Source organism: Colossoma macropomum, unplaced genomic scaffold (assembly GCF_904425465.1).
Source record: "Colossoma macropomum unplaced genomic scaffold, Colossoma_macropomum, whole genome shotgun sequence".
Classification (NCBI taxonomy): Eukaryota; Metazoa; Chordata; class Actinopteri; order Characiformes; family Serrasalmidae; genus Colossoma; species Colossoma macropomum.
In genome coordinates this window covers 21,807,124-21,879,212 of record NW_023494799.1, presented here as the reverse complement: position 1 = coordinate 21,879,212, position 72,089 = coordinate 21,807,124, and the positions used below count along the sequence as shown (strand labels likewise).

Here is a 72,089-nt window from a genome sequence, read left to right as displayed (position 1 = left end):
TTGTTTTTCCAGCGCTGGCTGTGCGATTCATCACCAAGAGGTTCATAGGAGAGTACGATCCAACTCTAGGTAAGTGTGAGCTTTGCACTGCAGCAGTGCCATAAAATTTGGCCAAGAGCTTCAGTGCCAGCTCTGAATGGTCTTTACATCAGGGCTGCACGATAATGTCTAAACGATAATCAGGATATACTGAAATCACAGTTATTATCACAGTTATTCAGCCTAGTTAGAAACAGTGTGGTTCTGTTGCGCTGATTTTGTTTGTATCAACAGAAAACATGATTTTCTATAAAGGCAAAGTCCACCCAAAATAAAAAATGCAATGATTGTTATAATCTGTTGTGAACAAGCCTATCACCTCCCGCAGTAGTTTCTACACCCTTACAAAGATGGTTCTTTAAGGAGTCTATAAAGAACCTTTTGCATGATTTAAGGGTTCTTTGCATCATGAAAAGGTTCTTCAGTATGTGTTATAGAAACAACCCTTTTTGAAAAGGGTTCTATATAGCACCAAAAAGATTCTTCTATTGTTAAGATGTCAAGCTTGTAACAGTAGAAGAACCCTTTTGGGTGCTATAGTTCTTTGAGTGTTCTTTAATTGTTCCTATATAGAACCATTGTCTTTACTAAAGACCCCTTGAGGTACCAGGTGCTATATAGAACCATATACAACACATTCTCCATCAATCCGAAGAGCCATTTTATGATGCAAAGAGCCCTTTGATCATGCAGAGGCTTCTTGAGTGTTAATTTCTATATAGAACCATTTTATTTACTAAAGAACCAGTGAAGAATCGTCTTTTTTAAGAATGTACAGTCGTGCCACAGTAGTCTCTATACTCTTAAAAAAGATGGTTCTTAGTAAAGGCAGTGGTTCTACATAGAACCACAAACACTCAAAAAACCGTTTGCATGCTTGAATGGTTCTTTGCATGGTGAAATGGTTCTTCAGATTGATGGAGAATGTGCCGTGTATGGTTCTATATAGAACCTTTTTAAAAATGGTTCTGTGTAGCACCAAAAAGGGTTCTTTTGATGTTACAAGCTTGACATCGTACTAAAAGCCGAACCTTTTTTGGTTATATAGAACCATACACAGCCATTCTTGGTCACATGGATCTTTGAGTGTTCATGGTTCTATATAGTAAAGAACCCTTAAAGAACCATCTTTTTTAAGACTGTAGAGTGAGATTTTACGCTTTATGTTTTAAAGACGAGGAAAACCGCCTTCTGATGATGAGGTGTTTCTACTGTTTGTATGATGTGTTTATGTAATGCATGCTGGGACTTGTAGTGAGAGAACATTGATGGTCGAGAAAACACAAAATTACAATTTCTGTCAAGTCAGTGAGGCTGAATGATGCAGTGCTACACTTAAACATATGATAGGACAAAATAACATGTTAAATACTAGTTTTGGTCCAGAATGGCTTTTCAACATTGTACACACTGCATGAGGTTTTATTCATGCAGGTTTATAAACCAGTCCTTAGTCACGTTGACTACCTTCAAAATGCTGAAAACTCAAGATAAATAAATACGTCATCATGGTTAGCAGCCAAATAAGAAGAAGTTTTTGCATTACACTCTCAGGTTTCTGCCAGAAACACAAGTCTATCAGTGTGTTATTTAATGTACCAGAGTCTGTTAAAGGGGAAATCCACTGATTTTTAAAAATGTGTGAAAATGTACAGTTTAGTCAGCGAGATGGAAAGATTAAGAGTGGATTGGTGTGAAACGCTTGATTGTAGAGCAGGGGTGTCAAACTTAACCACTAAAGGGGCCATATTAAAAAAATTCAACAAATCCGTAGGCCAAAAAATATTAATTAATTTAATTTTTAATTAAAATACTATAACCTGAACTGGCCATTGTTTATTCAAAATACGCAAAACTTCAACAGTAAAATATAGGCACTTGTAGTAGATCTTGACATATTACATGAATACTTGAAATATTCAAAATTTAAATGTCCCCAGGAGCTCAGTCTTTTAAACCTACCTATTTGCTTGAATTAGACACCTGGCCTGGCAACTTGGGCTCATTTTCTGAGCTGCTGAGCTGACGTTAAGTGTTCATATTGGTTGAACTGCAGCTAAAATGCAGTTAGTGTATTCAGTGACATGACAGGTGTGGACTGTAGAATTGTGTAGAATTGAGGTGTAACTGCTGTCCCATAGACTGTTGTTGGGGTAGGAGAGTCAGATCACACACTACATTGCAATGGGCTAATATTAATAGAAACAATAAAAGACATAATAGAAAAAAATACTTTTGCAGGCCGGATAGGATTGTGTTTGACACATGGGTTGTAGAGGCTGTCTTTACAGTGGTGGTGATAGGAACCAGGGGTTTCCGTGACAACACAAATATATTTATTTACTATCCAAAACCACCAGTGAACCTACATGTCTTCTGAATTTTGTATGTATAATGATGATAGTAAAAAAGTAGAATATCTGGAAAAAAAAAAAAAGTCCTCTTTAGGGACTATGTTTCCTCACAACATGTATGTATCCCTCCACCAAGAATGTTATGTAGCCAAACTATCGTAAAACAGTGTCTCAGGCATCAGTGCAGCATACTCATAATCATTTCATGTAATAACATTCTGTGAGGGAGCTTTTAGAGGTGGATGTCTTGTTGACTCTAAGTTTCTCTAGAACAAAACATTTCACACCAATCCACTCTGAATGACTCAATTTACATCTTAACCGTTTAATTATACATAAAATGTGAAAAATCAGTGAAGTTCCCCTTTAACTGTGTTCACTGACTCAGACAATGAAATGTGGGTTTTTTACGTGTTTGTAACAGAGACCATCTACAGACATGAGGTGACAATAGGGGGCGATGCAGTCATCTTTGAGATACTGGACACTGCTGGACAGGTAAGAGAAATGTTATAATAATGTAATAATATTAACCTTTATTTATGTTGTAGGATGGTAATAACATTTTTGTTTGATTTGTGGCTGTAGTGATAAATAATGAAAGCTGAAATCTAAATGGCTGAGATTTCCCACTGCGTTACTAGTGCCCTGTCCCAAACCACGTACTAGCTCACTAAATAGTGTGTAAAGATGCATATACCATCAGAAGTGCACTCATTAGTGTAGTAGGTGAAGTACAGAAGTGTGTGGTGTGGGACGCCGTGTTAGATCAGCCAGTGAGACGCGTTCAGCAGCTGCTTTGCTATGTAGCTCGTTAGCTGCTCATTAAACACCTCCAAGAGAAAGTTTGAGGGGTTTGTTGATTAACGAGCATTTATTGAGGTGAAATTATGCAAATTAATGTTGGCTTCATATTCGCCAACTTTCATATTTTGTTCTACGTTTAGGGCGCCTCAGTGTAACTGCAGCAGCATTTAAGATGGAACAGAAAATTCAAATGAGAACCTAGTGAATAAGAAGTGTTCAGCTTTACATCTGTGTATGAGTTTATTATTCAAGAGCTTTGGCAGCTTTGGTAGCAACTTTTACTAGCTTTGTGAAATCTTACACACTGGAATGTTCTAAACTCTGGAGAAATGCAAGTTATACGGATCCACCAATCTAGCTAATCTTCTCCTCATAACATTTCCTGGAGACTGACATGGTGATGGTGTGTTAGTGTTTGTTGCGCTGGTGCGAGTGGATCAGACACAGAAGTGCTGCTGTTTTGAACACCGCTGCTGAACTGAGAACCAAAAATATCCAGCCAACAGCGTCCTGTGGGCAGCGTCCTGTGACCACTGATGAAGGACTAGAGGATGACCAACGAAACTGTGCAGCAGCAGATGAGCTATGTCTCTGACTTTACATCTACAAGAGTGGACAGTGATGGCCACAATGTTTAAAAACTCCAGCAGCACCGCTGTGTTTGATCCACTTGTACCAGCGCAACACATTAACGCACCACCACCACTTCAGTGTCACTGCAGTGCTGAGAATGACCCACCACCCAAATAATACCTGCTTTGTGAGGCTCCTGTGGGGGTCCTGACCATTGAAGAACAGGGTAACAAAGTGTGCAGAGAAACAGATGGACTACAATCTGTATCTGTAGAACTACAAAGTGCCCCTGTATTGTCAGTGGAGCTGATAAAATGGTCAATGAGTATAGATACAAGGTGGTTTTGGTTATGGCTGATGTAAAATATTCATTGGCAAGTTATTTGCAGAGAGCTCTTTTCCAGACAGCAGTTTTGTCGATGTTGAATGAGATTTGTTGTGCTGATCCAATCTGCCTCCCCTATTTATCTCCAGGAGGAAGACGCACTGATGGTTGAGGAGAAAATCAAATGGGGCGACGGCTTCATCATCGTTTACTCCGTGACTGACCGCTGCAGCTTCGATGAGGTCATGCGTCTTTGTTTCCTGGTCAACCACATCCACACAGCGGGCGGCAGACGGAGCTGCACTGAGCCACCGCCCATGCTCATAGTGGCCAATAAAAAGGACCTGGAGTTCGACCGGATGGTTTCCACGGAGGACGGAGAGAGCCTTTCTCGTGGCCTGAAGCTTCCTCTGCATGAGGTCTCGGTGCGGGACGGATGGGAGGAGACAGCAGGAGTGTTTCACGCTCTCTATGCTGATGTGGTTCAGCAGATGGACTCGTCTCCGCCTTCTTTCCGCAGACGCGCCGTCTCCAGACTGATGGATAAAATCCCCAGAATCCACTCCAACTCCGCGTTGGCCTCCACCGGCCGCAGTTTCAGCTTCAGCTCCTTCAGAGACCTCCTTCCTGACTGAGTGAGGGGCTGACATGAAAGAGAATAGCTTTGTGGGGCTGCACAGTATATCATTTGTCTGTATTGTGACACTGAACTTTAAAAACTGGTATAAAAGTGTGCAATATGCAGATGAGCCCTCTAACCAATCACTGAACGTTTTGTTGTGTGCTGTGGCCAATCACAGCTGTGCGTTGGGTGTTCAGATGAATCAGAGATTCAGCAAAGTCTTCAAAGAAGTAACTTTACAGGAGAGGGCAAAAACTGTAACTGTTAATGTAAGTTAATGTAAAGAGGTTTTATTCCAAGTCATTTTGGAGCATTTCCATTTGACCATTTATCATGAAATTCACCCACAATGTAAAGGACAGCTGCTATAGTTAAACGATGTAGAGAAATAAAAATAAAAAAGGAATTAGGCGTATAACAACATCTATTTTTACAGGTTCAGTGTGATTTTGTGTGCTGTCATTCTCTAGTTGGAGTCATGCCCATGTAAGGAAATCCTGCTCAAAGCTTTTCACTGCGGGGAAAAATGAATGATGTTTTGCTGTACGTACATCTTCTATAAATATTGCTGGATGCTTTGAAATATGAGGTCATTTGTACTATAAAACAAACAGCGGTTCTGTATGTGTTACGGCCCTGTCTGGTTCCATGTTTTTCCTTTTTTCTGGTTCAGTTCTATGTCTTTTCCTTTTCTCCAGTAGGGTAGAGTTGGAACCACATTTAAGCTAAATTCTAAGCTACTTATCCTTCTGGGTCGTAGGTGGTGCTGGAGCCTATCCCAGTGCTCAATGAGAAAAAGGCAGGAAATACCCTAGACAGGTTGTCCATCACAGGGCAGACAGCACACACACTCCTAGGGCCAATTTAACATCTTCAGTTCACCTGACTGTATGTCTTTGGACTGTGAGAGGAAACAGGGAGAACTTGCAAACTCCACACAGAAAGGACCCTGGTCGTCCGGCCATGGAATCATACCCAGCCACTTCTTCCTGTGAGGCACGTGCTAAGTGTGTGTCCCACTGTGCCGTGTTGGAACCAGTTTTTTTTTAAAATAAATATAATGTCTCTCCTTAATTATTTCTTACATTTCCCTTTTATGTTGCCCCGTTAAGAGCCAAGCGAGTGTAACATATGGGGGCTTGTCTGTTCGTTTTTTGGTAAAGGTAGTTGGATTTGTCCATTGGATTGGTCAGGTTCAATTCTGATGACAAAGGTGGATGGTCCACTTGATCCCAGTAGTATTTAGATAAGATAATACAAGATAAAATAAGATAATATAATCTTTTATATTATCAGCAGGAAGCAAAGACCTGCGATAGCGCTCCTGTCACTGATGGAGCTGCCCAGTGAGTCTCATGCATGGGGTGAGAGCTGTTCTCCAGCATTATGCAAGCTTAGCTAACATCCTCCTGTCTCCCACCACCTGCTCTGGGTCCAGGGTGCTTCCCAGGACAGAGCTGGCCCTCTTAATGAGTTGTCAAGTCTCTAGCTGTCCACAGTTAAGATGCTGCTGCCCCAACAGACCACTTCATAAAAGATGCCACCATGGTTGCTGATGCGAATTTTGTTTGTTTGGAGGGAGCTGGGAGATGGGGATCATTGGGATTTGCCTTAGTTAAAGTTGAGGATTTATATTGCATATGACTGACCTGAGGGCAGAGTGGTGCTGTTTTCGGTGAGAGGCTGAGAAACACAGTCAATATTTAGGCCGCATGTTCCTGTAATAGGTAAATGAGCGTTTTATGCTATTTTTTTGTTTTAGTTTGTTGTTTTTGGTGTGTCGGACACGGGGAGACAAGCTGGCTGCATGTGGTCACACTGAAGACTAAGGCTGAGGAGCAGATGGGTGGTAGGTTTACTAGTTCAGACACTCTTCAGAGCCCTTGTCATCGTCTTATGTGTTGGGCTTTGTTTTTGCAGTCTTAAAATCTGCAGATGTGATATGTGGATAGTGTAATGGTGGATGCCTTGTCTCATGCCCCTGAGGACCCTAGGTGAATGTAAATTTGACGTTTGTTCAATTCCTGCTACTTGTCTTTTCCATATTAGTTCTTAAATGTCTTGGGGCATTTTGGAAAGTGGGGTGGATGGCACTTTACCTAGGCCTTGGGTGTGTTCAGAATGTATATTTTGTTGTTGATGATGCTGTAGGGATTGTGATTTGCTGGGCACAGAAGCTGGTAGAAGGACTGGGGGAGGTGTCACGGTCCTGCCTGGTTCTCTTCCATGTCTTTTCTTTTCCCCATTTTCCCCAATGACAAAAGCAATTACAGGTTTTTACTAGAACCGTACATCCAAGCCAAGAACTGGATTCCACCGATTTTTCAGAATTTCTGCATAATTAAATGGTTCAGCTGTAACCAGTGTCATTCAGAGTGAAATGCTCCTTTCTAGAGAGTCAGAAGTGTTCACAGTGGTGGTGATAGGAACCAGACGTCCACCTCTAAAAGCTCCCTCACAGAAAGTTATTATTTTAAAAAATGTATTTTTAAAATCCTGACAAGGTCAACATATCAGGCAACAGCTGCACTCTGGTTCATTGGGGAACAACTCTGAAAGGTCTTTAGACTCTGTTTTGTTCTTAGAGATAATACAAGAGCAGAATTTGATTTTGGATGTGGACTCGAAAAGGTCAGAGGGAACAGCTAGATGTTCAAGCTTTATATCCATTTATTCTGGGAGATTGATTTTCAGTCACTTTCCTCAGCGTGTTGAATTAATCTTGTCCATAAAGCGCTGAAAGCGTTATTCAACAGCCATATGTTTGCAAAGTAGCATTTCAGTGCTGAAGCAAATGAATGAAATAGGAAGTCTCAGCACAGTGCAGATGTCTTTATCAGCTGTGCGGATTCCACTCCATTAACACTGAAGACGTTAACTTTGAATGCATTTGCACAATTTCACACAGATGGATTTTTAAACGCCTTACCTAGAGAAGCATTTTAAACAGCACTTTAAATGTGTGTGCTATGACAGGCTTTATCATGCTTTTTTTGTTCTCTTTTTTGCTTAAAGATTTTTTGTTTTAAATGAAAGTAGTAGCATTACTGAGTCAGAAGAGTAAAAACAGGCTGAAATATGGTGAGAAAAAGTCAAAGGTGTCTGGATGGGAGTTTTCACACGTATTAACGTCACACACACAGACTCAAAAAGAAGGTCCAGCTCGATGTTTAGGTCTCAAATGATCTCAAAATCAACATTATACTGATGAAGATATGATGACAATAGTAGATCATTCACTCACATCCTCAGAAGAAGCGTCTCTCATTGAATATAATCAGATTCATCCAATCAGGGAAGGAGGCCAAAGCAAAACCCATACTACAAAATGTTCTTCTACATGTTGCTTGCAGTGACACTCTTCCACCAGAGAGATCTCCAAATCCCCACATGTGGCTTTAATTATATCATTCACAAATAACGTATTAGTATGCATCAGTTACCAAAGCTTGACAAATCTACTAAATTAGGAAATCACTCATTAGAAAACAAAACCCAATCCGAACCACATTTTGTACAAATAAACAGCCTGAATCCCAATATTTTGTTGTTGGGGGTCATCATTCACTAAAATTGAACTAAAACAGCCCCAAGCCCTGTGTTCACTCTTTGTATTTCTGGAAACAGCTCTACTTCTAGGACCTTCTACAAAACAGCTGTATGTTCCCATGCCCCCATGATTCAGCCCTATGCTGCCTTCTGATATGTTTACAAATAGACATATTCTGATATGTTAATTAAATAATACCTGAAAATCGGCTTATGTACATGATATTTTAGTAGTTTACAACCTGCCTTTGTTGATTCGCCCTCACCATTTTAATTTATTAGAGTCCTGGAAACCATCTTAAGGGCTGTTCCATTACTGTATTAGCTCTAATGACTCCTTGGAGCAGTGACCAGTCAAGGCAGCATAAATATAGACTTAAGATGCCCAGAGACTATTGATGATTATTGAAAAACAGCATAGACCAGCTTAGCTGGTAACCAGCAAAACCAGCATATATTGTGCTGGTATGCCGCTCAACCACCATGACCATGCATAAACCAGTTTAGACCGGCATGGAGTTTGGAGCAACATCCATTATGTCTATTAGTTCATGTTTCAAAAAATCAGGCTAGGTGCTGTACAGCAACAAGAAGAAAAGAACTGCAACAGGCCTAAACCAGACAAAACATTCACAAAGCCTATGTATGCCATGCTCTGACAGTGTCTTTATAAACTTAGTTTAGCTGGCTAATTAGCTCACTGAGGCTAGCCTAGTGAAGAACAAGTTCATTCCTTTTGGAAAATCCACTATTCATTGTCCACTCTATTGCACAAGGTGACCCCATCAGTTGTCACAAACAGTTGTAATCAATTGTCACAAATAAAAATGACGCAAGCAACACAAGACTTGCACAGCTAATTAGCTTGCTAGCATCAACAGAAGCCATAACATTAGTTTTGTTGGACTGAGTTGCACAGAGCTTTGGCTCATTCTCTTAGTTAGCTCTAAATGTGATATACTGTGTTGTCTTTGTATAATATCTCCTTCTGGATCTGTAGGTGTGATCCTTGCATGGTGAAAGTGATTGCTTCCTAAAAGCATGCCCTGAATTACTAATCATGAATTATAGCTCATATTGGAAAAGATCTGGAAGACCGCAGATTTACAACAGAGTTTTCAGATATTAGCGCAGTCATACATTCAGCAGTCGTAATTAATTGTGGTGACTGAAACGCTTCATCTGTCAGCCCATAGCAGATGGCGGCACCAAAGTCATTTCACTGTTTAATATGACTCAATTTAATTAGCATCGAGTCAGTTCGCTTTTCATTACGCAATGCTAATTTAGGCTTGATGTGGGTTAATAAACCTGCCTGTTAGTGGCATGCAAATGAAATACTGTTAGATGAGGATCCTCATAAGCTACTGCAAATAAAGCACAGAAAATAATAGGCATACCTGAATAGAACCAGAGAGACAGAGAGAGAAACAGCCCAGGGCCAAGATATCTCCAGATCTCTCTGATTTTACCATTAACATCTTTGCCCAGAAAAGAGCATTTAAACTTGTTGTAAAGCAGGAGTCAAACAAAAAAAATTCTTGCGTCTTACTACAGATGTAGTCAGTCAGTCAAGACATGTTTGGTGTCTGAAGTTTGCTTCTCTACTTTCAACACTGAGGCTAATGTGACTAAGAAGTAATGAAAGCTTAAACCCCACCAGTTAGCACGATGCTAACTTTATCACACACTTCAAAACAGTTTGTGGAAGTGTTCAGTATCTCTAATCCACTTGATTATGTGGTTTCTGACACTGTCTGATTCACTGTTATCTATAAACATGGACTAAAACACATTAGCCTATCTAAAAAAAGTAGCAGCCATCTTCAAGCCTGCAATTTGCCAGTACTTTTCTCCATTTTGATAGATACTAGAATCTGGGGCTCAGTCATGCTGGAACAGAAAACGTTCTTCCCCAAACTGTTCCCACAAAGTTGCAAGTGTACAATTGTTCAAAATGTCTTGGTCTGCTGAGGCATTAAGATTTCCCTTCACTGGAACTAAGGGTCCTAGGCCAACCCCTGAAAAACAACCCCGTAGCATCATCCCTCCTCCACCAAACTTTACAGTTGGCACAATGCAGTCAGGCAGGTAAAATTCTCCTGGCATTCGCCAAACCCAGACTCGTCCAACAGACTGCCAGATAGAGAAGTGTTATTCGTCGCTCCACAGAATACATTTCCACTGCTCCAGTAGTGGTGTGCTTTACACCACTCCATCCAACGCTTGGCATTGTGCTTGCAGCTGCTCAGCCATGGCAACCCATGTCATGAAGTTCCCAGCCCACAGTTTTGTGTTGATGTTAATGCCAGAGGAGGTTTGGAACTGAGTGGAATTGAGTCAGCAGAGCATTGGAGACTTTTATGCACTATGTGCCTCAGCACTCGGCGACCTGCTCTGTAACTTTACGTGGTCTGACACTTTGTGGCTGACTTGCCATGGTTCCTAAATGCTTCTGTTTTTCAATAATACCACATAGTTGATTGTGAAATATCTAGGAGGGAAGAAATTTTGTGAACTATCCATTTGGCACTTGAAAACTTCAACCCTTTTGTTTCCAATCAAAACTTAACAATAAAATAAGAGTATTACTGCAGTACTTACAGAGTTTAAATATAAGCATGGTGATTGGGGTGGGGACTGGGCAGCATACAGTTTCAAACATGCTCCCAATTCCCCATATGCTAAAGCGTAGTTATGTTTTACTGTCCCTGAACACCAAACACAACAATCCCAACAGGTATGAGAGCTTTAAGAGCCCACACACAGCAAAGGCAGGGGTAAAATCTCAGAGCAAATCATAACAGAGAAGCTCAACTGCCTGCAATTTCATAATCTCAGCTCCGTGTAACCATGCTTTGTGCTTGGGGCATGTAATAGCAGGTCATATGATCAGTGAAGCATGAGTCTGAGAGGGTTAATATTGACTGTAAGTACAACACACAACATGGACATTTGGGTGAATCACTGAAAACTATTAATCTGCCTTTATACCCTCAGGGTCACAGCTAGCTTTGTTTATGGTCACTTTGAAGATCTGCAGAAGGTATGTAGACCTTTTTGACATAGCCATAAGGGGCACACGCAACCACACACAGAGGTGGGCTGATAAATTGTGCAGCAACAGATGGGTTACAGTCTGTAGTTGTACCAACATAGTGAACTACATTCACTGGCCACTTTATTAGATTCACCTATCTTGTATCTACTCTCACTATCTGTTTTATTAGGTCCACTTACCATATAGATGCCCTTTGTAGTTCTGCTGTTACAGACTGTAGTCCAACTGTTTCTTTGCATTATTTGTTAGACCCTCTTTACCCATATATCAGTGAATGCCTGCTTAGTGGTGATCCTTGGACCCCCCTGACCACTAATGAATAAAAAGGCCAAGCCAGTGAGTGAACATACAAGGTGGGTGTTTCTAATAAAGTGGCCAGTTAGTGGAAGCATAAGGTAGGTATTTCTAATAAAGTGGCCAGTGAGTGGAAGTAGAAGTTTGGTGTTTGTGAAATGGTCAGTTAGTGGAAATATAGGGCGTGTGTTTCTAACAAAGTGGCCAGTTAGTGGAAGCACAGGGTGGGTGTTTCTAATAAAGTGGCCAGTAAGTGGAAGTAGAAGGTTGGTGTTTCTAATGAAGTTGTCAGTTAGTGGGTGTTTCTAATAAACACCCACCCTATACTTCCCCAGTAAGGTTATAGAGTGAAGTGGCTTGATCACTTTAACCAAAGCTTTGAACAGCATCAGAGTAATTCTCCACATTGTCTATGTAGCTTTGCATGCTATAGTAATCAGTATGTTATTAGTGCAGTATAACCACATTTTGTGAACTGTTAAACTCCCCCATCTCTGTGCTTTTGCAGGTAGTGTTCAGTGTTAATCTGCTTCATCAAACCGAATCTCTGATTAGATGCTGTTTGGCAGCCTGGCTAGCATCCAGATTGTAATAATCCTGCCCAGAGTGTTTCAGCTGTGCTGATTAGCCTGCTGAGTTTAACTCAAAACTGACCTGTCACAATGAATAAATATACAGACAGTGATATGAATGGACCAGGATAATAATAAAAAAAAACTGATACTTCACTTCACTACAGTGAAATAATGACTGCAATTAAAGTATATGCGTAATTCAGTATGTGAGATGTAAACAGAGTGATTCAGAGTGGTTTGGTGTGAAATGGTTCAGATGTCTTTACAGTGGTGGTGATAGGAACCAGGGGTCACCATGACTACAACACAAATATAGACATTTTATTTACCAAAACCACCAGTGAACCTACACATGTCTTCTGAGTTTTATATGGAATGTTGATGATGGTAAAATAGTGATAAATCTGACCAAATAGGTGTCTTCGGCCTCACAACACCCTTCACGCACCCTTCCACCATGAATGGACATGCATTGTCTCAGTGTTGATCTTGCAGGCTAATATGTGTTTGAAAAGTCTGTGTAAGTGTGTGTGTGTGTGTGTGTGTGTGTGACGTAGGGAGGACTGAAGTGGCCTCATTAATTAGGCCCAGTGTTTCTCCATCTTGTTGGAAGTGATTTTCTGCCTGAGCTGAAACAGCCACGAGTCTCTGCTAGAGGTTAACAGGTTGTGCACTGTGCTCTCGCTGTGGGACAGGTTCACCACAGAGAGGCTTTGTATGGCAGTGCATTTAGGCCACAGTAACACCGGCTTTATTTATTAAGTCTCAGGGAACACGGTGCAAAATATTTAAAATGTTTGTAGGATAAGTTGAAATGAAAAAAACAGGACAAATTTCATAAAACACGGCTTAAAAACTGCTGATCAGACCCACCAGAGGACTGTCTGGGTGTGGTCTAATATTCTAATGAGCTTCATCGGATGAGCTAGCTTGATAGCTTTGTTTTGTTCAGTTTTGTTTAGTGATGCACCAATTGGGAATTCTGGGCCAGTGCCGATATCCGATGTTTTACAGGTACATATCTTTACACCTGGGGCATGTAAAACCTCCTCCTGTAAAGACCACTGCACATGGGACCTACCACATTAAATTAAAGCCATATCGAGACCACAGAAAGCCTCGTTAGACCACGTTTAGCTTGAAATGTACTTTACATTATTAGGAAGGCAGACAGTCCTTTAGGTAAACAGGCAAATGCAAATGGTGAGTTAACTCAGCTAATGGTGCTAGCCTAGCCTTTTTCAGCTCGAAAACCGATGGCAAGCGTAAATCATAAGAGTAGGGTGTAAAAATGAACTTAAGCTGAGATTTTATCTGCTCTCCCTGCAGGGGTCCAAGTGCATTGTTTTCATTTTTAATTCAGTACAGATTCAACGTTAATATTGCTGCTCACCCCCTGATCAGCTGATTTAGGCTATCAAACTATCCTAATTATTCTTTCAACCCTCATGATATCCTCAAATTTCCAAACATATTTATCATTCAAGTCTATTTGACTTCAGCAATTTAAACCTCAAGGAAATATCAAACTTCTGGTGGGAATTATCCCCCCCAGGTTAAAATACTGCTACAGGTGTGACTATATTAGGTATGTTACAGGTGTGGTTATGTTAGGCACAGGGAAGTTTTCTGAAGATTGTAATATTGCATTTTATAGTGAGTGACATCATCTAAAACAACCAAAACAAATCAACCACCTTAAATGGTGCAGCAGTGACATTCTGGCACCTGATGCATTATAATAACAACTGTTGCACCATTTAAGGTGGAACGGGAACAAGAAGCTGGCAAATAAGAAGCCGATTTCAGCTTCGTAACTATATTGTACTGAGACTTATTTGTTGATAAGATTGCAGACAAATATGAAGGAAGCTGACTAATAATCGCTTTATAGACAAAAATTATCCAATGAATTTGTTTTTGAACTGAAAGTGAAGGCCATCCAATCATTTCATAAAGTTCACAGTGATGAGTTGAATATCTAGCACCTGTTATAAGTCTTAATGCAGATTGATAAACAGAAAGAGTCCAGTGAGTGCAACACTGTCTTTGAAGTATAACTCTAAAGTATCTGATACTTCTGTTGTGAAACACAGTGTTGTTTGATGTTTTAAACAGGTAGATCTGGTTCAAAAATCTGCCTGAGCTGCTTTCAAAACTGTTGCAAAATACTCAACATTCACACACTTCTGACCACTTCACAGCAACTGAGCTGTGTATTACAGCGGTCACTAAAACCCTCGTGCTGTTATTGGAGGAATTTTTCTGTACTGCTGCTTGATGGTCCATCTAGTGTACTAATGAAGAAAGAACCCGGTTCTGTTCAAACTGAGGAGCGGACTTATTCTTATTAGCTAGAACTAGGCTGATCAGCAATATCACAGGCTTTGTATGACATTATATGATTAACTGTAAAACTGCAATATAAAAGACTGAAGAAGGTCACTTAAATGTTTTACACACCTCAAATGTCTGTGTTTTAGTCAGATCAGCTTTAAGACCAAGACTAAATCTCAAATGCACCCTCCTTCATATATAGTGTTGTTTGGAGGCAGTATTTTAATTCCTATGTAGTGCACTATGTAGGGAGCAGTTAGCCATTTGCGCTTCAACAAAAATCAGCTGGAGTGATTATGAAAGCAAATAAGTCCATTTGTCTCCAAATTATCGATGTTCCTCTTAAATCTTTCTCATTTCATTAGTTACTAGCTAGGCGAGATTGTTGTCTGTGTTGCTATGGTGACCAGCAGTTTGCATGCCAATCTTCAGGGTTAAAGGATGAATTTGCAGTTTTACATTAATTCCAGTGTTTAAGACCATTTATTGTTAAAACTGTGTTAGAAGGATCAGCAGAGCTTTATTTTACTGCAAAGGAGGATTATTTTATTTTTGCCTAAAAATCTAATTCTGCTGTGGAGCCGCAACAGGACAGTTAAAGGCCACATGTGGCTACAGAGACGCAAGTTGATGACATCTGGGCTAATGGAAAGTGGCGGTGGTATATATATAAATCATTAAACAGTGCTATAATGTTATAATAGTGCTATAATATATATATATATATATATATATATATACATATATATATTACTGTAATATACAATGGCGATTTTTGTCCTCTAGCCTTCAAGTGGTTGCTGGGAAACAATAAAGGAACACTGAAGAAACTATATTTATTGGTGGAATTATGGTTTATCTATTTAAAGCTTTTATATTTTTTCATATTTGATGCATTTGACTGCCTGAGATTGTGCGTTAATGACCACCTTGTGTTATATGTTTGTACATTTTATGACTAATCCTAATATGTAATTTGTACAGTTCTGTTGTGACTCTACAGTTTCCTTCAGGATCAGTAGAGTTTATTTCTATCAACAGGTTCTTTAAACAGTGCTACAAAATATTGAATAAACAGTCGTTCTACCATTCAGTCTGGGTGAAAATTGGATCACCCTCGTCCACCCTAATACTGACCAGCCCATTACACTGAGAACAGAGAACCTGTGACATCTAATTTCTCAGCGACGCCTTCATGTTTCCTTTTTTTTTCAAGTTACCTTGAATCTTTTGATGTCTCAGACTTTGATATCTCAATGTTTTGATGTCTGCCACCTGTGGCAAAGGTCCACAACAGCACAGCTGCCTCTATTCTCATTGGAGGGGAAGGATAACACACTTCCTGTGAGTATAGACTAATGCATTAGCTTGAGGCCAGTTAGGTCATACAGACAGCACTGAGCACTAGGCTCTGTTCACACACACTGAACTGCCTGGATGGTGTTTAAATGCAATATGCTCTGTTTACTAAAAACATTGACCTTGTATTTCCACTCTCTGGCCACTTTATGAGAAACACCTACCTTGCTCTTTCACTCACTGGTCACTTTATTATAAACACCTACCTTGTTCTTGCTTTTTCTGGTCACTTTATTAGAAACACCTACCTTGCTCTTCCACTCAGTGGCCACTGTATTAGAAACACCTACCTCGTTCTTCCTCTCTGGCCACTTTATTAAAAACACCCACCTTGTACTTTAACTCTCTGGCCACTTTGTAGCTCCACTGGTGTACAATATTTTGACCCTGTTTATTGTAATGAATACAGAATTAATCCTCAAGCAATTTATTTTTACCAGCTGCCACATTCCAGACTATGAAAGTTATAATACACCACACACACAATTTCCAAATGATTGTCCAGTAAAACTGAAAGCAGTTTAAGAACGGTCAGTAATGCCCATGAAGGTACAATTATAGTCTTATGTATTTTGGCAATTTTGCTGCAGAAATGCAAGATGATTTTTATACTTTGTTTAAATAAAAAAATGTTTCAGCAGAGTGTCCTAATGCAGTTTCCAATAATTTCAGGGAAAATAAAACTATTTTTTCAGAAATGTAAGCCTGTAAACTTTGGTCATGATTGTTTTGGTGTACTAGTGAAAGGTTGTTTCCAAAAAATGTACAAAATATTGCATATAATACATCATATAGAGACATTTTCCAACTGATTCAAATCAATGATATTTATGTAGTCAGAAACGCTCATGAAGGCGAGACTACAGTGTTTTGTATTTTAGCCACTTTGACACAAAAATACAGTGATGTTTAATCTTTATTTGAATGGTCAGTGCATTAGTGATTGTCCTACTGCATTTTCTAATGATTTCAATGAAAATAAAGCTGTTTTTTTCTAAAAGGTGAGTATGATCTTCAGTCATGATGGTTTCAATATAGCAGTAAAAATGTGTTTCTGTGAAGAATGTGCAGTATATTATATATAATACAGCATGTGAAGACATTTTACAACTGATTTAAGTGTTTGTCAGTAAAAATCAAAGCAATTTAACAATGGTGAATAACACACATGATAGTTTTGGTGTACAACAGAAATGTTGTTTCCAAAAAAATGTACAAAATATTGCATATGATACATCATACAGAGACACTTTCTAACTGATTTAAATGTTTCCCATGAATATTAATGGTATTTCAGAGCAGTCAGAAAATGTTCATGAATGTAAGACTATAGTCTTACGCATTTTGGCCATATTAGTGCAAAGTGCAAAGTGATTTTTATACAAAATTTGGACAGTAAGAGCTTCTACAAACTATGCTGAGACATTTTACAACCATTTTATTGACAACAAAGCTGCATTTTCTGAAAAGTAAGTCTATAATCTTCACGGTGGTTTCAGTCTAGCGGGAAAAATTCATTTTTACGAAGAATGTGCAGTACATTATATATAATACACAGTGTGTAGACATTTTACCACTGATTTAAGTAGTTTTGATAAAAATTAAGGCAATTTAGAAACAGTCAATGATGTTCATGAAGCTAAGACTACAGTCTTATGTATTTTGACCATGTTAGTTCAAAAATTCAAAGTGATTTTGATACAGAATTTGGATGAAAAGTGCTTCAACAGAGTGTCCAACTGCGTTTCCCCATGATTTCAAGTAAAATACTGCTTTATTGTCAGAAAGAAACGTCTATAATCTCAGGTCATGATGGCTGAAATGAAATGTTTAAAAAAGAATTTACAAAACGTTGAAATGTGACTGTGTTGAGCTGCTAGTGAGCAATGAGGGGCGAAAGGGAAGGAGAGAGAACCCGCCTGCTGTGAAAAACAACTCGCACCTCTCCACAAAGATGTGTACCGAGATAAACAGACAACTGCAGCTTTCTACATAAACAATCCTGCACATCTGATGCAATAAAAATGCAAAGTGATTTTTATACAAAATTTGTATGGTAAGAGCTTCTACAGACTGTGCTGAGACATTTTACAACCATTTCAATGAAAATAAAGCTGCATTTTCTAAAAGGTGAATCTATGATCTTCAGTCATAATGGTTTCAGTATAGCAGAAACATTTGGAGAATATTATAATACATAATGTGGAGACATTTTACATCTGTTTTTTTGTGTTATATTAGTTTTTTAGGGATAATTTAAGAAGGTGAGACTAGTCTTTTGTTTTTTGGCAAAGCTGATGCAAAAATGCAAAGAGTCTACACTCTTAAAAAGATGGTTCTTCAAGGGTTTTTAGTAAAGAAAATGGTTCTATATAGCACCATGAACACAAAGAACCCTTTGCATGATTAAAGGGTTCTCTGCAGAAGGTTCTTCAGCTGATGGAGAATTGATGCTGTAGATGGTTCTATATAGAACATCTTTGAAAAGGGTTCTATGTAGCAACAAAAAGTGTTCTATTGTTACAAGCTAGACATCATAACAATAGAAGAACACTGTCGGTGCTACATAGAATCTTTTTGAAAAGTTCTTTCAAAATGGTTCTTTGAGTGTTCATGGTTCCATATAGGACCATTTTCTTTATTAAAGAACCCTTGAAGAACCCTCTTTTTTAAGTGTTGTTTGGCTAGTATGTGCATCTACAGACTGTGTCGGGACGCTTTCCAGTGAATAAAGCTCTATTTTCAGAAATATTCATCAGTTTTATTGCCCCAGAGACAGCAGCGTCGTGGTGTGGGTGGTGCTGCTGTACAAGTGGATCAAAAATGATGAAGCTGTTTGGAGCCAACTTTGATTACAGAGTAGAGATGTTCAAATAACAGTGCTACAGTGGTTGTTACTGCTGAAATGAGTTCTTCTCTTTGAGTGAACAGGTTTGGATTTACTGTTGCTTACTGCATGTTTAAGAATACGGCTTAACTTCAGCTGAACGTTTAGCTTTGTCACCCCCTCTGGCGCAAATGGGAACCGTCCTGAGACAATGAACACTGAACTGTAAAAGATGCTCAGTTTTAAATAATGAAAATATTATTTTAAATGTGTCTGAACTTGTGACTGGCACTGTAGAGGAGCTAATGAGCTGTGCTGAGATGCCTGTAAACAACATCATGGAAAACAAAAGAATGGAGGGAAATGCTTGTTGAGGCAACTGTGCACCAGGTTTCAGACTGAACAAACCAGTGCCAACATCACTGGCTGGGATTTAAAACAAGTAAGCACACGTTTTATGGAACAAAGAAAGACCAGCGGATCAAAACAAGTGTGGTGATATAGTTTAATTGGCACAAAAACCCGCCGTATGTTTGGGAGGAGGACATGCTCTCAGATGCAGATGACAAACACACAGCCACAGAGCCACATTTACATCAATCAGAAGGAACATACAAGTTGAAGGCACATGAAGAAGCTGGCAGTGGCTGTGCCAGTACATAGAAAAGGTTAAAAGAACAAGCCCTGTAAGCGCTTTCCCACCCTAATTAACAGCACTGTCTACAATGCTTTCTCTTCAAATGAGCTCTCAGAGGAAACAGTGCCTGTAACTCTTGTAGGGCTGCACGATATATCGCCTGTTAATCGTTATCACGATATCTGCCTTTACAGTAGACATCGCCAAGGCTTATAATATGTAAATAAGTGCTTCATCAAAGCACTAAATTTTTTCACTGACCAATTCTCCAAGGATTCTTTAGTGAAGAAAATGATTCTATATGGAACCATGACCGCTAAAGAACCCTCTGCATGATTAAAGGGCTCTCTGCATCATGAAATGGTTTTTCAGACTGATGGAGAATGTGCTACAGATGGTTCTATACAGAACCTTTCTGAAAAACACAAAAGCGCTTTTCTCTTGTTAGTGTAAAGCTTGTAAGACTAGAATAACCCTTTTCCAAAAGGTTCTATATAGAACCGTCTATAGGATATTCATGCACATTTTCCATCCATCTGAAGGACCCTTTCATGATGCAAAGATCCCTTTAATCATGCAGAGGATTCTTTGAGCGCTGAGGGTTTCATATAGAATCATTTTCTTTACTAAAGAACCCTTGTAAATCTCTGTTAAGACTGCAAATCAGTTTCTGTGGGTGTTTAAATGAAATGAATCAAAGTATTCATAAAATCCAACAAACAAACAGGGCTGTGATAATACGCTACAATAAATTATGGATAATAAAAGTTTGACCTTTTTGAACTGCAGTGCAGGCTGAAGCCCAGCTGCAGCACTGTATGCTGCTCTGGTAGAGTCCATGATTGTTGCGCTCTCGTTCAAATACCGCTTTTAAAGCAAAACCTTCAGCATCTTCAGTAGACTACACTGGACAGAACTGACCAATCAACCAGCAGCAAACTCACAAAAGCAGCAGTTTGGTGGAGCTCCAGTTCCCCTTGAGATCCTCCACTGTAACAAGAACCCATGAGCTAAATGAACAAGAATGAGAGGCTACAATCATGGAGGAGCTGAACCACTGACTATATATGATACCTATGATAAATACACTCATTGACTTTATATATGATATATATACACTTACTGACTGCATATGTGATATATACCCTCATTGATTGTATATATGACCTACATATATGATACATAACCTCAATGAGTGTATACACTCTTTGGTTGGAACATGCAGACACAGTTGCTCTCACTGGACGTCGGTGATAACTAAAAACGTGATCATGTTCAGGGGTTCACACTATGAAAATTATGTTACTGAAATCTTAAAAGCAATAAATACATTGTGATGAATCTTATTTTGTGCACTCTTACAGCTCTATGCAATGCAGTACTTTCTAAACGAAAGGTCACTTTTAACTGTAAAATTTGAGCAAAAAAGACCAATGAATCAAAAACAAATGCTATTAATCGCGACTAATTGTGATTAAATATTCAAATCGTTTGAAAGCCCTGGTAAATATTCTTAAAAATAAACATGCTGTAAGGGGTTCTTCATAGCAATGGCACATATGAGACTCTATTGATTCCCCAAAGAATCTATCAATGGATGGTTCTTTAATAAACCTCAAGGTGGTTATTCTGTGGCACTGCTCAAAGTCAATCATGATGAACTGCAGTAGTTTGTGTAGCTAATCGCAATTAATCGTGATTAAATATTCAAATCGTTTGCCAGCCCTGCCAAATACTCTTAAAAAAGTGTGCTGTAATGGGTTCTTTGGAGCAATGCCAAATGAGAGCCACAACTGATTCCCTAAAGAATCTATCAATGGAAGGCTCTTTAAAAATTCTATTGAAAAATGGTCATTCTATGGCATAGCTAAAAAAAACCTTTCTGGCACCTTTACGAGTTTGTTGGATTACCTGAATGCTTTGATTTAAACATTCCTAATAGTGTAATATTGTTCTGAATGATGGAGGCCAGTCTTTAACCATGTCACACTACTGATCCACCAATATGGTTTTAATATACTGCAAGGCATATTGTAATCACAATTCTGTATTTTGCCTATATCGTGCAGCCTTAAAACTCTAGCAGGTGTAATTCTTTGCTTCCAGGATAGCCAGGTATGCAAACCATTCATGACTCTCAATAATGTCTGTTTCAATGGATTTGGGATGAGATTTCAGGCAAAGCTGCTGTTGTCCCCTGAGAAAGGATCTATTCTTTCCAAATCACTCCACATGACAGCTGCATTCAACCAAGGCACTTATTTTTACTGACTAGTTCAAAGCCAGGCACCTAATTCTGACCAGCTGTTTTCTCAGGCTATGTAAACGAGCAACAGCAGAAGAAAAAGGTTCTGTCATTCACTTCCCATTCTTCTAACTTCTAATATACCATCTGAGGTCGGGGGATAACAAGTCTGGTATAAAACAAGCATAAAAAAACACACCCTCAAACAAACTGAATCTGCGCATGAAACCGAAGGCCTGATTCAAGCAGACCGGGATTAGCCAAGCTAAATTGTGGAGAAGAAAAAAGGGTCATTTATATATGAGTAAAAAATAAAAGCATCAGGAAATTTACACTGTACATTGAGTTAATATTGGTTTATATGAGGATATATGTGAAAGGTAACAGAAGTGAAAGAGGGAGGTGCTTCAAACAGGCCAATCTGGCCATCAGGAGTGCGTCAGGGAAGCACAGGGAGAAGGTCTATACGACCCAGTACACATTCAGAGAGAGGAAGAAGGACCCATCTTCCACCAGACGAGCAATCAGAACTGTTCCGAGAGCAGGTCACAGAGTCGCTGGGACACGGACGCTCGACTGGTCCTCAGCGTAAGCCGGTACATCTGCAGGGAAAAGAGGTGGGACAGTGACCAATCAGGTGAGCAAGAGTCTATGCAGTGGCTACATCTGTATTTCTGCTACGGAAGAGTCTGCATGGGACTGTTTTTTCATCCCACTCCCACAGAAAATTGCAATCATTTGCCCCGCTCCAATATTTGACACAGACCATTAACAAATACATTATACTCTGCTGAAAAACACGGCAGTCATGGTCATCAGCCTCACTGTGAAGTAACTTCACCATTTATTTGCATGTTGTTTGCATAATCAGTTGCTTCGTAACTCTTTAGAATGACTTAATTCATTATAATCGTTCTACTTTTAGCATTTTATATTGTTTATAATATATCCCAGACCTTGACATGTGTTGTTGTTATGAAATAACGAACGTTATTCGTTTAATATTTTGGCTCATGAGTGAATATTATACATATACATGTAGCAATGCACCACATCTGGTCTCATTCACTTTCTATGGGAAACATTCTGTCTGTCAAATGTAAGACGGGTCAAATTTAGGGCATGAGGTGCGTCGAAAGATGAGCTAAGTTGAACATTGTGAAAATTAATCCAGCCAAACAAATGTAGAATGTTTTTCCTATCAGCAGGCAGGTGGTGTTTAGTGTTTCTGAGCTCCATGGAAGAACAGCGGCAAACCCCATGCTTAAATTAATATTAAAACACAGCTCTGGTACCTGCAAAATTCAAAACCCAAGTGGAAAGATTGGTTGGGCTGATCCAGTGTAAATGATCTAGTGTAAATGCAGGAATAGACTGTTGCACAGTATTATATATTTAAGCTCAACCTATCAGGAAACTATTCAGTCCTACCATCAGCCAATATTATAAAATCTGCATTTTAAAAGGAGACAAATTAGACCAACAAAGTATGGATTTTCATTTTTTGATCATGTCTCATTTTGCAAACATAAATAAACAATATATGCATCTATGAAAACTCAATAGTGCACAACCCTGGTGTTACTGCTCTTACCTGTGCTTGTGTGTTGGGCTCTAGTCTCAGAAGGCAGCCGACCTGTATAGTCTTAGTGTGGATCACTCCAGCGCCCACAAAGTTAGAAGGATTTGGGTCTACTCCATCCAGCAGCGCTGTCCCAAATCCAATTATCTAAAAACACACATAAACAAGCAGGAGTCAACATTCTATATATACAACTCCGAAGACACACGTAGGTTCACTGGTGGTTTTGAATAGTAAATAAAATGGCTACATTTGTGTTGTAGACATGGTGACCCCTGGTTCCTATCATCTCCACTGTAAAGAAATCTGAGTCTGTAAGTTTCTGTACAATGAACCATTTGACACCAAACCAAGCTGACATTGTTTCTCAACCACTGAATTATTCCAAAAATTTAAAAAATGGTAAAATTCCCCTTTAATACCATTTACTGATATTCAAAATCTGTGTGCCAAGACAATCTTGTGATTTCTGTCTTTATATTCGTTCACTGCCTTATTCCGCAGTTACCTTGGCTTTCGTGATCTCTGTGTCCATGGAATGCTTAGCTTTAAAGATCTTCTGAACCTCCTGCTGGGGACTGGAGGCAGTAAAAGAAATAATGAGAGGTTCATTACAGAACAAAGGCATTATATTCACCAAAACACTCCATACGTTATCTAACCTAGTAAAATATGCAATAACAGAGATGATGTGTACTTGGGCAGTTGCGGAATGACAAGGAAATGTCATATTTCAGATATTAAAAAAGCATTTGTTTTAACTGACTTTTATTATGGAACTTATCATAAAATAGTAGACACTTGTATAACCAAGGCACTCAACATCCTAAATGCCAAACAGCTCATCTGTACTGAGATCTGAGTGGGAAAAAGAAGCAGTGGTACTGAGTCATTATTATCATTTGCAATCTCAGAAAAGATTGAGAAGACTAAAAGAGATGCAGTTTATATCCAAAAGTATCCAGATGGTCCTCCTAATGAGTGAATTCACCTACTTTAAGGTCACCTACTGCTGACACAGCTTGTTTAATCTCCACAGAAAAGCACTGACCAGTAGAATGGGACGCTCTGCAGCAGCCGCATGTGACCCTAAGGTCACCATGCTGAGTGCAAAGTGTGAGCTAGAGGGGTATGAACTCCCCAGCATTGGGCTGTGGAGCAGTGGAACTGTGTTCTCTAGAGTGATGGAGCTCCATATAATACCTTTGGTCAGGTACTGACCATCCAACATCAGTACCTGACCTCACTAATGTTCAATCAAATCCTCACAGCAAAGTTCAACATCTAGTGTAAAGCCTTCCCAGAAGAGTAGAGGCTGTTACTCACTATTAACACCCTTCATTTCAAAAGAAACATAGGAGGAGCAGGTGTCTACAAACCTTTGGACACATAGTGCAACTTCCAACTCAATTAAGGACGTTTCTTTTCTAGTTTTGAAGTGGCTGTCTAGTGTTGTCAATATAATGTAGCCTTAAAAACACAGAAATATCTGGAGTATACTGTAAAAGTAACTCTTTAATGTTGAAGTGACTGTACACTACTATGTAATGCTGCTTACGCGCTGAGCTGCTTCCAACGCTGAAAGAAGTCCTGAGACGTCATCTCTGTGGGCTGGAAGAACTTGTTGAGAGTGACAGGCAGCCTAACGGCAATATTCTGCACACTGCCTCCGTACCTGTAGACCAGCAGACGTAGCTTCAGAGCTACAGGCAACTTCTATTATAAGAATATCTCTCTCTCCCTCTCTCTCTCCCACTCTACTGGACACACAGTTAAACGATATATCGGTCTACTGACATCAAATTTCTAGGCAATATTCACACTCTAACTTAGGCCCAATCCCATTTTACCCCTCGCCCCTACCACGAAGCCCTATCCCTTTGTTTTGCATGTTCACGTCTAGGTGTAGGGTGTCCCGATTGTTGTTGAGACAGAGGGGTAGGGAGAAGTGTTAGGGCTGCATGGCCCTTCAGAACTGAGGTTTTTCAGAGGCACACTCCAAACAAAGTGTTATGAGAAAAACTGGCAGAAAGTAACCCCCCAATGTGAGTATTTTCTCTGTTAAAAATACGATAACCATTGTATTATCTTAGTTTAATGTCATTCTAACGTATTATGGTCCTTTTCTTTATAACCAGCACAAAAATTAGCTAGCAGTATGCTGCGTTCCACCTTAAATGGTGCAGAAGTTCTCATGCCTGAAGCACCAGAATGTAACTGCTCCATTTAAGGTGGAACAGGAAAATCAGAACAAGAAGCTGGGAAATAGCTGACTTCAGCTTCATATCACTGAAGACTTAGGGGTGGGCAATAATAAATAATTGCCCCCCCCCTCTTTGAAGGCATATGATGCCCTCAATCTAACTATACCCCAGCAGTGAGGTTGCTGAACTTTACCATCCTCTGTTATCACTGCAGACTGACAGGGTCGCCTACAGAGCACTGCTAGTAGCCTGCTAATGACGTAATGTTCTTTTTTTATTTGACGGTTGTTCCATTTTATAGGGAAGATTTCAACCACTACCCTGTGTACCTGGGTTCCAAGGGGCAAGGCGACACTCGAAAACAGGGGGTAGGGTTAAAAATAAGTGGGATTGGGCTTTTCTTTAATAAGTAAAGATGGAGCGTTGATTAAACTAAACAAAGCTAAATCAGATATAATAATTCTTATAGATTTAGCAGATACTTTTATTCAGAGCAACTTACAATGGCAGATGAATGCAACAACAGTCAACCCAAGGACTCCTAATTTGTCAATGGTTCCTGTGTACTATAAAGCACTCTTATTGTGGCATTTCTGCATGATTAGGAAATCGAATCTTTAATTTTTGGTGGTTGTTCCTTTCTTCCGAGTACAGACCAGCCATCAAAATATCATGCACACATAGTAAAGCATAAAGTCAATAACAACATCTCAGCAACCCAAGCAAAACTAGAAATCAAACACCCACCTGAAATGAATATTGAGCACCGGTGCTTCCACAAAGTCAGATAAGCACTCAATGTTGAGGATCTGCTGAAGCTGAGCTCCTCCGTCTACTACAGGGTCAGCAGTTTTAGTGTGAACATTCAGCTGTGAAGAGGCAATTAAGGACTAAAGCAGTGTTTATAAAATCAAACACATACAGACCAGTAAACAACATTTACACAGAAAATGTCACTGGACATATTAATGTGGCCAAGAATCAAATTAACAAACAAAATTCAAGCTTCAGAATGGCTTCAACAACTGTTTATAGCTACGCTGCATACTTTAGTCCTTTTTATAGATACAGTATAGTCCTAGTTTATAGATATAAGTGGGTCACAGTTGGCACCGTACTAATTCGTGGGATATAAGCTTCCATTACTTGTTAGTTACATTAGCATCCAGTGCAAGTGTCTGCTTGACAGTAGGGAAACATCAACTTCTTTTTTGCTGTTTCACAGAACCAACAGGTCAATACTGTTTTGTCCTGGTTGGTAATGTTTGTGATAGCAACTGGTTAGCTTCGCAACAGCAACTGTAGCAAACTGTAGCTAACCCACGAGCTAACGTTAGCTACACTATATTGCCAAAAGCATTCACTCACCCATCCAAATCATTGAACTCAGGTGTTCCAATCACTTCCATGGCCACAGGTGTATAAAACCAAGCACGTAGGCATGCAGACTGCTTCTCCAAACATTTGTGAAAGAATAGGTCGCTCTCAGGTGCTCAGTGAATTCCAGTGTGGTACCATGGTAGGATGCCACCTGTGCAACAAGTCCAGTCGTGAAATTTCCTTGCTACTAAATATTCTACAGTCAATTGTCAGTGGTATTATAACAAAGTGGAAGCGACTGGGAACGACAGCAACTCAGCCACGAAGTGGTAGGCCACGTAAAATGACAGAGCTGGGTCAGCGGATGCTGAGGCGCATAGTGTGCAACTTTCTGCAGTCAATCGCTACAGACCTGCGAACTTCATGTGGCCTTCAGATTAGCTCAAGAACAGCGTAGAGAGCTTCATGGAATGGGTTTCCATGGCCGAGCAGCTGCATCCAAGCCTTACATCACCAAGCGCAATGCAAAGCATCGAATGCAGTGGTGGACTCTAGAGCAGTGGAGACGTGTTCTCTGGAGTGACAAATCACGCCTCTCCGTGTGGCAATCCGATGGATGAGTCTGGGTTTGGCAGTTGCCAGGAGAACGGTAATTGTCTGACTGCATTATGCCAAGTGTAAAGTTTGGTAGAGGGGGGATTATGGTGTGGGGTTGTTTTTCAGGAGTTGGGCTCAGCCCCTTAGTTCCAGTGAAAGGAACTCTTAATGCTTCAGCAGACCAAGAGATTTTGGATAATTTCATCCAACTTTGTGGGAACAGTTTGGGGATGGCCCCTTCCTGTTCCAACATGACTGCGCAACAGTGCACAAAGCAAGGTCCATAAAGACATGGATGAGCAAGCTTGGTGTGGGAGAACTTGAGTCCTGACCTCAACCCAACAGAACACCTTTGGGATGAATTAGAGCGGAGAATTCGAGCCAGGCCTTCTCGTCCAACATCAGTGTCTGACCTCATAAATGCGCTTCTGGAAGAATGGTCAAAAATTCCCATAAACACACTCCTAAACCTTGTGGAAAGCCTTCCCAGAAGTGTTGAAGCTGTTATAGCTGCAAAGGGTGGGCCGACATCATATTAAACCCTATGGATTAAGAATGGGATGTTACTCAAGTTCATATGCATGAAGGCAGACGAGCGAATACTTTTGGGAATATAGTGTACATTACTTGCTGTGTTGTCATTCGCTCTAATGTTTTATTATGGTATTTGTCCGTACAGCATTTTTGAAAGGTTTTATGCCCACGATGATCTTAAAAAACATACAAGTTTGCTAGCCCTGTGTCGTTCGCCTCGGCAACGCGCATCCATGAATTTAGAGGACCGAGCTTCTGAAGAAGCATTAAAGAAGGGAGGGGTGTATCTGTTTTGCTGGTGAGTTCAAATATCAATAATCGTTCTCCAGAATCACACACTGTGCCTGTAAGACTGCATTGCCTACTGAGGCTGCATCTGGTATACATCAAAATTCAACATGATATATGAGTAAAGTTAAGACCTGGGTACAGTATCAGATGTAGATTAAAAACCTTTAAAGGTTGGCATCACTAATGTCACCAGTGATTCTTACATTGAGCCCCCAGGTCCCCACTTTTGCTCCATTCCAACTGGGATACAGCAAAAATGTGGACCATCGGGGGGTTCCATAGGAAAAGTCTGAGCACCACTGGTCTACATTACAGAAGTTTCTGAACAGCGGACATCACTTCATAAGCTGTTTATTAGCAGACCGGACTTGTATGTTGCAACTCTTTTCTCTTGTGAAAGGATATGAGCATTGAGGGGCTCGTGGCAGACCACAGAAGCTGAAAAATTCAGGAACTGCGTCGATGTTTTGTTTCCATAGAACACATACATGCGGCCTGTGGAGAGGGCACAGAAAGAGGGTATTAGAAATGCTGTAGACCAGTTTATAAGTTTCACAGTGACTCCTTCACTAAGCTTAAATTCTGGCTGAATGTGGGAGCACGATTCACAGTCTATACACCCAATTCTACAATGATGTACCAGATGTCACTCCAGCATTGAAAACACGCTAAACTTATTGTCACATAAGAGATGAGGAAAATGGGAAATACATAAATCATGTTAAAAAGCATTAATGATTTTGGGTAATACTTTATAATAACAGGCCCCTATAAAGGGCAGCATAATCATTATCTAATAGTTAGTTAAGGATATATAATCGTTACTAGGCAAGACAAGTTTATTGATATATTTATATATTGTATATTATATAGCGTCTTTTATATACTGCGGTCATTCAAATTGCTTTACAAATGATAAAATACAAAGATAATTCAAATTATAATTTAAAAAGTAACATAAAGAAGAACAGAAATGACAAATTAAAACTAACTTAATAAATTCTACTATTTGAAATATTTAGTCACATACAAGTAATTAAATCATTATAAATATTTCCCATAATGTATTATATTTAAGTGTGATAAGCTAAGTGTGGTAATATGCTATATATTTATGAATATATTATAAAGCTGCAACTTTATAATGGGAATCTAATTAATGCTTATTAATGTTTAAAAAGTATATATAAATCACTAAATAATGACTGTTTAAGCCTGAAAGGAAAGTTTTAAGCACCACGAAGTGGCAATATAGTAAATAACAATTCGCTCATAATTATTATAAATTGTTTAATGCAACTAAATAAATAAATATTGATTATTTCTACATCACTAATTAAATGGTTAATAATTCAAATGGTTCCATCTATTAATGAACTATTATTAATATAACTATTACATAATCAAAAACAGGATTTAACAAAGTATTAGATAATGATAATGTTAATTATGTCCTGTTATTATAAAGTGTCACCTGCTCATGTGCTGCAATCAAGAAATAAAGAAAAATCAGAAGATGAAAATTAAAAGTAGCCAGTAAATAATAAACGGAGTAATATATTGAACACTCGGTTCATTTTATGGACTGGCTGGGGACTTTAGTGAATAATTAAAAGCTTTCTTCTTTTTTTTTCCATCAGATACCCCATCAGTGACATCTGTCACACTAAGGATTCCACAGTGCAGTAATACAGGAATTTCAACTGAGAAATGAATGTAACAGTGAATAAAATTAGCCTAATAATTGAGATGAGAGATTTTTTGAGTGGTGGGTGAGGATGTAAGAAATGTAAGAAAAGTTAACTGCTCAAGAACTCATACAAATTAAAGGTAAACAGTACGAATTATGAGATCTGAGGCACTCACCCAAATTCTGTCTGAACTCTGACTTTAGGCCGATCTGTAGCAGCTGATTCTCATACAAAACTCCATTATTCTTACAGACGAACCTGAAAGCAGACAGCACTGTTAACCTGGAGCACATTCCTGATTTGACTATGGTATGTACAAAATTCAAATTTAGAACACACTAAAATCTCACATTTCGTGAACAAAAATACAACCCCATTTCCAAAAAGGTTGGGACACTGTTCAAAATGTAAATAAAATCAAAATGCAATGATGTGCAAATCATTTTCATTGAAAATTGTACAATGACAACAAATCAAATGTTGAAACTGAGAAATTTTATTGTTTTTTGAAAAATACATGCACATTTTGAATTTGATGCCAGCAACATGTTTAAAAAAAGTTGGGATGGGAGCAACAAAAGACTGGCAAAGTTGTGTAATGCTAAAAAAATAAATAAATAAATAAATAAAACACAGTCAGTTACATGATTGGGTATAAAATTCTTTCAGAAGTAAAGATGAGGAGAGGTTTACCACTCTGTGAAAGACTGCACGAGCAAATAGTGCAACAATTCAAGAATAACGTTTCTCAACGTAAAATAGCAAAGAACTTTTCCTTTTCATTTCCATTATCATTAAAAGATTCAGAGAATCTGGAGAAATCTCTGTATGCAAGGGACAAGGCCAAAAACCAGTATATGCAGGCTATGATCTTTGGGCCCTCAGGCGGCACTGCATTAAAACAGACATGATTCTCCAGTGGAAATCACTGCATGGGCTCAGAAACATTTCTGAAAACCACTGTCTGTGAAAACAGTTCATCACTGCATCCACATACAGGTTTAAACTCTAAAATACAAAGAAGAAACCATATATAAACAGGAGCCATAAACGCTGCCGCCTTCTCTGGGCCCAAGCTCATTTAAAATGGACTGAGGTGAAGTGGAAAAATGTCTTGTGGTCCGACAAATCAAAATTTAAAATTCTGTTTGGAAATCATGGACACTGTGTCCTCCGGGCTAAAGACCACTCAGCTTGTTATAAGCGCGCAGTTCAAAAGCCAGAATTAAAGATGGTATAGGGATGCATTAGTGTCCATGGCATGGGTGACATGCACATCTCTGAATGATATATACATGTTTTGGCAACATATGCTGCCATCCAGACGACATCTTTTTCAGGGAAGGCCTTGCTTATTTCAGCAAGACAATGTGAAACCACATTCTGCATGTATTACAACAAGATGTCTTCGTTAAAGAAGTCCGGATGCTAAACTGGCCTGCCTACAGTCTAGACCTGTCACCACTGAAAACATTTGGTGCATTATGAAATAAAAAATGACAAATGAGACCCCAAACTGATGAGCAGCTGAAATCCTATATCGAGCAAGAATGGAAAAACATATCACTTTCAAAACTACAGCAATTGGTCTCCTCAGTTCCCAAACGCTTAAAGAGTGTTGTTGCAAGAACAACACTGTGGTGATGAAACAAAGTGGTAAACATGCCCCCGTCCCAACTTTTTTGGAACGTGTTGTTGACATCAAATTCAAAATGGGCATATATTTAAAAAAAAAACAATAAAATTTAAAATAAAGTTTAAACATTTGATATGTTGTCTTTCTACTATTTTCCTTTAAAAATATGGTTTAGATAATTTGCATATTATTGCATTCTATTTTTATTTACATTCTGCATAACTTTTTTGGAAATGAGGTTGTACATGGTAGTGATGTGGTGATGTGCTGGTACAAGTGGATCAGAGTTTTTAAACACTGTGTCCTTAGCAGGGCTGTACAATATGACAGTATTGGCACATGCTACTACAGGGGTCGGCAACATACGGCTGTGGAATTCTCCCGTTCCACCTTAAATGGTGCAGCAGTTACATTCTGGCATGTCAGGCACCATTTAAGGTGGATCAGCGAAAAAACAAGAAGCTGGCGAATGAGAAGCGACTTCAGCCTCGTAAAAAAACAAACGCTAAGAGACATTTTACAAGAAACTATTCTACTTTTGTTTTCTGCTGGAGATGCAAGAACAGCAGCTATAGCTGAGCTAAAGCTTAAAGCAGAGCAAAGTAAGTCTGTGTTTTCGTTTATATTATATTTTTAGCCTATACTAGTACATTAGCACATACTAAGACATATTTACAGCCAAGACGGTAAAATGGACATAAAATATTGTGGCTCCCAAGTTGGTTTGATTTTTGTTAAAAAAAGACAAAATGGCTGTTCTTATTATTTGGGTTGCCGACCCCTGTAATGTGAAATAAAAGTTTAGTGTTTACGGTAATGATAGTCCAACATGAGGACTCAGAACGGATCCAAATGTTTGTAAACAAAAAACTTTCAAGTTTCTTAGTTTGAAGCTGTAATGTCCAGCTAGCAGCGATTTGGGATTTTACAGTTTGCCTGTTGAAAAAAATTTGTCAGCACAAACACATCTCTTTATTCAAAGACTGAAGCACCCCTTGCTCACTACTTTTAGCCTGTAACCTTTTAAGAATTAACTGATTTAAGTTAAAACACACGTATTAGTTATCACTGAGCCTTAACTTTAGGAAATAAACTATTTACTTTCCGTTTAGAAAGCTATGACAAAAGTATACGCAACATCCTGCTGGTGTGGGTTCTATAGTGCTAATAGCACCCACTTGCAAGGAATGTGAACTACTACGAGGAAATAAGTTCTGTATATTACACAAAATGAACATAAAAATACTAAAATTCTAAATTCATGCTACTTCTGTTTTTTTCACAGTTAAAATGACAAACTACTACGCTAATTGTGTTTGTTTTTAGAAAAATTATTCTTAGTCCTGAAGTCGTTAAAAAAGAATCATCAAATGTAGGTTTTATTTCAGTGCTAGAACACGTACAGCTTTCCTAGTACTAGCGCTCCATGCTAAAATGACTGCATACCGCCCTGACCAGATGTACCTACCTTGTTGGTCCACCTAGTGTACAGTCAGAGATGATAGCTAATCTGTTGATGCAGTTTGTGTAAGCCATATTCTAACCCTTCATCAATGGTCCGTTTCTGACCACAGAAAAACTCTTGGCTGGTTACTTTTGGGTGTAGCCAATACTGTGTGCAGCATAAAATGCTGCTAAAATGGACAGAAGTGGCCAGTGATATTTGACACAAAAACCCTGAAGCTGAATGGGACTTTTACTAATGTTTGGTAAACCTCACAATAGTAGCTACAAAAGAATACATCTGTGGGCGGAGCCTGGATGGATCAATTTGGTGCTGGCAATAATAACCACCTCTCTGATATATATGGCCAAAAATACTGATCCAAATCTGAGGTAGAGAAGCACCTTGAGAAGTTTTCCTCAATGATGGGTGCAGAACCAGTACCCAAAGGTGCTACAGGCAGGCTTTCTGAGAACACGTCCACCAGCAGGCTGGCCGCATTGGAGGCCGTTGGCGGACTAACTGAGTTTACTGCTGAGCTATTTCCTAAGCCCAGAAGATCCGAAGACGGAGAAGAAGTAACCTGGAAGACAGAGGAGACACCAAGCTTACAGAACATATCAGCAATAGCACTGGCCTGGATCCAGAACAAAATCACTGAGGGTGCACAGATCCAGTTATGTACATGCATGATGGACTTCCTATGTTTGATGATTAATGTTAGTGGACAGTATGCTAACTATAGCACAATACACACTGCATGCAGTGATTACACAAGAATTGATGGCATTGTCAGAAGTTTGCGTGCAGCATAGGATAACAGTGTTCAACATACGCTAATAGATTCTCTGTACACTTAGCCCTACCCTCTGTTTTATGTGTTCACGTCTAGGGGTAGGATGTCCCGATTCTTGTTGAGAGACAAGATTTTTTTTCAGAGACACACTCCAGAGTGTTATGAGAAAAAAAAATGGCACAAATGTGAGTACAAATGTGAGTATTTTCTCTGTTAAAAATTACGATAAACGTTGTATATCTTAATTTAATGTCATTTCAGTGTATTATGGTCATTTTCTTCATAACAAGCATAAAAATCACTAGTAGTATGCTGATGTCTTGGTAGATAGCTAGCAAAATTTCCTGTTCACCTCGCTGCTGGGCTTTAGTTACATTTAGGGAATCTTAATTTTTTCATTATGAAAGCAGCTAGCTATCTGGCTAGCCTCAGCATTTGCTTGGTTAGATATCAACAGACAGATACAGCCTGACTTTTTGGATTGGTATGAGTGTCTTTTCTTGCTTTAAAGAAAAATTAACAGTACTATAATACAATAGTAACAGTAATTACTACCACTACTACCATTGCTATAGTAATTTTGATTAGACAGTAGAAATTACGGATAAAATGGACTGCTAATTTCCACAAACCAAAGTCCCTTTGGTGGTCCTTGGGGCAATTATGAAGGGAGGGCAACATTAATACAAGCCTTGCAAAAATGGCACTTTGTCAATGTTTTGCCCCTCACCAAAAAAACAAATACACTCTGCTCTCATTTCAGCTGTCCAATCATGACACTAAAACAAAAAAAAATTATAAACAAAGTCTGCTTAATTTGCTGACACTGGGCCTCATTTACCAGTATCTTCCTGTTTTTTCCTTAAATGAGAGAATTCTTGAGAAAGGTTCTAAGAAACAGTCTACGTCAGATTCATGACGTGTTCTTAAAGCGCCAAAATGCTCTCTCCTACTTGCACCTGAGTGTGTGCAGATTCTGTTCTTACCTAAGAACAAATCCCAAATAAGAAAACATTGGTGAATGTCAATCTTCATGAAAACTGCGCAAGTGGGTTTTAAGAAGAAATTTCTTCTTAAGAGCAGTTGGTGAATGAGGCCCATTCGGTTCATATATTATGTATGTATTACACTGCTGCGGTGGCCACTCAAACACAGCTGTGATGAAAATTTCTCTGAAATAAAATTTGTAAGCCAAAAAGTTGAGTTTTGTTTACCTGTGGGCCTTTCGTGCATTCTAGTAATAATAAAGCTGGGTCTTGAGGTAGAAATGGTTGAGAACTGCTGCTATAAACTACATTTATTATTTAAAACACGTCTGGTTCATTACAGAGCAAACATGCAAACCACACACAGTCACTCTGTGACCTGGTAGAAGGGGGTGAGGGGTGCAGCACTGTGAACTGCATAAGCCTGCGGGGCTAAGGGGGAGAGGGGCGAGTGCAGAATGGAGGAGGAGGGAACAGGGCGTGGCCTGTTTGTAGGGGGCGGAGCTGCAGCCAAGAGGTCAGAAACAAAAGAGGGAGGGGAGGGCTGAAGAACAGAGAAGAAGAAAAGAGAGAAAATAATGAAAGGAGCAGATCTGAAAGATGTACAGATACATACAGCACAGCACAACACAGAGATGAATTTTTTTAAGGTCTGAATGATATATTGTTTGGCTGATAAAAAATTTGGTTTTGGCGAAAAGGTAAATATTTATATTTAATTTTATTTTGTAATATGTAACTCCCTAATATAAGGGAAATGCTTAATCTGATTTGAATTCAATTTTTAATTTTTTTCAAATCTGAATGGCTTCACATACTTTCACTAATCTTTACAAACCACTAATCAGGCAATTACCAACTGTTAGGCTTTATTACAGCAATACAGGCTAAACTTGGAAACAAACAGCACTGTAAGAGTTAAAAGGAAATAGAACAAATATATCTAAAATGTATTTAAGGGCGTAACAGAGTAACTGCGCATTGAAATGTGCAGAAGTGTGTTCTCTGTAGATGTGTTAACTTAGTTTTGGTCAACAAAACATGTAATTTAACCAGGGGCACCAAACTGTTGCATATGATTTTACATATTATTTCAGTTTCTAAAAAACTAACTAACAAAAAGGTTTCTGCTATTTGACTTTCATAAATCTGACCGTTGAGAACTGACTATTTCATCAGGAACAAAGCACTGTTACCTAATGCTACTGGAGTCTGTTTTTATTTTTACCCATATTAAATAATCTCGGTCTATTTCAGTAATCAGCATTTTTATCTCCTTACAGTCATATCGGTCTGGCCTGTCTCTCTTACAGCAGTAACACAGCACATCTAGTTATACTTTCAATAAAGAATTAATCTAATTTACTGTGTCACAGGACAAAGCCTACTTTTAGCAACGTGTGGAAATCACATGAGCATCAAAGAAGAACATCTGCTCTGACCAAATGAACCACACAACCTCACTAAGATTTCCAAAAATGGAAAAATCAATGCAGAAATGCAGAGCCCAAAACCAAGAAAATCAGCCCACCTTGGTGTTTGTTGTGGCTGTGGTGTGATCAGTGCTGCCGTTGACGTTGGTATTGCGCTCTTTGCGACTGTCATCCACATCAGACACAGTTCCAGAACCTTTCTTCTTCTTCAGCTTCGCCAAGATAGAAGACTCTCGCTCTGGAAAAGGGGGCATCTCCTCCAGTACCGTCGCCTTTTAGGATAAAATTTAGAAAATATTTTGTTCAATTTTCTGCTGCATTTGCATTTCAAACAAAACTTGGGCTACGTTCACACTGCAGGCAAAAGCGGCTCAAGTCCGATTTACTGTCCAAATCTTTATTTATTTATTTTTTAAATTGTTCACATTATTTTTTTCAATTTTTATTTTTAGTCCTTTTTAAAGACTTTCGTCATTATATCGCGTTGCACAATACCTTATAAAACGAGGCATTAACATGTATAATTGCTCTTAAGTATTACAGGCTTTAAGTGAAGTGAGATACCCATGGCATTTATAATGCTTTACATGGCATACTTAATATCTTATAATGACTATGCCTATATAATTACTCATAAATGGTTTTAGATACATGCATGACACTTTATATGGCAAGAATATGTCTATTCATAAGAACACTGTACACTCTAATGTTGTACTTCAATATAACATTTTAACTGTATTATTATATACAAGTAAGTATAAGTTCGGTCTCTCATATTGACGAAGTATGTATAAAAATACACAAACACAACAAAATATTATGACTTTAAATGAAGTTTTTTAAATGCTTTTTAAAAGTAAAGTGAATGTCACTGTAATACATAAATGCCTTACAAAGCATTATAAGTGTTCTTTACTGGCTTTAAGTGAAGTGAAATCTTCTCAAACAGGACATACAACTTAGCATTTAATGTGTAATTCTAGCTAGGCTACTCTCACACTTTCACTCTCCTGAACTTTCGTACGACGGAGTCCCCTGTGGCTGGGTTTGCAAAATTTCTTTTGCGGGAAACTGTGTGGTGATCATAATCATTAGTTAAAAACACTTCGTAAGCTTGTCACTCATCAGTGACAATGCTCGTGCTCCTTATCACATGTTACATCACAACAGGAAGTAAGTGCACTGTGGCTCTACAAGCAACAGCTTCTAAACTATGACTTGTCCGTTAGGTGCAATTTGAGAAACCCAAAGCTGTGTGTTATAATGTATTACATCCTGAAATACAAGTATTCGAACATCTGTGTTTCACTAAATTACAACATTAGTTTGTACAATGTTCTTATGAATGGACATTATAGTGACTTTATAAAGTAATATTGTTGCTTTATGAAGTGTTATGCATGTAGCTACTTTACTATTTATGAGTAATCATACAGGCTTATGGCAGTCATTATAAGGCATTATGTAATACCTTAGAAATGCATTTATAAAGAATTATGAACACAGGATTCATATGAAGTGTTACCACATTTTGAAATAAATGTAATTAATAATAATGATAAGTTCTAATAAGTACCAGTATATCTGTGCTGGCAATGCAGCTCAGACGCAGGTACTCCACGGCTCGCTGCTGAAGCTCCACATCAGCGTTTCTCAGTTGACTGTCAGAGCGCAGTACTTCCTGTATGGTGCCTTTGACTTCAGGGAACAGGTTGATGAACTTAACGTAAGCCGAGAGGAGCAGCGCCCGAGTCGGAACCGAACACAGGTGGAACTTTGAGTGGAGCAGGTTAAACTGTATGAGTGGACTAAAAGAGAGAAACACATTTCAAACAATACCATTCAATCTCTCACTCAAGATAACATTAACGAATATTTTTATTAACTAGTATAGACTAATATAAACTTACATAAACTTTTCTGTAGAGAGAACTTAAGCCAGCCATGCACTACATGGCTTACAGTTGTATACAAAAGTTTAAACAACAGCTAAAGTACACATTTTGTTGATTTTCAAAGTTAAACATCCTCTAAAGGAAACACATTTAAATATAAAACAACCACATGTTTATTTTGTCCTCCAATATGTTAAGTTCAGTTAATAAGACGTATTTCTGTATTAAAATGTGCAGAGGTGCGCTCTCTGTAGAAGATGTGTCAACTTATTTTCACTTAGAAAATTAATTAAAACATGGAATTTGACCAGTGGTGCCCAAAGTTTTGCATGCGACCAGACATGAGCCTACAGCATATCAGCCCCACCCAATCACATTGAAGACATAAGGAGTGTTTCAGCTCAGACTGCTTTCTTGATGTGGCACAATTTCAAACTCATTTACACATATCAGTCTTAAGGGCACAGTTACAAAATCAGTCTGTTTAATTCTGAGGGATAAAGAGAGGTTGGAAAATGATCATATAAAAATTAATGACTGTTTCTGGTACATAAAACAACACAAATGTCATAAGTGGATCCCAAGGAATAAAATAAACCCCCAAGACTAATGTAAAAATGGATCCTATAGAGTAAACTATATAAACTAATTTAAAAGATCAAAAACATCTTGCTATGAAAGTGAAATACAGCCAGATATCAATTCAGGTCTGCAAATGCAACAGATATTTAGGTATTTAAGAAGTCCTTAACTACCTGGAGCGTGGGTCTCCTGCTATAAGGTTTCCAAACTCGCCCAGGATGTACCCTCCCACCTTCACCAGGTTTTCATGACAGGCTGGAGCCTGCAGAGCCTGTGAAAGAGAGGATGGTCAGGTTTATAATAAATAGATTAGCAAGGTTGCTAATAAATTATGCATAGCAAGCAGTAGTGCTTTCAGGACGGCAAATAAATTAATAAAAAAGAGAGAGAACGCAACAGAAACTATCAACAGAACCATAAACTCTGCCACAAAATGTGTTTCTCTTCAGATTCACACAGAGCACTAATGTACACACACATATGCATTTAGTAGTGTAGAAGTGTAGTGTTCGTCTGTAATGAGCGAGCCATTTGTGAAAGGAATGAAGTGTCTCAGAGAGTCATTACAGACCCATTCAACTCGCAAAGGGCTGATGAGTTCAATCAGGTTCATTGTAGCTGGGAAAGCGAAACTGCAGGAGTCTGGCTCACTAAAGCTACAGTAACAGACCTAATAGCCAGACTAGGCTGCTATGACCATCACTTTAAAACATTACAATACTCGAGGACATTTTCACGATACATTATATGTATGACCAAAGTTTTTTTCTGAGGTGTTTTAATATGCACGAATAGTGCCATGTTTAAAAAAAATACAATAAAAACTCACTGTAATGATTTTTATATAATGTTTTATACACAGTGTGCACTATATCTAATTAAACTGAACTAAATAGGTCAGAAATGCACTTTACAGAAGTACAAGATCACAAAGTTTCACACACTTCAAGCACAGTCTCACACGCCGTTGTGTTCTATTATTAGTTTTTCTAGGATTAGTTTTCCGTGGTGAAGTGAGTAACCTTAAGACTGTAATGTTTATGAATGCATGGGATAAGAAATCACGGTCTAAACGACAGAGATGGGAACGGCTACTCGATTTATGGCCGCCTTCACTTCAGAAAAGAGTAGAAAAGGCATTAAAGCCTTTAACTTAGCTATTATTTTGTTCATCCTAACCATTTACCTTTCTGTCTTAAGTGAATGTAGTGTGTCATTAGCATCGCCATTACCTGGGAATTCACAACAGTCAACTTCACCACATAAAATCAAACTTTTTTTCTGTAATTTTTTCATGTTCTGAGCTGTACACGTGAGACAGGACAGTAATGTTACATATCGGCAGAAAATAAAATTAACGTAATTCAATCCATTTTCATAGACAACAGGCTACTTTTTGCAGGAAAGCTCTGTCCAGTGTTGTTTATAAAGTGAGCAAGGGAATTAGATACGATTGTTTGTCCAGGTAGAAAGAGAAAATCGTACCAAATCATGACATTAAAATCGAAAGGCAAACTGAACTGATTAAAATATACATATATAATCAGTATCACAAGCATTACAGAGGGAGTGACAGCCATGTAAGCATAAAGGAAAACGGAGTCAGAGTTGTACCTCAAACACAGTTTTGGCGGCGTAGCCCTGCACGTCGTCTCTGTTGATGACGATCTGTATGACTCTGTACCAAACTCCTCGCTCACATAGTCTCCAGCAATGCGGATCAGGTTCAAGATGGTGTCCACGTACCAGGTGTAGTCCACTGCGTACTTTTCTGCCAGAATGGCCACTTTCAGGACCTGATGGAGAAAGCAGAAGGAATAAAAAAGAAGCATTTAATACATGGGTGCGCAAACTTTTTGTCTGTGAAATGTTAGGGGTGGGACGAGGCCCAAAATCACAAAACAGTACACAGTTGAGGCCAAACGTTTACAGACATCTAGACTAAAGACAGTCAAACCCATTTGTGCTCCTCACGTTTTATGTCACCGTACGTTTGCTCTGCTAAGTGAATAAAGGTATGTTCCATAACAGACAATTTCAAAATAACAGCCAAGAGATTTTCAGTTGCTTATAGTTTACACACACTTTGTTAATATTCAGCGGGCATTGCCTTTTAACTGCTTAACTTAAATCACACGTTTTGTGTAGCCGTCCACAAGCTCAGGTCAGTTTTCTATGCCACTTTGCTTAGACATGCCTTTTCAGTTCAGTCCAAACATTGTCTATGGAATTCAGGTCAGGGTTTTGTGATGGCCACTCCAGGACTTTGTTGTCTTTCAGCCATTTTGTTAGAAATTTAGAGGAACACATCCTTGTCCTGCTGGAAGATCCAGCTGTGACCAAGTTCTAACTCTGTGACTGATTAGGTGTTCCTTCAGAATTTCTTGATAATCCTCCTTCCTCATGAGCCCCTTATCCAGCAAAACACCCCCCACAACATGATGCTGCCACCACCATGCTTCACAGTTGGGATGGAGTTCTTCAAATTGAAAGGCTTACGCAATTTCCCCCATATATGGCACTGACCATTATGGTCAAATGCTTCAATATTTGTTTCATCTGGTCAGAAAACTCTCCTCCAAAAGGCTGTTTGTTCTGGTGATCACCTGAAAACTTTAGTCTGGGTTTTGTATGCTGGTCTTGGAGTGGGGGCTTTTTCGATTTGGGCCATGACAATGTAGGATCTCTTAACGGTGGATGTAGACACTTTGGTATATGATGCCTCCAACTGCCTTACTAGGTCTTTTGTTGTTGTCCTTTCAGACCAAAGGTCATTCAGCCATGGGATCTAATTTTCACCTCCTTCCTTCACGATGGAGTCTGTGTGGTTAAGATTTGGTGTATGTAAACTTTTGGCCTCAACTGCACAAATAAAGAAGGTAGACAGGCTTCAATTGGAGTTTTTAAAAATGTATTTTATAACGCTGCACAATACTTGGTTACTAAAATACTTAATAAGAAATATGTAGTAATTACATAATAACTTACAGCCACACTCTGGGCATCCCTGCTTTAAAGCAATACCGCAGCATTTCTGAATCTAATCTGCTGCATCTGTAATGTACGGTTCATACCCAAAAAAAAAAAATCAGTTTTCTTCTCCGTACTTGTGTAAGTTAACGTGTAAATGCTGTATAATTAGCTGGGAAGTTTTATTTCGTTATCAGTATCAGTAGGCAGAGTTTTCACAGGTTTTATATCACCACAGAAAACCTTTTTACTGTGGCATTCCAGTGTTGTAAGTTTAAATAAAACATCATAAGAACATCCTTGACATTCTCCCAGTCTCATCCCAACATTAGTACTGTTAATAGTCACACATTTGCTCATGGAATTCAGCAACTGCCCACTGGCATTTATTATAAGTAGTCTTTGAGTCACAGGTGTTCTTTTCCTATCACAGGGAGATGCCAAAAGCGTTGCCAGTAGGTTATGGATGCAGCAGATAGAGATTCAGTCGAGAAACATATTCCTTTTAACATTAAAAACATAAAAACATAAAAGTCATGATGAGCTATGAATCACATTTATTTTTATGGCATTAAACAATTCCCTCATTATAAGACAATCATGACAGTTATCTTGTTATACTGCCAGAAACAATAACATGACTAGACATGACATCACATTCTTCTTTTATCAGCCACTAACAGGCAGAAACTGCACTGTGTCTCAGCAGGTGGCAGCCAGATCAGATGATCTCTAAGAAGAGAGCATGTCAGGAAAACAATCTCGTCATCTTGAAGCCACAATCAGGGTTTTTTTTTGGGCAACGGAAAGTCATAGGGAGCTCTGTATAAACAGACAATGACATAAATAGCTCTATTGTCTGAATATAGATCCGGTTTCAGTCGATATCTCAAAGATGCTGTGCTGGTACACTAAATGCAAAAGCAAAAACAGGGTTGTTTACTGTTAGACATGGAAGTTGCAACTGCTTAATAGTCACTACAGTAAAACCCATAGAACATTTTAGCTGGTGTTAAAGAAAGAATCTGGAGGCTGGTTTGTTTCTCATTCAAATCACATTTTCAATAAGGGTGCTTAGAGTGTGGAGTTGGCTGCATCATTAAATTGCATTAATGCTGTACAAACAGAACACTACTAACAAACATGAGGGCATTTCAGACAGCTAAATCAAACTGCATTGTTTGTAAGTTATGAAACGACAACCTCAACTTTGGTCAAATTGTATTCTGAAAAAGTAAAATATTTAATAATTAGTCTATTAATAGGAAAATACACTGTCCATAAGTATCTAGGCACACCTTCTAATTATTGAATTCAGCTACTTTAAAGTGGCATTCTGAACTAAAACTAGGGCCAAGTATGTTATCTGTATCCTGTACTGTAGCATATGTTGTATTCGCTGTATCCCTCAGCCCCGCTGCTTTGAGAGAATTCACAATTTTCTATTGCTTTTCATGTCTTCACACTTCAATGTTCTCTCAATACAACACCCAACATGAATTACGCAAATATATCATACAGCCATTGCAAATCCCTGTGGTGTCAACCAATTCTGCTAGCCTAGCCACTAATCTATTGGCTAATAAATAAGCTAATAAATACAACCAAGCCAGCATTAGTGTAACTCTTACCTTAGCTTTTGAAAAATCATAAAGAAAGCAGCAATTCTATCTTTACTCAGAACAAAATGGATGACAGTTACAAGTTTTTACCCGTTAAGTCACTTTGATAACTGCAGCTTTTAGCTTGTACTTCACACCTGACAAGTCATTTCTGATGTTTGCGTAATCTATTCTCTCCACTGCAACGATCATTTGAAGATAGTAACTAATGTTATACGGCTGCAAAAAGATATTCGGCTTCCTAGTAGTTAACATTATCTGCCTTCCATCAGCATTCATCAGCTAAAAAAGACCAAAGTTGCCTCCAAAATATGCCTCCAAAATCAAAAGCAGTTGCAATTTTTCAAAAGGTCTCCCCTTATTCAACAAACTTCATCAGAAAGAGTTTTTTTTCCCCTCACTTTTTACACTGGAAAATCTTATTAGGAAGACTGCTGTGGTACCTGTGTAGGAGGGGAGTAGGCATGTTTATAACAGATGTAGTGATGGTTACATTTAGCAATTTGCAATTGACATAGGCATTTAGTTGTGCACAGCTTGTATAATCTCCACAGAAAATGTCTGTTCTGTGGAATGACACACTCTGTATTATGATCATCATATAATATAATAGAATAGAATAGAATGGCTTAAAAAGTCTGTTACTGTAGAAAACCAGGACAAACTCCCTATTAATACTCTTGATTTCAGATGACGCACTGGATAAGCAGATGTCTACAAACCTTTGAATGTATACTGTACGTAATCTACATATAATAGAAATATATTTATTAAAACCCAATATTGTAACAATACACCAGTAATAATAATAATAATAATAATCATCATCATCATCCAGTACTATAAATTTTAGCTGATTTAACAATATAAAGTTTCACTGAAGTTCTGTCACAGAAGAAACTGAAAGGATGGCAACCACAAACTTACGATTTCCTCTCTGATTGAGTAGTCGGCTGTTTCTAGGTAACTGAGCATCTCTGCAACGATCTGTTTGGCATTGCTGCGGTCACACATGGCGTAAAGAAGGTCAACTGCACGCTGCCGTACGCTCACGTCCCGCTCAGTCTGCATGGGGACACAGAAATGTACACAGTCTAGAGGTGCAATTCAGCATGAAACACATAAATACAGTATGAATAAATAAACTAAGAATAAATACTGTAGGGAAAAGCAACATGACGGTATGTTATGGCTTCTGTTATTGAGATAAATTACGTCACAGTACTCTTTTCTGAGTATCTGATTTGTATGATCAGTACACTGAACAACTGCATCCTTAAACAGACATACTTAGACAAAAGAAAGAGCCTGTAAACAGCAACATCAGTGTAACTGCATAAACTGCATACTAACAATAAGCTGATGAGATGTCAGCCCATTACGCTATTACCATATTTTATCCATTTATCTTCAGCTGTTTATCTTTTCACTCATGTTCCTTCTAAAATAGTTTATATTTGCAAAGTTTGAGCACAAACATCACTGTACTTTACTACAGTCTTTTTTTTTTAGCACTATTGTTCTATCAAATTTGCATATAAACCAGTGCATATTTGACCATCCTGAGTGACATATGAACTATTCTGCTTCTGATTCAGGAAACTGTTGCATAATGTTGGTCACCAGTGATCTGAGTGCGACTGACAAAACCAGCTTCAGTGCGTGAAAATAAGCGCACACATAACAATCAGAGAAACACCACCACCAACAAAATCAAATCAGGGTGAAAACCAAATTAAAAACAAGAACAAACAGAATGATATATTTCTTTAACAATTATCTTAAAATCACTCAAGGAAATAAACTGCTCCAATTTCAATTGTTTCCGCAGATCATACCACACAGATGTAGCGCTGTAAGTAAAAGCTGCCTTGCCACATTCGGACCGTACTATCGTAATGCCCACCCAAATATAACTATTAGAACGTAAATTACGCACCTTATTTACATATCATTTGCAAAGCACGCCCCAATTTGATCTCAAATACGAATGACGTACATGAAGCACACCCTTATTCATGCAGATGTTTTAACAGTGAGACAATAAAACAAAAGTATTCAGCAGCTCTTGAGCTGGTTGGCTCGAATTTGGGGTCAGGCAGAAGGTGCACTCCCTTTATAGTGATAAAATTACAACGAATTAATGAAATATATTTTTTCCAGTTGGTAGTGTGATATGATTGTGTAGTGTGATTATTTTCATAAAACACTGGCTGCTTGAATGGTAATATGCAGTATATGAGCTTCCACTGTAGTAGGTAAATACTGTAGGTAGCTACTGAATCAGTAGTACAAAGCTAACGCCTTTAAATGGAAAGTATAGAAGCAGCATTTGTTTATTTCAGTGTAAATAATAACGACATTTACTTTAGTACACGGATTGCTTATTGCTGATTTTATTAGTGTGGTTGACAACAGTTTTGATGATTTACCCGTAAATCAGACGTTTTTCTCAGGTTGCTAAAATATTACACTCACATTTACAAGCACTGCTACCAGTTTGATCGTACAGATACGCCAGGGATGAAACTGATAAATAACAAAACCGTCAGTGAAATCTGTGCTGATTTTACAATCAGATTTGACTGCATGCAACTCAGATGAATACGGGCCAGTGTGTATCGTGGAAAGGACTCCTTCAAGCATCTTGATGTATTATTTTCACTCACCCTTAGAGGGAATTTACGAAAAAAGTGAAAACTGATGTTCATTAGCTGAGCGAACATTATAGTGTTAGAATATCTGTGGACATTAGGTCTTTATTTTTTGCATTCATGAAAGGTCTGACAGGTTCCTGAGGAGCTGAACCAGCAGGGGAAACAAAAACGTGCTGTGGACAGTGTTCCCCAGAACTGACGATGAGAAATGCTGTTATACTCTACGACTAGAGAACATATTCTGTCACTGGAGAAGAAGTGCTTACCTTTAGGGCATTAATTACAGTCTCGATGTGCGTTTTGACAGCCTCATGGGAGAATTCTGAACTGGCGAGGGTGCACATACTCTCCAGAGCCAGGTAGCGCAGGTTAGTCTCTCTGTGCTGCAAGAACTGACCCAACTGATTACACGCACGTACCAACAACGTCGGCTCACTGAGAGGCAAGACAAAGAAAGAGAGAGAACAAGGACAATTTAGCATTACATTTTATTCTGACAGTCCCCTACATCTACATCTATATTATATTATTAACAAACTAACTGGTAAGATATTAATCTATTGTCATAGAAAATTATGTTGTGGGTTGAAGTTAATGTTTCAGGTTTCAGTTAAGGGTTAGATTTCATTGCATGTGTTACAAGCTCAGCTGCACTTGATAGACAATGCTGACTTGAATTTATCAGTACAGCAGCATTTATAAATGACCTCTTTTATACAGAAATAAACAGATGGCTCCAAGATCGCCTGATTCTGTGAAATCTGATGGCTTCACGCTCTTTCGCAAGTTCCTTCACAGACTGCCAAGCTGACAGTAACTCATTGTTCATGGTTATACAGCAATACAGGTTACACTGGTAACCCTTAATAGTAAATGTTATCATGGCTAAAAAAAAAAGCTGAAATCTAAAACTGACCTTTAGTGTATAGATATTGTGTAATAACTCCAAAATGGCTTTATGTAAAGAGAAATGATGAAAATAAGAAAATTAACTGATTAACAGAATCCAACCAAAATGCTAAATATGCTGGGAGGCCTTTTTATAATTTTCTTGTTGAGTAATGTACTGTTTAAGTAGAAGTCAGAGTAATTTTGGCCATAGAAAATTATACCAGCCGATATTTATCACAATTTTTAGGTTCTTAAAGGGCCCACATCCTTGAAAAAAAACTTCGCTTTTTGAAAGAGTTTAACGTATGTAAAAGGCTGTTTATGGAAGCTACGTATTTTTTGAATGTACTCTTTTCATAAATTTATATGCCCACCTATTCAGGCTACAGTTTCCCCGCCCACTCATTCTGAAGTTAGAAGGAGTGTTTCAGCCCGGATTGCTATCCCCCCCCCCCCGCAAATTTTCTTCCCAATTTAGTCTAATCCAGTTCCACCCCATAGTTAGGACTCCCCCAGTCACACAATACCACCAGCTCTAGCTAGAAACTTCAGAAGTTTCAGTTTGAATACAGTGAGAACTTCAAAGCTTTAGACCTGTCATGGTGTATGATGAGACTGATGGCTTCAAACAGTACAGCGTTCTTCGCGTTGGAGTGCTGAACTTTCTTGGACTTTGGAGGCTCCTGTGCTTTGTTCAGAATTGTCTCCAGGCATTCGGTTAGACGTCCTCGAATCGCTGCATCCTCTGAAACACACACACACACACAAAAGCATGGTAAGCTGACTTCAATATATGTACAAATCCATGCAAACAAATGGAAATAACAATAAACATGCTACAGGCAGCAATTAAAGGGATCCAAGCACCCTTTGCTTGTAATAGTAACTACAGCAGACAAAACACTGTACAGTGCTTCCAATACTCAAGCTAATGCATATGCATGTTTATTAAACTATAAAACAAAGGCGTCACGTTTTCTGTCAGCATTAGGCTGCTAATTTTAAGTCAGAAAACAACAATCAGGGTTAAGCATCTTCCTGGAGTCATTAACACTAAACATCGTCATAGCTAAAATAACAAAAACATACTTGAACAAGAAACTAAGTTGGCTTGACAAAACGGTTGCTATGAAATCCCAGGTGGTTGCTAAGGTGTTGTTGTTTCATACCAGGTGGTTGCTAAGATGTGGCTAGCTCACTGCTACTGTATCCCAGGTGGTTGCTAAGGTGTTGCTAGCTCAATGCTACTGTGTCCCAGGTGGTTGCTAAGGTGCTGCTAGCTCATTGCTATGATGTCCCAGGTGGTTGCTAAGTTGTTGCTAGCTCATTGCGACAATGTCCCAGGTGGTTGCTAAAGTGTTGCTAGCTCATTGCTACTGTGTCCCAAGTGGTTGCTAAGGTGTTGTTAGCTCATTGCTACGATGTCCCAGGTGGTTGCTAAGGTGTTGGTAGCTCATAGCTAAGGTGTCCCAGGTGGTTGCTAAGGTGTTGCTAGCTCATTGCTACGGTGCCTCAGGTGCTGCCAAGTCCCAGTATCCCAGGGGCTCTATGGTAGGCCATTGCTATCATATCCCAGGTGGTTGCTAGTATGCACGCGCACACACACACACACACACACACACACACACACACAGCATAATCATCCCTCAACTCTACATTTGGTACTATGATATTGAGCTGTATGATTTGTACAACATACTAGTAATATGATTAGATTATATGGTTAATATTGCATTTGCAATATTACCTGCATTAGTGAATGGATTATGTAACGTGGTTAAAGACTGGTTTGTATTGGTTTTGCCCAAAATAATTTATTTCTGTTGGATTACATGAACACCTTCATTCATCAAAACACCCAAAGACACTCATTTGGAGCTGTGATTGGTCAGGATGCTCACGCTAAACAACAACGTAATTGGTTAAAGGGCTCATTTGCATATTGCAACTAAACCATCAATGATTCTATCAACTAAATCAAACAGCAAAACAAATATTTGCTCAAATCATTGCAAAGTCAACTGCAGAGGTAGTCATCCAGCCTGTGGAGGACTCAATACACCTTTTCTGTAAAGTAAATGATCCTATGATCTCACTCAGCACAATGTGTCTATTGAATGACTCATTCTATTGAGTCTCCACTAAAGTGTCTGTGATGGGGAGCTGTCTGCTTTTTTTCCCTCAAATATAGCAGCCAGCATTGATTGCAAGAGCCAGGCACAATCAGGAGCCCATCCAAATACACGGCCCTTCAGCCAATAAACCTTTTGAGCCCATTAGCAATGTGGAACATTCTGTTTTATCATTAGTCCTTAAATAAGCAGCTGTACCAATGGCAGCACTGAAATTAGGCTCCAGCAACATGTGGCCACGTGGGTTCTTTAGGAACAGCTTCTCCAGTCCAGCTTTCAAACAAATATATTTCCTTACGGACATTAAAGCGATAGTTCAGACAAGAATCTAATTCAGACCATTTTCCTCTTATGCCAGATGTAGTCGATCAGTCAAGACAAGTTTGGTGTCTGAAGTTCGCTCTTTTAGTTTTATGCTGAAAGCTTATGTAGCCAACAAGTAATGTATATACTTCAGTAATTAGCATCACTTCACACTTGTCTCAAACTGTGTGGAGTTGTTAAAGGGTCCCTTTAATGGAAAACCTAATTTCCACTGCTTTTTTTGAAATAAAATAGTTTGATGTGGTATGTAAACAGTGTTAAAGCTTCAAAATGTACCGTTTATTAACCAGTCCATACAGACCATATGAAAAATAAGCCGCTAAGAAGCTTGGTTCGCCCTGCGCATTCACACTTACAAGGAGATACATACGAATTGCTTTTTAATGCGGAACAATAAAGGGCAGCCAATGAGAACAGAGCTCGTTCACATATAACAATCTTAAAGGGACAGTAACAAAAGCAGCCTGTTTAATTCTAAGAGATAAAGACAGGGTGGAAAATGGTCAAGTAGAAATTAATTATGGCTAGTTTTGGTTCACAAAATCACACAGACCTCATAATTGGACCTCAAAAGGAAAAATAAAATGGAAAAAAAAATATATAAGACATGGGCCCTTTAAGTCCCCAACACACTTGATCATGTGGCTTCTGACACTGTATGACTGTTATCTATAAACAGAGAGTGTACTGCATTGCTAAAAATCATAAAGTTAAAAAACGAAATAATTTGTCAGAACTTTTGCACAATGTTATCAGGTGTCTGTAAGCTTTCATTACTTTACTTTACATTACATTACTTATTTGCCTCGTAGCTCCAGTGCTAAAACTAAAAAAACAAACTTCAGATACCAATTATGTCTTGTCTGATTGACAACAACTCAACTAGACTCAACTAAAACCAGCAAAATGGACATGTGGATCATCTTGGCCAACACAACAGGCCTGGACCAAGAGGTGGGCGATATGGCAAAAACATAATATTGTGATATTTTAAGAAATTACCATGATAAATGATATATCACAATATTTATTTTTTCAGCCTTCTGATCAGTTGGGACTGATAAAAAATACTAACAAAAACTGTGAATACAATGATTTCTATTCAATATTTGGCATACTGTGCTGCACTAAATCCAGTTAAACGGGACTAATTTTGCTCTCTTTATAATAAAACGTGGAGTTGGTCAGTGTTCTACAGGTACTGACGATGTATACAATATGTTCAGAAAAGCAAATTGTACTGTATTGTGACATAATTTATCACAATATATATCATTATCACAATGTATATCACAACTGAGGTTCAGCCCTACCTGGACCTCAATTAATAGAAAATAATCACAATTCAAATCGCAGTCATAACATTCGCAGTCAGGAACAATTTAGGCTAAAGTTCTGATTGCCAATGTTCTTGCCATCAGATATTTGGCTTAAATTGTTCAGATCTCGTATCTGCCTCAACATTTTTTTTTTTTTAGTCAGTCCTAAAGCTGTTTTTCAGCAATGGCTAAACTGGGGAGAAAATTGGGCAAAATAAAATAAATAGGTAAAAAAAAATTAAAAGCACACATCACCCATAAAACAACATGTCTCTACCTGGTGGAGGATAACACTGCAGTAGACGAAGAAGCTTCACTGACAGCCACGGCGCGGCAACAAAATAATATGTGTAGTCCTGCAGGTCTGTGGATGCTGAAGTGACAATCTGAGAAAGAGGAAAGAAGCAAAAACAAAATAAAGCATTGATTTTATCTGATTAAAACACACAAAAATGTGTTTAACACACATTACGTCCTCCAAAACCATGAGTATCCTCACTGTTATAACTACAAATATGAATATTAAATTATGTGCAGACACAAACTTGGCACATAAATAACAACTGATGAATTAGTTGAAATAACACAGTGGATATTTGTTTATATTCTGGCTCGTGTTTTGCTCAAAGTCTTTTTCCAGCACGTATCAATAAAGCCAGTCAAGTGGCAGCTCATTAGCCTTATTTCTTTGTACCCGGACCACTTTGCTTGGTAATGAGGACTAGATAAACACTACAAATTGGTCTTTTGGCAAAATGTGTGTAAAACAGAACAATTGTGAAGCTGTGTTTTGTTGTCAAATAACTGAGCATTCATCAGATCCACTAAACAAAATCTCACTTCTGCCATCAACACTGTAAAGGACTGCACTGATTTGTCAGCACAGTTTTAACCCAACGTCTGCAGTTATTGTTGCGTTACTTAACATTCGACTTACATTATATAACCATCTAATTATGTAATGTATATAATTAATTACATAATTATTCACATGGTTATTTACATAATGAATTACATTTATGTACGTTTTCCTTTCTGCATGGTCAGATCTTACAAGTTTTAACGTTAAAAGTGTACAGGATAATTTTCTTTTGCCAAAACAAGACAACAATAACGCAAATCATAATAAAATACAGTAAATCTAAAGTATATGGACACCCCTCCTAACTATTGAGTTCAGGTGTTTCAGCCACACTCATTACTAACAGGTGTACAATATTAAACACACAGCCATTTCGATAGACTAACACTGTCAGTAGAGGGTCAGACTGATGAGCTCAGTGACTTTAAACACGGTGCTGTCATTGCATGCCACCTCTGCCACAAGTCAGTCTGTGAAGTGGAAATGGAAGCGTCTACAAGCAACAGCTCAGCCACAAAGCAGTAGACCATGCAGATTCACAAAGTAGGGCCACAGAGTGCTGAAGCATACAGGGCCTATCCTCTGTTGCATTACTCACTACAGAGCTCTGAACTTCCTCTGGAGGTAACATCAGCAAAAGAACTGTGGATCGGGAGCTTCACGAAACGGGTTTCCATGGTAGAGCAGCTGCACACAAGCCCAAGATCAATCTGGGTTTGGTGAAGAATGTTACCTACCGGAATGCACAGAGCCAAAAGTAAAGTATGGTGGAGGAGGGATAATGGGCTGGGGCTGTTTTTCAGGGTTTGGGTCCCTTAGTTCCAGTGAAGGGTGATGTTAATGCTACAGCATACAAAGACATTTTACACAGTTATATGCTTCCAGCTTTGTGTCAGCAGTTTGGGGAAGACTCTTTCCTGTTCCAGCATGACTGAGCCCCTGTGCACAAAGCGAGCTCCATAAAGACATGGTGCGACGAGTTTGGTGTGGAGGAACTCCAGTGGCCTGCACAGAGCCCTGACCACAATCCTACTGAACACCTTTGAACTGAAACATAGATTGTGAGCCAAGCCCTCTTGTCCGACATCAAAGTCTGACGTCACAAATGCTCTTAACTGAATGGCACAAATTCCCACAAATGCACTCCAACATCTTGCGCAAAGCTTTCCAGAACAGTGGAGGTTGTTATAGTTGCAAAGTGGGGCAACTCCATATTAATGACCATGGTTTTGGAACTGGATGTGCAACAAGTTTATATGGGTGTAAAGTATAGGCGTCCACATACTTTTGGCCATATAGTGTATATACATCTCTACTTACAAACAGAAATGTAGTACCGACTAAAAGATAAGAAAATGGCTGGGTCGTTTTTACAGAGCCTGAAAGCCTTGTTGTGAATAAGGATCTTACCCTGCTGAGTCTGGCCACAGCCAGGGAAACAGAAGTCTTGAAGTCATCTGGGTTTTTCTGGGCCAGGGTGATGATGAGACTAGTTGCAGCAGTCACCACTCCCTGCACATTAATACCATTATTATTATCTAGATATATTGCTATACTTTCAACTTTGTATGAAATTAAGTAAAAAATGTCATAAAATATAAAAGTTAAACAAAAATTTAAATATGCTATATTTGGCTATATGGACCAACTGTAGGCCGTGTTTACATATAACAGTGTCACATAGCATCAGAAGACACATAAACAAGTCTATTAGAGCTTACTGGACTACTCCACAAGGTTTGAGGAGAATATGTGATAGTTTAGGCATGCAGTTAGCACCATGTTAATTGGTATAAACTTCTATTACTTGTTAGCTACATTAGCCTCATATTTCCAGTGCTAAAACTGAAGAAGCAAACTTCAGACACTCAACATGTCTTGTCTGACTGACTATGTTTGAGGCAAGCAGGGAAAACAGTATACATTTGATTTGTCGCCAAACTATCACTTGAATATTTACAGTTGACCAGGCTGGAGTCGTACCAGATGCTGATCGTTGAGAAGGTGAACAACGCGCGAGGTCCACTCCCCCATAGGGATGAGGTCAGGAGAGGTGCGGTTGAGTCGTAATAAACACAGAGCTGCACTCTGCTTCACACTGTCCATCGTGTCCCTGTAAAACACACACAAACAGGCATGTAATTTTTTATGCTCTGCTACAGCAACGATTAAACCAAACAATTTTAATTTAAAACAGGCCATTTTGCAGCTTAGTTTCCATATCCGGTGTGGTGCTCAATCTCACATCCCTGTCCTGATCTTCTTTCCCCTGGTTTCCGGTCAATCAACAATTCTGGGAGGAACTTCAAAAGGCATAGGTAGATATTTATGTGCCTGACGTTTTGTAAACATATATATAAATATATTCATATAAAAACATAACAAAGCTAGCACACATGTGAATTATGTATGATAAAAACATGCTAAACTTGCTAAATCTGTCCTTGGGAAGTGAAATCAGGACGGGGATGTGAGATTGGGCGAGAAATATTTACCTGTTACATCAAACCATTTAAAAAACGTGAGGAAAATTTTCATGATATGGGCCCTTTAAAATGTAAACATATGCTGCAGAAGAACTGTTTACCATTTATGTTCAAGACCATAAATGAATTAAGTAAATAAATGAACACAGTTTAATAGATACCCTAAAAATTCCCAGCTGGCGCCTGCATATAACTGCATGGGTGTCAGATCATAAAATAAACAACAAATAACGTAAATAATGTGAACAATAGGGCTGGTTCAGCCCTATGTGTTTGAGACCCCTGCAGAAAATCAGACGAGATACAAGACAATTTTCTCAGCTGCTCTCTGAATGTTGAGTAAGAATTGCAAAATGGAGAACAAACTGTCTGATGGTCATTTTAGAAATCTAATTACATTTTGCAGATACTGTTGGAGAACTCAGGCTTTCACCTCATGATTGCTTTATCATGGACGTGCGTGCTGAACAGTCAGCACTAACATTATATCCGTAACCTAAAGATGGCTCGCTAACTGCTGGACCGTGCTTCTGAAACAGAGGTCACACTGAGCTCCCGTTATTAGTTGATACGATCAGATTTGCAGACACGGTGGGAAAATGTGCCTTATTGTGCATCACACCTGTAAACAACACGTGAGGATACAGCAGCCACCTTTACTCGCCGCCGGATAATCCGTTAATCTGACTAAGAGCTCAATTGGAATATAAAGGTCCATGTATACACCTCATTTAGAATAGTCTAAGCCATTTGGAATACAATTTCTATCCAATTGAATGAGGTGGATAATCCTGTAAATAATCTGTTAAATAGAAGAATAATAACCATGTAAACGCCTATATCCGATTACATTCCCAATCGGAAAGTTTAAGTATGTTCTGCACGTGTGTTCACGTCATAGTGAAAGTTTATAGAGTTCAACATGGTGGGGTGAAGTTTATGCTTTGATCTTTAGGAAGCAGTGTCTAGCTACGCTACAAACAATGGTGTAATAAACCATCATAACATGAAACATTAACACACTTAGAAAAGCTTAAATAACCTGACTTTACTTGCTGGGAGCTATGTCTAGGATTCGGAGCAGTGAGAGAGCAGTCAGACGAACGCGAGTAGCACATTGCTAACTCTGACCGGTACTTTGGTAGATCTGATGCTGAATTTAGTCCCAACTCATACCGAATGAAAAAGTAATCTCAAAAATCTCTTAACAAAAAAGACCAGGAGAATTCTTTCTCTGCCAGTTCAATGTAAAAACATAAAAAAAAAAATAGATAACAGCTTTTAATACTCATGAAAACAAGTAGACAGGGGCTTTAAAACATGCCCTGTTATAAGAGCTGACCCGCCTCCCTCTCTCACCCGGCCACCAGGATGCGCGGTACATCTGCTGCGAAAGCCTCTGCCATCTCCCTGCTGCCCACGTTAGCGATGCAGTGCAGGGCGAGGTTCATGAAGGTGGGGTTTCTGCTGGACAGGTCGTTCTTTATGGCGTTGTTGATCAGTCTGATTAGATCGCTGTTACTGTTCACCAGCACTGAGATGAACAGGTAGCCCTGAAAAACAGCAGGAAAAACACATCCACTGTAAAAAGCATTCAGTACGAAAAAACACAAATGACAGGCAAAAACTGACAACATAAGAACCAGGCACAGTAGGGCTGTCAATTAACCTCAATTATTCAGTCTCAGAACAGAACTGATAAAAATTTCAGCATCTGTTTGTGATTTGTATGGAAGCACATTTTAATTTCTCTGCTTTTGTGTGACAATGAGTCATTTTCTTGATATCCTGATTTATTTATCATTACAGATATAACATTATTTTCACAAGATAATGACAATTTATGATCATGAGATTTTTTTTAGATTATTGTTTGATACTTTTTATCACAGAGAAAGAAACTGCTCTGCTCCTTTTGTAAACTAGAGAATGACCGCAAGAAAAAAAAGAAAATCTGTTTTGTTTTCAGAAGATCAAGGTTGTTACCTTGAACAAACATCTTGAGAAAATGATTCTTTTATATTATTAAAACAAAATTTGGTAACACGTCACTAATATGACAGTATTATGTTATCATTACCGTAACTGTCATGACAGATGATGTCTGATGTTATTGTGGCTAACTAGAGAACTTGCACATAACATAATCTGTCATAACATAAAACATCATTAGCATCTGTAATGACAATTTCCAGTAATGGTAACATGACACTGATGCACTACTGAATAAAATCCTGACAGATCATGAAAGCATATAACACCTGCTATAGAAATGCTTATTGTGTGGTTACAGTAGTGGGTGGTATGGCCAAAAACTATATTATGGTACACACTTAAAAATGATGGTTCTCCAAGGGTTCTTTAGTAAAGAAAATGGTTCTATATAGAATCATGAACACTGAAAGAACCCTTTGAATCATTAAAAGGTTCTTCAGATTGGTGGAGAATGTACTATGGATGGTTCTATACAGAGCCTTTTTTAAAAAGGATTCTATATAGCACCAAAAAGGGTTCTTATATTGTTATGTCAAGCTTGTTACAATAGAAGAACTCTTTTTGGTGCTATTTAGAAACCTTTTAAAAAGGTTCTATATAGAACCATCTACAGCACATCCTCCATCAATCTGATAAACCTTTCACAATGTAAAGAATCCTTTAATCATGCAAAGGGTTCGAGTGTTCATGGTTCTTTATGTCCACTGCCTCGAAAACAAAGTGGATGACTTCAGATAAAACGAAAGAGACAGCGGGAGGTGATTGAGGATCTGCCGCATTTTCATTTTCATTTAATATGTGACTGAAACATCCCTAAGATTCGGGATAACGTGAGCACAGTTTGCACTGTTTGTACATTGCATTCTCTGTGCTTATCTGTTGGTATAACAATGATTTTTGTATTGGCTCAGCTACATTTTAAATGAGGGTCTTCCTCGACGTACTTCGAGTTTAGATAAAGGTTGATTGACTGTTTGATTATTGCAAAACTCAAACCTGAGGAAGAACCGGTATACCACCCACTACATGGTTATGTCGTTACGTGACAGTGTTCAAGCACAGTGCTACCCAATAATAACACAACATTTTGAGAAAACAAATAAAATACGCATGTTCACAGGAAAACAGAGTGAAAACATATGCAAATCCATGGCCTTTCAGGGCTTCCGTGGATTCTATACAAGTTTTTTTAAAGGCTTTCCTGTTTATCATTTCCCAGTAGTATTTTGGAAGCCTTGAAAGGATGTGCATGGTTTGTTATGGTTGTCAAGTCCACTTTCATTGTTTGTCCCTTTTTTAAAACTCTGATTACTCTATTAATCCTCAACACAATCAGCAGATTACCCAATTACTAATTCAACACAGAGACATCTCTAAAAACTAGAAGCAGCTCCATGCAGCCTCTTCTAACCTACTTCAATAATAATTTCACCTGTAAATGCTCACAAGCACAAACATGCAAACAGCACTTACTATCTGTTTCTCTGTGTATTTGTTGGAGCTGAGAAGGTTGACTGCCTCCATGTGGCCGAAGTCGATGTCGTGGCCCAACAGGAAAATGAAGAGCAGCTTACAGACGTATTTCTTCTTACTGTAACCATCCAGAGCTTTATCTCCTAAAACACAGCACAGCAGAGACTAATGTTAACACAGTGTTCTTTAAAGAAAAATGGTGCTCATCACACACTAAACCCTGAAAGACAGAACGACCAGTTGGTCCAAAATTACAAACAACGTACAGTAGATGCAATATTATTTCATGAACAACTTAATACACTGCATTTCAAAAGTCTGGAATCATGGTTTCCAATAACATAAAACTAATCTGGATGCAGATAATGTACTAAATTATTCTAATCTGCTCATCCTGTGGAAACTGTAAATAAAAATGATAAGATGTTAGATGTGTCCAGAATGACAAACATCTGAAATGACTAAGAAAGCTGCACAACATCGAGAATGTAGTTCTAATAACAATAATTCTAAAAAGTACAAAAGTTAAAGTAAATAAAGTAAATACATAATTATTATATGTTTTTATTTGATAATTTTTCCAACCACAGATTTTCTAAAATGGCACTGTCTTATACAACATAACCTAAAAAGTATTAATATGGCATGTTATAAGGCAGTGTAGGTGTGGCCAACAGAAAAATGTTATTATCATTGTAAATGATGTCATCATAAATATTGTCGCTGTCCATAGAAAACCATGTATCTCTATTTTTGTTGATTTTTATTTTTCTACATAATTTCAACACACTAGCTGTCCTTTACACTGTGCAAAATTTTAATGATTAAGGACAACAAGAAATGGTCTAAAATCACTTGGAATAAAATCTCTTCACATTAACTTACATTGAAAGGTGGGAGTGTTTTTGCCCTCCCCTGTAAAGTTACTATTTTGGAGATACTTGTTTTTCTTTGGACAGTGATGACATGCCATGGGTATTGTCTGCAATACAATTAACATATGCATGTTGCAAAAACAAGGGCAGAATGTAGTTTCATTTATTTATTTTAACTGTTCTCTCTCAAACAGTTTATTCCTGTAAATGGTGATTAAACTCACAGTGTCACTGATGCAAAGCATCCAAAAGCTATATGAAAGCTACACCTTGTGGAAGGTCTTCACCCTGCTAAACAAGAGTACATGGGTTTCCTGATCTAAATTTTGGTAGACCCATGAACTACAGTCTTACAGCCTACATTCTGTGACGTTCACTGCTCATAGTCATCACATAGAATCTGAATCTGAAAGAGGCTGCACATCTGCAAGAGTATAAAACAAGCTAAAGAGAGTCAACTGACCTCTATGTGCTTTATTCACTGTATTTTACTAACACTGAAAGCTACCTCATCTACGTCATGTGCGTTTTGCTTTGAATTTGGAGCAACCACATAAACAAAGTCTGATGATGACTTCTCTAGAAGTTCATAATAGGCCAGCATTAATTTCTCTTACAGGCTAAATGAACAGTAGAGCTAAACAGCCTCTTTAAATGCAACACTGTTATTAGGATGCTGTATTTCTGCCTTATCACCCCTCTTACTTGGGCATAATGATCCCAATGGTGAAAAAGCGTAATGCTCCATTTAGAGCATTATGTTTTTTCCTCTGACTGTGACCCTCAGCTTGCTCATGAAGGGACGGCCTGGATCTCTTTAGGGCTACTTTGTTTTAATGCCCACTGCGAAAAACACCATTCCAATAACAGCAAATGGAATGGAACTGAGCTGAACTGAGCTGAACTGAGCAGTGAGGAAAGGTTAGGCTGATGAAGATGAGTCAGCAGCAGCAGACAGGAAGCAGATACCAGCACTTTCTTCCCACTGGGAGCAAACAAGCAGCTACACTATCACTGAATCTGACTCACACAACACTGTTTTACTGCGAAATGCAGGTCAACCATGAAACTTCCTGACTGGACGAAAAACCAACAGGAAAACGGACACTTCTGACTCTTCAGCTGGAGAAATCTGAGCTACTCTAACCCATCTTCAGAGCAATGAGCTGGAGTAGGACTGTCATGGTTAACTGGATAATTAAACCGAAATACTTGTTGTTGTAGTAAATTTGCCTTTTTGATCAACAAGCATTTATTAGTTGGCAAATATGCGTGATGATACATACATATATTTTGAATTCTCCTATTAAGTTCTTCTACTGCCGTCTTTTACAGTGAGGAACTGAGCTTGTAAAACACACTCATGTTTTGCCACATAATGTTTTAAAAATATTTTAAATATTATATAATTTATATTAAGGTTCCCTGGTATATCTTATTCCAGTAAATATTTTGAAAATCTTTGAAAGGCTTTACATGGTTTGTTATTGTTCAGTTCCATCCATTTTTATCATTTGATCTTGAAACTGATTGATCATTGAAACTGATTAATTCAAATTTTTTTTGTTTCCTTTGTTTTTACTGGAATATTACTGTTACATTTATTTTTTTGTCAGTTGCATTTTTATTGTATTTTTTCATTTTTTATTTATACTTTTATCTTTACTTGAGCTTTTTAATTGTAATTATTAATATATTCCTTTTCTGCTATTAATTATTTGTATATTTTTGTTTTTATTTTTTTTCTTCCTGTTATTTTTACATTGTATTGTGAAGCACTTAGAGCTGCATTTTAATGTATGAAAGGTGCTATATAAATAAACATTATTATTATTAGTGTTATTAACTAAAAAACTAAAAACTAATTAATAATACTGATAATGACCGACTCTGAGTTCCATTCACAGTTCTACAATCTCTAATCACCAATCCCTAAGTCAAACTTAAGAAACTTCTATTTCGGTCAGATATTGACTTGGAATTGAAGGTTTTGTAAACTGTTGATTTGGTAAACTGTTGATTTATGAGATCATATTATCCTCTAACCAGTACAATAAAAAAAAATTTATATTTTGAATGAACAGTTTAAAATGGATGTGAAACCACCAAACTGCTTTTTCATCTTTATTTCTGTCTAAAAATGTGAGTCCATTAAATGGTCAGGAGAAAGTTTTCAGGCTTGCATTTCTCACTCCTACAGCTTTAGAATGACTCAGTTTGCAGTTTCCATGTAATTACTCAATAATATTTCTTAGGATGCCATAAGCCAGAGAATTAAGGGAGTTAAACAGCTATAGGCGTACATTTAACTTAGCTACATCTAGCTACATCAGTTACATCTAACTTAGATATGGCCAATATGACAACGCTGCGGCCTAAAATACAGAATTTTAGGGGGGCTACAAATCCTGATAACCAATAATATCAGATGATATAATTGTCTTTTTATATTTTCAATTTTAATTTTACACTCCACACAGCTATCTATGGTGTGTACCCACTATCTGAACATTGTGAAATCGAATCCTGGGCTAGGGCTAACCTGAACAACTTTTCACAGGCTTCAAATATTCGCTGGCATTTTCAAACACATGTTCTGAAAATCACCCTTTAAAACAATAACATTTACATTACATAATAACCATATTTTTATTATGTTCAACACTGCAGTTCAAAATATATAATACAGAAATGTATTAATAGTGAAAGCTGAAGCCCAGCTGCAGCACTGTACGTTGAAAAGACAGAATCCGCGATCATAGCACCTCCTGTCATAAGAACAGAATTTACGAGTCACGTATTAAGAAAACTGTAATAAATTACAGTAACAGTTATTGGGCACTATCACCAGTTTTAGTTTTAGTTCACTGTTTTTATTTACTCTACTGAGTTTTTTCATTCGGCTAGTTGACCGTTTATCATAAAAAGCAACAGTAAGACCGGCAGTTATAGCTGAGCTATGGAGAGCGAAGCGGAGGACTAAGGAGCTCTCAGTCTGCGGCCTAACGAGTCTCTGGATAGAGTCACTTTAGCTTCAGTGGCTGCGCCGAAAGCAGCGCAGTTTGTTGCGTTTGTTGTTTATCGAATACAGATGTAGCTGAATCCCAAATGATCATTTTTAGCTTTATTTCGCACTGTTGGGCTGCAGGATCCAGTCTTTAAATTCCTATGTAGTGCACTATGTAGGGAGCAGGGAGCCGTTTGAGAATGAGAAGAGGGGCATCATTAGCTTGGTGCTAAATAAGCCTCACGGTGGTAATTTGGTAACCAAAAAGTACTTTTAAAGCAAAAGTTTTGCATTAAACAGTGCTGTGTTATCATATGTTCATTGTTAATACAACAAAAAGTTAATGAAATGACTGCAATATACAGCGATACTAATGGAAGGGAGTTTTAGGCACTTCGTGCCGTGCCTAAGAACACTCTTCCCTGTGATAAAATCACAGTAACGCACAGCCGTTCGTGGCCAACCTACAGTTTTTGTAACAATAATATCAGTTATGAAATAACAGCACTGATATGTGCAGTTGTACACATTTCCATATATGCAATTTGTGAGTCTGAGGTAGATTAATTGGATGCAGTGGTACACAGGGGATAGAGTATTAATATATATTACAGAATATAACTGATATGGATAGAAGATGTGCAAGATGTCAATCAATATATGTAGGTATAGACTGAATAAAGTTACACTAAGAAAAGTGACTGAACACATAACTCAAATCACAGCCATCTTAAAGAAAAATGTGTTTCACTCAATTAAAACTTTGAGGATCCTTAGGAGATAAAACTAGCCAAAATAAGCATGAGGGTATCCATCCAAAGGCTTTTGTGTCATGTGATATCCTGACAATATGGTCACTTTGCTTCAACAAAAACTCACTTTTCAACTTACCTTTAAACTTAGAACGAATGTTGGCCAGCTCTTTGTTTATTCTTTTGATCTCTGCCTCCTTACTTTTACCTGTAAATGCAGAAACAAAGTGTATAAGATATCCTGTACGTTAGTGGATGTGATCATTTACAACCATTAAAAAAAGATGTTCCTTCATCTGCTGGTTACTAGAAAATGCAGGATCAAGCAGGACAGTTAGCTCTGGCAATTACTAACAAGCATTAACAAAGTACTAACATGTTTTTTAACTAAAGCATGATGGTGGATCTGGATTAAATGCAGACAAAATGTATTTGCCAATCCTAACTTCCTCTTTCAGCTCCTTTTGTGACCATGTGCACTCAGAGAAGTTCCTCAATTCAGCAGGCACTCATATTGCATTTAGTTTTATCTAGTCTGGGATTATTTCAGTGAGCCTGCTGATAAAAGTGAGCTAACTGTTAATGCTAATTACTGTTACGTTGTTCATTAGGAATACCTTGTTGTTACCTGACAGCTTAATTAACATAATGACACTATAACTAAAACATACTCTATAATAACTAAAACATACTAACGCTAATAAAATTATCTGGAAGAAGTTCTTTAAAACAGTCTTTTTTTTTTTTACATGACCACTTTCCAAACTCTCTTTATGTAAATGAGCTCTGTTCTGATTGGCTGTCCTGTATTGTGTCTCATTCAAAAGGCAGTCTGAGCTGAAACACTCCTTATAACTTCAGTGTGCGTGGGCGTGGCTAAACTGCTGCAGCCTGAACCGGTGTATATATGTAGATTAGATTCATTCACAAATTCGTAAACAATTCATTCATAGTTTTGATATACAGACAGTACGGACTGAACTTAAAGAATGTTTACATTCTATATCAAACTCTTCTTTCAAAAGAGAAAGAAGAAAGAATGTCAAATTCCTATTCCACATCTGAATGGCTAAACACACTCCTCCTATTTATATTTAGAGGGCTCACTGATAGGTGGCGCTAACAGAAAAAGGGGGGGAACAGAGTCAGGAAAAACCTCAGAAAAACTAAGCATGACAGCAGCTGGAATAGCTTCATAAAATTTTCTCATTCCACCTTAAATGGTGCAGCAGTTACATTCTGGTGCAGGGCTTTAGAATGCACATGCTGCACCATTTAAGGTGGAATGGGAAAATTTAAACAAGAAGCTGGCAAATAGGAAGCCAACTTCAGCACAAGAAAAAACAAACGATGGAGCACAGTCAAGGCCATATGACTATCATAGCTTTCATGACTATCGTAGAGTAGCTAATGCTAACAGCTCCTCTCTAGCAACACTGTTTGACCTTTATCAGTTGTCCTATAGGCGGTTTGACATTTATTGAATGAGGGCTTAAAAAACATGCACTGGGTTCACTTATTTGATAAACATATAAATAAAGCAAACCACTTTTTAAAAATTTTGAAATAACGCTAGATGAGACGGCAAAAAGTATTATAAGTGACTTCTATCGCCAGCTGCTCAGCTTTTCCTTTTTTTGTTTTTTCTCTACATAAATATTGTCATGTACTTTATTCCCCCGGTGAAATTTCAGGAAGGTATTAAGGTATGAAAAAATATATGCCACCCAAGCCTAGTTTCCTTGATATGGGCCCTTTAATAAGCTAGAAGAAATGTGCGGCTCCACAGAAGCACTTCACAGGTCAGACTATAGAAAGTTTAGATGTAAGCCTGCAGCACTTTGTTTTACTGAGTGCTCTGTGAGTAAAGTGCATTATTTTTGTTGATCTTACAGCTCATGCACATTCCAAATCTGACCCGTGCCACACTAAAGTGAGTTCAGTGCTAGTCAGGGGTAGGGGAATAAATGATATTTAAGTCAGCATTATTAAACTCCATGAACATATTATACATATATTTTTGAGTTCAATACGACTTTTGATAGGACGTTGATATCAGAATCATATCGGTTTCCGCAGTTACTTAAATGCTTAAAATAAACGTATCAGCATCAGAGTGATGTTTAGATTTGACCAATATTTTAAACAGATATTTGATGATGATTTTTTTAACTCCAGAAGAGCAGAATGTTCAGGTGCTGGTGGGTTACTGCACTAAAATATCTGCATTTTATTCATTTTACTGCATTTTCAATCCTACAGAAATAAACGCCGTATTTCTCAATGATGCCAATCCAAGCTGAATTAGTCCCAATTACTACATTTTTATTAATGTTTATGTACCACATCAGACCATCCTTAATCTTTCATATTTTAGGTCGTAAAATGTCTTGATTTTGGCTCTAATTCTATCCTACACAGGTTGGTTTGGCCCAAATTAAAGCGCTCCAATGGAAACTCTTCAATTCCTGCTGTGCCACCCTCTAACAAAAATAAACCCCCAAAATTATGATCAAAATCAGCAGTCATTTGAGGGTTGGTGTGTCTATAGCAAAAGCCACGCCCTCTCTTCGCCTGCTGCACTGTGATGTCTAGTTTCCTCAGCCATACAGTTTTGAATTGGTTTACAGTTTTAGAACATTTTTAGGTGGATCATAGGGCTGACGTTGCTGAACACCTCTTATTAAAAGGACCTATAGTAACAGAACAGAAAACTACAGCATTACCATAAGAATTTTACAGAAATTTTGACAATTAGTATAGTTCGCTACAGAATTAGTATTCTGATTAGTATCACTACAGCACAAGTATTCTATATTGCTATGAGGAATATTCCAGGAAGAACAAGTACTATAGATTGTTAAAGAAATATTACAGTTTCGTAAATACCACATGTTCAAAGGTTTCTAGGCACCTCATCCAGCTTTTCTTCTAAAATGAAGGGTCTTAATGGTAAGTTTGTGCTGCAGTAACAGCCTATACTTGGAACTTTGCTGTGAGGATTTAATTGAGCATTAGTGAGGTTGGATGATCAGTTCTGGATAACTCCAACTCAACCCAGAAGTGTTTGATGGAGCTCCATCACTCCAGAGAACACAGTTCCACTGCTCCACAACCCAATGCTGGGGGGCTTTATACCCCTCTAGCCCAAACTGGGCTATTTTCTACGGTAATTACACAAACTACATGTGAAGTAGCTTAATTCACTGATTAGACGGTCTGGACATACAGTGTAGGATCATTATAGGTCCTCACTGTAAGAGACTGGTCTGTGATAAACACTGTGTTGCAAGAAATACTGCTTAAGATCCATTAGTCTAGTTCACTGAAGTGTGGTTAAGACCATCTTATCCAGTTAAGTTTAGATCATTCAGTCCAGATGTGATGGTTAAGTCTAGTTGGGATTATTTAGTCTGGTTGTAATCGCCCTGCTGTCTGTCTTTAACTTTAACGTTGACTGCATTAACCACACCTACAGAGCCGCTACTCCACTTTCACTCACAACAAACCAGCAACACAACTCATTATTTTAGCATTTTAGTAAATTATTTATCTCGCTATTAGGCGTGTTAAGAGTGTGAATAAGATGTTACGTTAATGTCGGAACAGTAACTCTAACTTTATAAACTCTGAAGTTCTGAGTCAGTTCGCCAGTTAGCTTTAGCTTAGCTTCATTAGCTGGAGGAAGTTAGCGGGACTAAGTGCCGCCCGCAGCCGAACCACTCACAGTTTCTAATGTCCGAGATGAAGACGGCAAGTCCGCGCATCCCGTCCCCTTTAGACACCGCCGGCATTTTGATGGAAATCTGGAAATCTCAGTCCCAAACCAAAGCGAAGCGGCTAGTAGCCTAGCAGGGTAAGTTAGCGACGCTCTTCTTCCGCTACAATCCCGGCAGGCAAAACACAGCGGCGCGAGACTGCCCCCTACAGGCCGCGCGAAACACGTACAAACACAAAACAAGCCTCCACAGCAGGGCACTAACTAATAATATGCAATATTTGTGGTGGGCTCAGGGTCTAAAAGACAAAACAATATACTTATAAATAAGGTATATTTTATATTATTACTCTACACACTTAAAAAGATGTTTCCTCACGGGTTCTTTAGTAAAGAAAATGGTTCTGTCTAGAACCACAAACACCCTTGAGCCATGTGCACGATTAAAGGAATCTTTGCATTGTAAAAGGGTGCTTCACATTGATGGAGAATGTGTTGTACATGGTTATATATAGACACTTTTTGAAAAGCGTTCTATATAGCACCAAAAATGGTTATCCTATTGTAACAAGCTTGACACTGTAACAATAAAAGAACCGTGTTTGGTGCTATATAAAACCCTTTTTAAAAAAGTTCTATATTGAACCATAAACAACACATACTTTAACAATCTGAAGAACGCTTTAATGATGCAAAAACCCTTTAATCATGCAAAGGGTTCTTTAAGTGTTCATGGTTCTATACAGAACCCTTTCTAACTAAAGAACCCTTGAAGAACCATTTTAAGTGTACACTACATCACACTACTTTTATTAGTGAAATACTAATAATTTCAGTCATATTCAAAAGTTTATGGGTCAACTTTCATGTTGATGTTGATTTTCTGAGTGTAAATAATGAACACATCCTCTACAGAGACACACTTCTGCACATTTTAATGCACAATTACTGTTTATTTGCTAAGTTTAACTTAAAAAAAAATAAAATGTGGCCTGTGCAAATGTTATGGCACATTTTATATTTTATGTTTTATTTTTTCCAATATGTTAAATTCAGCAGATGAACATAAATTCTGTAGATCAGAGGCACCCGGTCCTGGTCCTGGAGATCTGCCTCCCTGCAGACTTTAGCTCAAACCTAAATCTAACACAACTGATGCAGGTAATGAGTCCAATCTTACAATCCTTCCTTTACAACATACAATATGTCTAAAAGTGTCCTGCTGGAGTTTTTAAACACCTCAATGTCACTGCTGGACAGAGAATAGTCCACCAACCAAAAATATCAAGCCAACAGCGTCCTGTGGGCAGTGTCCTGTGACCACTAATGAAGGACTAGAGGATGACCAACACAAACGTACAGCAGCAGATGAGCTATCGTCTCTGACTTTACATCTACAAGGTGGACCAACAAGGTTGGAGTGTCTAATAGCGTTGACAGTGAGGGGACACAGTGTTTAAAACCTCCAGCAGCACTGCTGTATCTGATCCACTCAGACCAGCGCAACACACACTAACACACCACCAGCACGTCAGTGTTACTGCAGTGCTGAGAATGACCCACCACCTGCTCTGTGAGGGTCCATGGGGTCCTGACCACTGAAGAACAGGGTAAAAGGGGGCTAACAAAGTATATAGAGAAACAGATGGACTACAGTCTGTAATTGTAGAACTACAAAGTCTTATATACTAAGTGGAGCTGATAAAATGGACGATGAGCGTAAAAACAATGAGGTGGTCATAATGTTATGCCTGATCGGTATATATATATATATATATATATATATATATATATATATATATATATATATATATATATACAGCATGTTCCTGGAAATAAAACAGGACGTTCAGTACTTCTGTCTCATATTTGTCCTTTTAATATCTTTATACAATCTTATAACTTTTTTATTAAAAACAGCAGCAAAAATAGCAACTTTATCAGCTTCTCAGAACTTGTGGAGCATATTTAAAGCTTCCATTCAAGCACAACTAATAAAGGATTAATAAACAACTAATAAAGGTGCAGGCCATTGTATTGCACCCCTAGTAATATTTTTAGTGTTTGCATTTAAATCACACTATTACTATAATTATGCATACAAAAATGATATGTTGAGGGAACCTTCGAACATAAATTTGTATATAATATGAAGCTGAAGGACATTTGTCTGAAGTTTTCAGCCCAAAGGAGTGGTTGATTGATTTCAGGCTGCTTTTCTTTTCCAAAGGCTAATGCATGGTTTTTATTCGTGGGAATATGCAAATACACTGTCACGTGTACATTCCACTATTTACACAATAGCATGAACTGTACAAAAACCAACATTACAAACAAACAAAACAAACAAACAAACAAACAAAAAAACTACTCATTAATATATAAACATATACATTATTTGGCTATTAAGCCCTTAAAATCCTAGGCTTATACACACTGAGGCTTATCATTCAGTAACTACAGGGACTCGCAAACTGGCTGAGCTATTTTTAGATTATAGAATGTGTGTAATAAAACTTCCTGGCCATTTAAGGGGTTAATTAGGTTAGGAAGTAATCATACAAACGCAGATGGGGTCAGATCATCCTACAAACATTAGAATTCCAGTTAAAAAATGACATTATCATGGAAGAGGAAGAGGGAATGCTAATTAGTGGGGTCCCAAGTTCTAAGGGATTTTATAGATGCTTTTCTGGTTGAGAACTTAATCTTTTCCAATTTAAGGAATAGCATAAGATTACAGATGCCTTTGGTGGACAGGGTGATTTCCAATTAATCGATATCCTCCTCTTAGCCAGAAGTGATGCAAAAGGCCAAGGCTTCCTTAATCCTATTTGGAATTTTTAAATCTGTCTTGATCAGCCCAAATATACTTAATTCAAAACCTAGTACAATTTCCATTTCAAATGCATTACTGTAGTTTTTAATAGGTGATTTTTTGCACTCTCCCTCAGTGGGGCAGTGTGCACTCAGACACACTTCAAAAATAACTGACTGCAGCAGAATCAAAAAGAGAGTGGGAAAGCTATTTAATGTGCTCATATCAATTTCCCTCTCTTACTGGAAATAAAGGTGTTGAAGTCATATATAAGCATTATAACCTTAAAAGCTCAGGCTTATTTTTACTAAGGCACACATACACACACATTTTCTAAGCTGCTTTTCCTCCTGGGTTGCGGGTGGTGCTGGATCCTATCCCAGCATTCACTGGGCAGAAGGCAGGAAACACCCTGGACAGGTCAGCTACACAGACATACACAGGGCCAATTTAGGATCTACCAAGTGGCCAGATTGCATGTCATTGGACTATGAAAGGCATGAAAGGACCCTGTGTAGACAGAAAGGACCCTGGCCTCCTAGCCAGGGAATTGAACCCAAGCCCTTGTTGCTGTAAGGCAACAGCGCTACCCACCTGCTGTCCACCTACTAAAGCTTTTTATTCAACAACTACAGGGACTTCAGTGAAAACTGGCTCACACTGTCACACTGAAGCTATAAGGGGTGTTTCAGCTTTGAGCGCTTTTAAAAAAGGCACCCAATCAGAACAGAGATAACTGGGATAAAGAGAGGTTGGAAAATGTGATGTCATGTAAAATGAACACTGATGGTTTTTGGAACATAAAACCACACAAACATTACAATTTTACATTACAACTTTACATTATATTTAATAAACATATAAACAACATATAATCAAACTTTACACATAGAGCACCTTTCATACAGATGTCAGCTTAAAGTTTTTTCAAACAAGTGATAAAATTCAACAACTGTAATAAAAAGAAATTAAATAATTTGAAATGAGAATGAATTAAAATAAACAAAGATGATACAATTTAAAAAGATTAACAGTTTTTTGTATAAAATACATATCCAGATGTTTGTTCAAGGTGAGTACTGAGCTGGACTGTCTGTAAACTATGGAATCAGTTTTCATTCAGCTATCAGTCACTCCTCTGAGTGTGCCTACATGCACGTGATAATCTGATAACTGCAGAAATCCGATAATGATCGGATTATTAAGCATATGTAAACATAGTCGTTGTGAAAGCTGTTCATGACCTGATTCCTTTCTTTCTTCTTTTTTTGTTTATCTACCTCAAAAACATGAGAAACTTCTCAAAATCAATAAGAACAGTGAACCGCTGTAGAAATGAAAAATCCAGCTGAGATCAAATTTAGCTGGGAGCTGGTTTGAAATGTTCAATGATGGTCAAGGTGACTGACAAGCTGGTGGTCCAGCTTGTGGGTATGTTTTCTTTTTAGATTAGATTAGATTTAATTGTCATTGTGCAGAGTACAGGTACAGAGGCAATGAAATGCAATTAGCATCTAACCACAAGTGCAAAATACAGTATTATTTACATATAAAGTGCAAGAAAGTAACCATGGTAAGTGATGCTGTGGTTACAATATGTACAATTAAGGATGGTAGATTGGTAAACAACATAGACATTGCAAGTATAAACATACATATAAATATATAACATACATATACATATATATTCAAAGTGAGTGGAGAGAATGCAAATATAGGTATTATGTACTGTCAGAGCAGCATATGTAAAATGATAAGCATGCAGAGTGAAAAAATTTACAGTATCTCTGTGCAAATATGAATAGTGCAATAATGCTAGGACATAAAATACAGTAACAGTGCAGTGAGTGCAAAGATGCAGTTGAGTTTAATCGTTTAGGTGATCTACCAGTATGACCAGCACATCCACAACCACTTACTTACTACTTACTTCACTGTCCTAATATTTGTGGAGGCCATTGCATGCTTCTATCCATAGGCAGATATTTACACCCATATGGATCATTTTGATTCATAGCAGTGATGATACAACAATGCTGGTAAGAATGTACATATGCTGATCGCAGCGTTTGAGTGTTTATAGAAATGACAGTGACTGATTTGGAATTTTCTTTTCCTCATGACAGACAGCTAGACTTCACTAACAGACTGCAGTCTTCACACCGTTTGACAGAGTCTGAGTGGTCAGTATGATGACTGGGGCTTTCAATGACAGTCCTCTTCCAGAAAGGAGGATTCCTGGGAGGATTCCTGGGAAATTTAGGTCAGCATTCATGCACTGCGTATCCCAATCATTCTTTTCCTTCACTTCATTGGAGGAAGAAACTTAATGTGTGGCTAAATGTGAGCAACAACTATAGACAGATACCTTTATGTTCTTAGGAATTTTTGTGTTTACTCATGTCTGCTAAGTTAGCCAAAGCTTTGCTGCAGCCTGCAGTCATTTGGCTCAGCCTCCGTCTGAGTCAATGCCACTCCCTTGGCCTTCGCCACTCCCGTTTACCAAACAGTACGTAGCTTTTGGCACAATGGGCAGCGCTGGGCTACTATCAGCTTCTCCTGATAGGCCCTGAGAAGGTGTTGGTCCATTATATCTGTTGGGCAGCGGTTCATAATCCTGGTCCTGGTGTTCTCCAACAGCATGTTTCAGTGTTTTTCTGTGTATATGCAGAAAGAAGCATTCCTGAGAGCACACAACTAATTATCTAATTAACAAATCCAAGCATATCCAACCCATATCATGGAAAAGTTAATTTTACTCATTTTTTATTGGGTTGTCCTAATTTTCAAATTTATTTTTAGTTTTTATAGACTAGCAGTTGGCAGATGAAGAATGGAGGAGCATGAAAAGATCTTCATTTGTAATGATGTGTCTCTACCAAGAAAGATCAGAATTGCCCAGGCTCTGTGGTTCTTGAATGTGAAAGCTGGACAATGAAAAAATGAACTGAACTGATAAACAAACTGAAGGACAAATTATGAGAAAAAAACAGTTCATTGAAAAAGACAACTGTGCTCAGAACAGTTGGACGACCAGTAACAAGATGGAAAGAGACAATCAGAGGAATCATCAACCAGTCATTCAGAAACCTGAAGACCCAAATATAAGAGATTTTGGAGAAACACTATCTATACCAGGGGTGTCAAACTCAACAACTAAAAGGGCCATATTAAAAAAAACTCAACAAATCTGTCAGCCAGCTGTTTGGCTTTGTGACTGTGTGACTTGGCCCGCAAGCCTTGTGTTTGACACATGGAATCTATACAGTTGCCAGGACTTGGGATTTCACTTGACCACACTTAATAATAAAAATTCGTTTTTATATATAAAACTTCTGTTGGATGTAAACATTGTTAAGGTTTCAAAATTCACTCTACAGTCCGTATATGGAAACTTCTATTTTGAATGTGCTTTTGTGATGTCACTAAACAAACATATATACATCCACATTTACATTGTATCCACTGATTTAGCCTACAGCAGTAAGACTGCTTCAGTTTTTACTGGTTTTTGAAGGAGGCACAATACAGGGCAGCAAATTAGAACAGAGCTTATTTGCACAGACATCTTAAAGGGACAGTAACAAAAA

General features: G+C 38.2%; 2 protein-coding genes across 2 annotated transcripts in view; one reads left to right on the top strand and one right to left on the bottom strand.

Annotated features, from left to right (window-relative positions):
- LOC118819139 (ras-related and estrogen-regulated growth inhibitor-like) overlaps positions 1-5,166 on the top strand; it is a 5,846-nt gene extending 680 nt beyond the window's left edge. The window contains exons 2-4 of the mRNA XM_036586803.1: positions 13-69; positions 2,818-2,891; positions 4,248-5,166. Of these exons, the coding sequence (XP_036442696.1) occupies positions 13-69; positions 2,818-2,891; positions 4,248-4,733 (617 nt within the window). The 3' untranslated portion in view covers positions 4,734-5,166. The remainder of the gene's footprint in view (positions 1-12; positions 70-2,817; positions 2,892-4,247) is intronic.
- Positions 5,167-19,213: 14,047 nt separating this feature from the next.
- On the bottom strand, positions 19,214-65,858 carry LOC118818903 (AP-2 complex subunit alpha-2-like). Its single transcript, XM_036586447.1, is given in 24 exon segments — positions 19,214-22,206; positions 23,199-23,333; positions 23,695-23,764; positions 24,745-24,861; positions 26,138-26,261; positions 28,538-28,627; positions 29,999-30,081; positions 33,308-33,486; positions 35,065-35,229; positions 36,217-36,390; positions 37,698-37,929; positions 38,772-38,869; positions 40,213-40,286; positions 40,289-40,394; positions 44,118-44,255; positions 46,114-46,282; positions 47,333-47,483; positions 50,791-50,899; positions 52,786-52,887; positions 53,359-53,488; positions 55,221-55,414; positions 57,330-57,472; positions 62,103-62,171; positions 65,691-65,858. Coding segments are annotated over 24 exon segments (2,997 nt in total). The 5' UTR covers positions 65,758-65,858; the 3' UTR covers positions 19,214-22,128.
- Between the last annotated feature and the right edge of the window lie 6,231 nt (positions 65,859-72,089).